Source organism: Budorcas taxicolor, chromosome 11 (assembly GCF_023091745.1).
Source record: "Budorcas taxicolor isolate Tak-1 chromosome 11, Takin1.1, whole genome shotgun sequence".
Taxonomy (NCBI): domain Eukaryota; kingdom Metazoa; phylum Chordata; class Mammalia; order Artiodactyla; family Bovidae; genus Budorcas; species Budorcas taxicolor.
In genome coordinates this window covers 73,377,562-73,449,650 of record NC_068920.1, presented here as the reverse complement: position 1 = coordinate 73,449,650, position 72,089 = coordinate 73,377,562, and the positions used below count along the sequence as shown (strand labels likewise).

At 45.3% G+C, this 72,089-nt stretch overlaps 2 protein-coding genes across 2 annotated transcripts in view; both read right to left on the bottom strand.

The window, feature by feature from the left end:
• Nucleotides 1–47,385: 47,385 nt before the first annotated feature.
• On the bottom strand, nt 47,386–53,561 carry FIGLA (folliculogenesis specific bHLH transcription factor). The gene is made up of 3 exons (XM_052649786.1): nt 53,286–53,561; nt 49,212–49,364; nt 47,386–47,610 (listed from the first exon to the last, which is right to left on the bottom strand). The coding sequence occupies exons 1-3, from the start codon at nt 53,559–53,561 to the stop codon at nt 47,386–47,388; spliced, it is 654 nt and encodes a 217-aa protein (XP_052505746.1).
• A 14,530-nt stretch (nt 53,562–68,091) lies between these two features.
• The window catches only part of CLEC4F (C-type lectin domain family 4 member F), an 11,727-nt gene continuing 7,729 nt past the window's right edge, over nt 68,092–72,089 (bottom strand). The window contains exons 5-7 of the mRNA XM_052649553.1: nt 70,253–70,404; nt 68,836–68,954; nt 68,092–68,236 (exon numbers count right to left, since the gene is read on the bottom strand). Of these exons, the coding sequence (XP_052505513.1) occupies nt 68,092–68,236; nt 68,836–68,954; nt 70,253–70,404 (416 nt within the window). The remainder of the gene's footprint in view (nt 68,237–68,835; nt 68,955–70,252; nt 70,405–72,089) is intronic.

The window sequence follows — 72,089 nt, the reverse complement described above, 5'->3', positions numbered from 1 at the left end:
CCTGAAGCTAGTCATGAGAACACAGCCGACAGATGCAGACGGAAGAACATGCAGCCAAAGAGCTGGCCTGGATCCTTAAAAAAAGTCAAGGTTACAACAGATAAATGAAGACTGTGGAACTATTCCAGGCTGAAGAAGCCCACAGAGCCGTGGTCCTGCAGGGAACACTGCACCAGGGGAAAAATGGTTTCATTTTGCATAAGAGAATATTAGTGGAACAATGGCAGAATTTTAATAGAATTTGTAGATTCAATAATAGGATTATACCAATGTTCATGTTCTGGTTTTAATAATTGCATTTGGTTATATAACAGAATGTCTTTGTTTTTAAGAAACACACATGGAAGTATTTAGAGATAGAGGAATTATGTTTGCAGTTTACTCTCAAATAGTTTAAAAAATTATGTGTATGTATAGATATAAATATATATCTGTATGTTATATATGTAAATACATATATATTGAGAGATGCCGTCTGAAGAGGCAATACTTGGATTGAGGTTTAAATGACAAGAAGGAACTAGCCAAGAAAAACCCTGTGAAAGGGCAGTCCAGGCAGAGGACACAGCTAGTGCAAGGGCCCTGAGGCAGGAAAGCACTTGCTGAGTGTAAGGGGCAGAAAGAAGTCTGGTGTGGCTGACGCTAAGTGGGCAAGGGAGCAAGTGCTATGAGATGGGAGCAGACAGGAGTTTCACATAACAGGAAGCACTAATGTGCTTTAAACAAGAGGATAGCAAGGCCCAATTTGCATATTGAGAGCTCATATTGGATTTAATGTGAAACACAGAGCAGGGGGTGGGGCACAAGTGGGTGAGGGACACCAGTTGGAAACTGGGGCAGAGGTCCACATGGGGGTGATGGGGATGATGGGGGCAATGGAGAAAGTGAACTGAAAGTCGCTCAGTCGTGTCTGATTCTCCAGGCCAGAATACTCGAGTGGGTAGCCTTTCCTTTCTCCAGGGGATCTTCCTAACCCAGGGATCGAACCCAGGTCTCCTGCATTGCGGGTGGATTCTTTACCAGCTGAGCCACCAGGGAAGCCCAGGGAAAAAATGTCAGAAAGGGAAGCGATGGAGTAAAGTACATGCCTTTGGCATTGTTTCGGAGACTAACAAATTAAACAGGACCTGGTGGTGATCTGGATGTAGGCTCTGGTTCTCGTCTTTCAAACTGTGGATCTGGAAGGAACTGAACCAAGATTTCAAGCAAATTGGAAAGCACCCCTATGCCATCCTTGCTATAGGTTTGCTTTGTCTTTATTATTCCCACACCCCTTTTCCAGACAGGGCCACCAAGCACAGACCAGAGACAGGACAGCTTTTTGCTGCTATGGAAGGAGCCCTCAGGAGTATGAAAATTTTACTTAGATGCAAGAGTGTTGGTCTCTCCAGAGGCCCCATCTTCGAGGTTAGCATGGCATTTCTAACATCCCAGCACAAAAGCAGGGAAATGCCATGTGCTGGAGATCAGATCCCCCTCCACAGCCAGACCACCACCTCCAAACACTTCTGTCCAGGGAGAGCGGCTATCTGCGCCCACTAGGAGATCGCCTGCCCCTCCCTCTCGAGAAAGAGAGCAGATGCTTTTTGATAATATCCAATTACTCCAAGGGACATCATCATTTTATGATTAATCAGTTGCATACACTCAGGGACATATGTCTGGTGGGTATCCAAGGACAACAAAAAACCCTGCAGACAGGAGATAAAATAAGTCCAACCCTGTAGCTGATAGTTGGAGAGAGAGATTAACCAGGTACATTATACAAATATCTCTCCATGTAGACTATGGACAAAGCAAGAACTATTTTAACCTAAGTTCTCTATCAAACAAATCTACTTTTAAAACTTACAGGCTTTGGAAATGGTGGGGGAGAGTTGTAAATAATAAATATCCCCTTGACAGAACTCAAATAATAATGAGTTGGGGAGCCTACACCTGTGATTGTCACTTATAAAATAGCATCCAATAAATAAAAAAATAGCTTTTGTGCTTAAAAGGACTCTTTCAAGAAGAAATCCAATCAAGCAGGAGTATTCTACTTGTGTTTTGAGGCCCAGTTCAAATGTCAACCCCTTGTGAAGTTTCCTCTGATGTCTCAAGCAGAATGAACAGGGCTCTCCTCCAAGATGTTCCAGCATCATCAGTGGGGAGTGGAATTATTTAATCATGGTAAGTCTCTCTGATGATGCTCTTCAGTACCTAGCATACTGTTCAGCCTCCTTTCCATTCCAGAGCCTTAAAGATGATGCAAAATGAAAAGAATTAGTAGAAACAGAGCTGGGAGCTGCTAGCACCTACACGGGGCCAGACACTAAATCCATGCAAGCATTCCGTTAATCCTCATAACATCCTGAATGATGTAGGTGCCACCAAAATGAGGAAACTGAGCAAGAAAAGTGAAGATGTGTCCAGGTTCATGCTGCTAGTAAGTAGGGACAAGTAGGATTCTAACTCAGCCGTTCTTACTCTGTCACCTCCCAGACTGAGATGGGAAGTCGCTGGCCTGAGAATCAAAATACCTGGGGCCAGGTCTTTGTTTGGTAGTTTACCAGCTGTGTGGCCGTAGGATACCCACTTAGCCCTGCTGGCCTCTGGAATGTCCCTGCAATCCAAGTTCCAGGTCCCATCTGCGCCTACCAGCGGCACAACTGCCCCCCAACCCAGCAGGGCTTCCCACAGCGAGCACAGCCTGAGGCTTCTGGTTTAGCATTGGAGCCAAATGTTTTTGATGAGGCAAATGTTTTTGGATCAATTTACTTGGGCATCACTGAGTAATGACTTTACTCATAGCTTTTAAAGACTAAATGAGACACTGGGCTAAGTGCTAAGAGGCAGCAAAGCTATAGCCAGTGGTCTCTGCACCCCAGGAATGAAGAATTCAGCAGTAGATGTAAACAAGGAAGCCAAGCCTCAAAATGGCAATGTGGAAATCTATGCCATGTGCTCTCCTTTCACGCTCCTGTTCTCCTGTCATAACTCAGTGTTCTCCCAAGATGCCTCATGTTCTCTCATCATGCCTCGAGTTTTCCCATCATGCCTTGTGTTCTCCCATCTTACCTTATGTTCTCCCATCAGGCCATGTGCTTTCCCGTCATGCCATGTCACTCAAGCAAAAGAAACTCATCCTATCTTCTGCTACATTACTCCTCTTTTTATACCTTCTACACACATTTCATGTTCCAAGGGCAGAATCTCCTTATGGGTTGGTGGCTTTGAGCCACTTACAGTTTCAGATTGACCCTTCTAAAACATTACTCAATGATAAACAAATGATTTCCTTTGTACTAAAGGGGATTACAATTTGAAATTCAATTTTTCTTTGTACAGTAAATCAACTGAAAAACTGGGACAAGGGCATTTGCTCCTTTCAGCCACTGCCTTTGTATCACGCTGGCTATGAAGCCACTGTGACCTGTGCTTTCTTAGAAATCCACAATGGCATAAAATTTTTATGAGTTTAAAAAAATTGTGACATGCTTTTGCTGATAGGAAAAACAGGTGTTTGACATCCCAGATTGGTTACTTTCCCTCAGAACGGATAGACCTTGTAATCATAGCAGAAAATGGGGAATTGCATAATCTCTGACTGTTTTCCCCCCAGGCCACTAGGCCCTCACTTGTGAAGAACATTCCTCCTCCTCATCCATCTGCAGAGGTAAGATTAGAAATGTCACAAATTCAAGCAGAGATCAAAAGGAAACCTCTTTTGGAATCTGTTGTTTGTGTCTTTATCTTTGACATTACTGTTTGCTGTACTCATCAGGCTATGTTAGGTTATGCTGCAGTAACTCGCCTCCTTCCCTGCCTCTGCGCTCTGCCTGACCACACCAAGCAGAGGAGGAGGCTCCGTCTCCTACAGGAGGCTCCTCATTGCTGATTCGACCTGGAAAAGAAGGCATGCTCCCCTGATGATTAGAATGTGTGGCCACAAGGGGAACTCTCCCACTGATGAGGTTTCTTGAGCCACAAGGCAGCATCTATTGTCTCTAAGAAGACAGAAGTCTCTGTCTGTTCACTGATTTAAATGTTGGCCAGAAGAATTGGCGATGCTTCTACAGTGTGTTCAGAGTATATTACTTGAAACATGACAGCTATATATTTAAGGGAGTTGGGCTTATTAGAAACAGAAGTTCCAAAATCTATTAGAGCACACAGAAGAAAATGAAATTAGCTTAGGAGTACAAATATACATCAAGCCATTTAGTAATTTAAAAATGCAGCTTGGCGCCATACAATTATAAGTGCTGTTAAACTGCCTGAGTTGTCCTAAGTGAAAATGTTTGGCAGGATTAAACATGCAGGCTTATGCTGCTGCTGCTGCTGCTGCTGCTGCTGCTGCTGCTGCTGCTGCTATGTCACTTCAGTCATGTCCGACTCTGTGCAACCCCATAGACGGCAGCCCACCAAGCTCCCCCATCCCTGGGATTCTCCAGGCCAGAACACTGGAGTGGGTTGCCATTGCCTTCTTCAGGAGGCTCATTCTAAAAACCTGAAATTCCACAGAAAGCATTTTCTTGTGAAAGACAGTAGGGACAAATTTTTAACAAGGGTGATCTCCTGGTCACTAATACCATGGGGAACTGTGTGTGTGGCAGTCATTGCCAGCTGTCCATGCAATGTTTACCCGTTCTTTCTTCCTAACAGAACTTCAGTGTTATCCAAGATACAATGTGCACGTGTGCTGAGTCAACTTCAGTCCTGTCTGATTCTTTATGACCCTATGGACTGTAGCCCACCAGGCTCCTCTGTCCATGGGATCTTCCAGGCAGGAATACTGGAGTGGTTTGCCATGCCCTCCTCCAAGGGACTTTCCTGACCCAGGGATCAAACCTGCATCTCCTGAGGCTTCTGTATTGCAGGTGGATTCTTTACTGCTGAGCCACGGGGGAAGACCCCAAGGTACAATGTGCCCTCCAAACCTGCATTTCTCAGCTTTCCCTGAAGCTAGAAGCAATTATTTGATACAGTCCTAGTCAATAATGTGTAAGCCGAAATCTGCTGGGAATTTCTGGGCAAGTGTAATTTCCTGAGAGAAATGCTATCCCTTCCCTCTCACCACTTCCTCCTCCTTCTCTCTGTCTAGAAGGCAGTTGAGATATTGGAAATGGAGTAGCTGGTTTGTAAACTTTCAAGAAAAAGAATACCACCATGACAGAGGAGAGAGACAGAAGGAGGCTGGCACATTGGTGCCATCACAAGCCACTGAGCCACCCTGGGCTGCCGAACTCTGACCTTTCTCAGTGAGGGATATAAACCCCTACTGGACTAAGCTACTGCAGTTGATGTCCTGTTCCATGAAGATGGAGGCAATGCTCCATCAACATAATGTATTAAAACAAAGAACTTCCTGTCCAATCAAATTTGGGATTGGAAGGGTAAACCCATGTCCTTGTTACAGAAAATTTCCCAACAATGTGTATCCTAGATGTGTGATGCTTTGAGAGGAGGATAAAATATAGGGTCCTCCAAACTCTCTTGACCATGGAAACTTTTGTTCCATGTAACATTCCCTGAGAATAGTGCTCTACCAGGTATATTTTGGGAAAGAGTGATCAAGGACCTTCTTCCCCCAACTTCTCACCCCCTCCCTCCCTCCTGGACTAAGGAAACAACATGTCTTTGTGGGGCATCCAAGTATAAATTCTTAGCAAATGTTAAGATATAAGATCATTTAACTTTGCATGCTGGGTTGAATAGTGAGCATCTCCCCAAAATTCTATGACTGTGACCTTATTTAGAAATAGGGCCTTTGCAGAAAGTTAACACAAAGTCATAATGGATTAAACTCAATCCACTAAATCCGGTGGTGGGATTGCTGAGAAGGAAAAGATTTGGACGTGCACAGGCATAAAGGACACACGACACAGAGGAGAAGGCTATGATGATGGCGGCAGAGCTGGGATAGATGTAGCTGCGACCCAAGGAGCACCCAGGATTGTGGGCCCCCAGCAGGAGGCGGGAAGAGGCAAGCAAGGCTCCTTCCATTCGAGGCTTCAGGGGGAGCAGCTGCCACCTTGAGTGCAGACATCACCCCCCAGAACTACAAGAGAATAAATCTCTGTTGTTTTAAGGCATCCAGTTCATAGTACTTTGTTAAAGCAGGAAACTAATCTACTTTGCAATATTATAACAAAGTTTAAATTGTCATAATTTTCCCCTGTATCTGCTCCCAGGGCTGAAAATTAAGGATCAAGATGGCGGCCTGGCCATCTAGAGAGCCGGCCTCAGCCCCGCCCATTTCCTCTACCATATTTTAAAGATTCTTGAAACGGATTTATATTCTTCTTGTCTCTTTTCCTTGAAATCAACTAGCCTCTTGATAACTCTGCCACTTAAAAAAAAAAAAAAAGGGAGAAGTTGACATTTAGAAAAAAATGCCCTAAAGAGCAGCTTGTCAGGAACCTGGATTTGCAGTAATTACAGCTATGCCCTGGGTGAGTATCTTGGCTTCTCTCAACTCCAAATGCCTGAACCAGTGACTTGGGGCGGTGGGGGGCTGGGGGGTGGGGGCATGAAGCTGGAACAGTGGACTGGTAGACCTCTATGGCCCTTCCACCTTGATAGGCTGGAATTCCAGCCTCAATGTTTCATGTATGTGACATCTGGCGCATGTTACTTGGAAACATAAAAGACAGCTGAGTTCATTTATATATAAGAATCTTAATTCCTAGGGTATTTCTTTTAACTGAACCAGAGAAAGGAATGCGATCATATGTTTGGGGTAATGTTTGCCTTGGCATACGATTCTTTAGAGAAAGGTGTAATAGGAATAGCTAGGTAATGAATGTGTGTCTTCCTTTCCTACCCTTAAAAGAAACTCATACTTGAAAAAAGAATTACTCAAAACATTACAAAATATGTTTTTATTTTGAAAACAAGTTTACTAAAGATTTCCTTTAAGATAAACAGGGCAAAATTATAATTTAACCTGCTCTTTTCCACCTTAAACAACCCAAGATCCTCAGACTGTCTTTGCCTGAACTGCCTTCCATCTACCTGACTATGTACGTTGTCGTTTCCTGAACCCCAGCTGCTTTTCATCATACTTTGAAAGCGTGATAACCAACACAGAGAATGATACTCTCTAAATTGAACAAGGCACAGGAAACCTAGGAAAAGTATACACCTTGGAGCTTGAAGGTCATTTTCTCAATGTATCCCACAGGCTACAGAAAATTCAGTGACGTCATGAGAAATGAAATAACACAAGGACACATAAGACACAGTGTCTGCATAAGGTGCATCATGATATTGTAATTATCAGACAAAAATACTTCAAAACGTTTTAAATGCAAATAGACCTTGTCAGAAATGGTCTGAGGAAGCCAAAGAGACTATAAATTCTGTAACGTGCACACCCTTTGGACATTTGCCTGTGTACATTTGCAATAAGATTTGTGCTTTACCAAGGACACAGACACCTCAAAATAAGACCCTCTCTCCTAAGTACCTAAATATATCAATAGCACTGTTGGCTATCATATTGACAACAAAGGAGAAAAATGAACTAAAATAATGAATTAGGTTTTTTAAAGTAATAAATGGCAGGTCTATGTAGGGTTACCTAGTTCTAAGTTTTTCTCATCCAAAAACATGCAATTAATAATCTCATTAACCATGTAGGGTGGTCATAATTAGAATGGTGGTGGTGGTTTAGTCGCTAAGTAGTATCCGACTCTTGTGACCCCATGGACTGTAGCCCGCCAGGCTCCTCTGTCCATGGGATTCTCCAGGCAAGAATACTGGAGTGGGTTGCCATTCCCTTCTCCAGGGGATCTTTCTGACCCAGGAATCGAACCCAGGTCTCCTGCATTGTAGGCTTTAAATGTATGGCATTGTCTTAGTTCACTTGGGCTGCTTAGACTGGGTGGCTTAGAAACAGCAGAAGTTTATTCCTCACAGTTCTGGAAACCGGGAAGTTCAAGATCGCAGCACCAGCTGATTCGGTGTCTGGTGAAGGCCCATTTCCTGGTTCACAGACAGCTGTCTTCTCGCGGTGTCCTCATACGAAAGAAGAGGCAAGGGAGCTCTCTGAAGTCTCTCTGAGGTCCCTTATAACAGCACTAATCCCCGTGCACAAGGGCTCTGCCCATCTGACTTAATCACCTCCTAAAGGTGCCCCCCACCCCAACACCACCACATAAGGGATGAGGCTCCCTGGGTGTCATCAGTGGTAAAGAATCCGCCTGCCAAAGGAAGAGACACAAGAGATGCAGGTTCAATCCCTAGGTCGGACGATCCCCTGGAGCAGGAAATGCAATCCACTCCAATATTCTTGCGTGGAAATCCCATGGATGGAGGAGCTTGGTGAGCCACAGATCATGGGGTTGCAAAGAGTCAGACCCAACTGAGAGCACCTGTACACACATGCGCATATGAACACTGGGGTGACAGAAACATTCCTTCTGTAGCAGCTATTAACAAAGTCCAACATGTAGAATGTACTCAGTAAATGCCAGCTACCACTAACATTAGGGAGCCAAGTGTAAAGGTCTGACATTTTAGAGGACTGAGCCAATGGCATTTTCTGATGGATTGGATAAGCAAGTGAAGGAAAGATAGAAACCAAGGACAATTCCAAGATTTTTGGCATGAGCAACTGGGAGGATGATATAATGCAGAGAAAAATGGGTTTGAGGAAAGAACTCAAGAACTCTAACAGGGTCATGTGAGGTTTGGTCTGAGATGCCTCTAGAACATCACGTGGAAATGTCAAGGAGGCAGTGGGATTACAAGTTTGAAGCCTCACCACTCAATACCGCTCAAAAGACCAGCAGTGCCAGCATCACTCGGGAGCTTGTTGAAAATGCAGAATCTTAGGGCTTCCCTGGTAGCTCAGCTGGTAAAGAATCTGCCTGCAATGCAGGAGACCCTGGTTCAATTTCTAGGTTGGGAAGATCCCCTGGAGAAGGGAACAGCTACCATTCCAGTATTCTTGCCTGGAGAATTTCATGGACAGGAGAGCCTGGTGGGTTACAGTCCAGGGGTCACAAAGAGTCGGACATGACCACGTGACTTTCACTTTCACTTTTTTCACTAGGCCCCAGACTAATAAAATCAGAATCTGCATTTTAACAAACTCCCCAGGTGATCAGTATGCACATTAAAGTTTGAGACACACTAAGCTAGAGCTCAGGGGAGAGAGAGACTTTGGAGTCATCAGCATGTAAATGAAGTCTGAAGCTAAGACCTGGATGAACTCTCCTGCGGAGAGTTTATGAGAAGACTAGGTGGCCCAGGGTAGAGCTATGGGGCTCTTCTCATTTAGAGGTCTGATAGAGGGGTGAGGGGAACCACACAGAGGAAGAGAAGGAACAGTCAGTGAGACTAAAGGAAAACCAGGGGAGAACGGGTTCCTGAAGGCCAGAAAATAGAGTGTTTCAAGAAGTGGTCAGCTGTGTTGAATGCTGCTGATGAGTCAGGTAAGATATGAACAGGGTAGAGGTGGTTAGGGGCTTCCCTGGTGGCTCAGACAGTAAAGTCTCCTGCCTGCAATGCAGGAGACTCAGGTTTGATCCCTAGGTTGGGAAGATCCCCTGGAGAAGGGAATGGCTACCCACTCCAGTATTCTTGCCTAGAGAGGTATCTAGATACTGCAACATGGAGGTCATCAATGACCTTGACAAGAGCCGTCTCAGTGGTAAAGAGAGGGCAGGAACCTGAGTGCAGAGAGTGCAGAAGAGGAAGCCAGACAGGGAGCAAAAGCAGCTCTTGCAAATTTGCTGAGAACATAGAGAAAAGGGGTAGTGGCTGAGATGCATAGGTAGGAGATACTGGAACATGCCTGAATGCCAAGGGGAATGTTGTAATTGAGAGAGGGAGAGAGACAGAGAGGAAAGGTGTTGATTCAGAAAAGGGAAAGACCAATTGCTAGGGAGGTATTTTGAGGTGAGAGGGAAGGGGTGCAGGACATGGAAGCCTCTGATGGAAGCAGGGCCACTCAGCTTGTTTCTCCATGAAGTCAGAGGCACCCAGCAAGGTGGATGCGGTGGGGAGGGAAGGCAGTTTAAAGAAAGAAGGAGTGAATTAGTCATTTTGAAGAGTGAGAAAGTAAGCGACTCGGGACTGCCAGGTAGTCAGGGTGCTTTTTTGAGTGGCTTGGCTAAGCATTTTAAAAAAACCTCACGCTTTCCCATAAAATGCTTCATTCCTCCAGAAAACTTCCTGCCCGAATGCATGAGCCATCAGTTACGAGAAGGTGCATCTTCTCCATCCATTCTCATTATTCCCATGAACATTTTATTACGCTAAAGGTCACCGTCAGCAGAGCAAGGCTAGACAGGAATCATCGCAGAGCTGCAGCAAGACAGTGATACAAAAGGACAGATGCCTCCTGTCCCCTCTGTGAGATTTATGGCTGGGGGTGACACAGGAATCAATGACATGAACACACAAGATGCCACAAGAGAGAAAGTTTTTCCTCCTCATCTCACAATTCACAAGAAGAGCTAGGAGATCCCTCACGAGACGAGGACATTGGTAAACAACACCAGCTACTGTTAATTGCCTTTAATTGAGTTTTGAACAAGCCCCAAGTCAATAATGCCTCCGTGGTTACCGCCCTTCCTGCTTGGAAACCAGTCTCATTGAACACTGGATAATTCTTTGCAGCACCCTGTAATTCAGCTTCACATACCTCCCTTCTGTGATCCCCAAATCCCAAATCTAAAACCTGCCTCTCCCCTGACCACACAGCTCTCACAGCACACATCTCACACACGCACTGCCTGTGCACAGTGTAGACAGCCCCCTCGTGCCTGACAGCCATCTCCATCTATTTCCACGGCTTCAAACACCCCACTGCCTTGGGAGAAAACACCCTCCTGCCAGACTTCCCATGGCCCCTCCCTTTGGCTACCCTCCACCACTCTCCCAGTCACTCCCCTGGTTCACCGATCCCCCGGTTCACTGACCACTTCAGCTCCTTCCTCCTGAGTGTCTTCCCCTCCAATGCTATCCTTACTCATTGCTGACGATTTCCGCTCCATTCTCTTTAGATCTCTTTAGATCTTGCTGTCACCAGCAAGAACTCCACCTCCAACATCTGGAGTTCACACCTTACTCCCTGACTACCCTCTTCCTGTCCAACTACTCAGATACCCCTCCACTGGGAATTCAGTGTCTCCAAGACCTCCCACTCATTTTCTCTCTATCTACCTACTCTCAAACTCCACCCTTCACTTTCCTCCTTATCTTGCTTAAATGAACTACTCCAGCTGGGTGACCACACCTTTGCAAAATGCCTCTGTCCCTCTGTTCTCCACTATTCTCTCGTCACAGAGCCTCCCCTTTGGTCAAACCCTACACGACCTTGCTTCCAGTGTGCATCTGGGCAGTTGACTCTTGCACACAACCACGCCGACATGACTCATTTCAAAATTCCCTCCACATCTTTGAAATGATCTCTTAACTTTGCCAGGCAACCTGCCCTTCCCCTGTATAGACTCTTCAAGGGAATCATTTCCCACCTTTTCATCTCTCCTCAATTCTCCCCCACGCCCACCTCACCCCCACTCTCAGCCAATGGTGTCATCTCAAATAGCATAATGAAGTGCTTGCAGTCAGCCAGCATTTCCTCATTCTCCAACCCAGTCCCACTAACGCCGTGAGTCAGCTCAATACCTCCTCCCCAGAGAGGCCTTCCCTGGCCACTCTGGCTAAAGCAGCCTCCTCTGGTCACTCTCTCTCTGGTTACCTGAATTTATCTTGTGCATAACAATATCAGTGCCTGGCACCATTCATTTGATTTGTTAGCAGGTTTAGTATCTTTCTCACCTTCCTAGAGGATGATCTTCTAGTTTGCCCCAGCATTCCCAACACCTGGAACAGTAGCTTTGCAGTGAGGGTGTTCAGTAAACCCTTCTCGACTGACTGATATTCATAGTTAAACCACACAAACCTACCTACAACTGTGATAAATTACTCATTGTTGCTAGTTTACCTCAATCATAGTTTAAAAAAAAAGTGTATCACTGTAAGATGCCCATAACATAAAATTTACTGTCTTAACTGACAGATCTTAAGAGTAAATTTCAGTTATATTAAATACATTTATAATGTTGTGCAGCCATCACCACCATATATTCCATATATCTCATCTTGTAAAACTGGAACTCTGCAGCCACTAAACAATAACCATCCATTTCCGCTACCCCAGCCCCCGGTCACCACTGTTCTACATTCTGTCTCTGTCTGACTGCTCTCAGCACTTCATATAAATGGGATCATAGAGTATCTGTCTTTCTGCAACTGACACGTCCTCAAGGTTCATCCATGTTGTAGCATAGGTCAGAATTTCTAAGACGGAACATTATTCCACTGTATGTATATACCACATTTTCGTTGTCCCTTCATCCACAGATAGACACATGGGTTGCTTCCATGTATTAGTTAATGTGACTAATGTTGCTATAAACATGAGCGTGTCAGTATCTTTTCAAGTCCTTATGTCAATAAAATTTAAATATCCATTTCCTTGAATACCTTTTATTTAACTCTCCCCCCTTCCCCCAGTTAACAGTAGGGCTGCCATCTGGGCTAAAAGTCTCTATTTTAAAGAGGTATTTATTTAGTGACTAAAAGTATAACAACAAGAACTTGAAGTAAGCACATTTTTTTAATGGAATCAATATGATGGCTTATTATAACTGTCTTCCTCCCTTCCTCTCTCCCTGTCTAGGGAGCAGCCCCTCATGGTACAGACCACATCATCCTCCAGAGACGAGTTCCAGAAGCAGCCTGTGGTGGAAGGAAGGATCAGGTACCCCAGCTGACGTCACTCCCTGGCATCATCTTTCTCTTAGCAACTCTCCCCCCATGCCCCATTCACTTCCCCTGTTGTTTCTGCTTCCCCTTTGAGACTAAGGAAACACCTTTCCCTGCTTACCTTTGAATGGCAGAGCACTGCTGACATTTAAAAGACAAGAAGAAACAAAACAGAGCTACTGTGGCATCTAAGCAAATGAAAAGGTGTTTAGCAGCACTGATCATCAGGGAGATGCAAATTAAACACACAATGAGATACTACCCCACGCCTATCATGATAGGTAACATTTTTTTAAAAAACTAACAATACCAGGTGCAGAGCAACTAGAACTCTCATACGTTGCTGGTGGGGATACAAAACGGTACTGTCATTTTGTAAACCACTTGGCAATTTCTTTTTATAAAGTTAAGCATACGCTTACCATACTGCAATCCCACTCTTAGGTATTTAACCAAGAGAGTTGAAATTTCATGTTTCTACGAAGACCAATAGGCCAATATATACAGTGGCTTTATTCACAAACATCAAAAACTGGAAATATCCAAATGTCCTTTAATGGGTGAATGGTTAAACAAATTGTGGTACAGCCATCCGAACAAATATTACTCAGCAATCAAAAGAATGGACTACGAACATGACAGTACCGATTTTGAGAAGGTCTCTGTTCCTGCTCTGTAATCCCCATGGTATACCATCACACAGTTTAGTCATGTGTCTACTGCTGTACGTGGGAGGTGGTATAGGGCAGGCATGTGGGCAAGGGAGCAGGGTGGGCTCTGCCTTCCAGGATGTCAGTTATTTTGATTCTGCCAATCAGAGGGCCCAGGTGGCTATGGATCAGGAGGTCTTTTGTGCCCTTTTCAAAGAGGGGCTGAAATGGATGCTTGCCTGGCTCCTAGGTGGCACCTTGAAAGGAATCTAGAAATACCAGACAAAGCACTGGATCATATTCAGGTTCTTTCAAGGCTGGAAGGCTGTACTGTAGAATTGGAAACCAGTTCTTTAAAAATGGCTTGCTCTGTTGCTGTTTGTGTTGCTGTTATTATTTCCTATTGTGTCTCCCAGTAATATACAGATGGTCACATTTCACTTTACTTACTTGTGCTTTTTTAAAACAAGGCAAGCTTACTAAGATATTATGTATGTTATATATAATACATGTATAGTAAAATTCACTTCCTTAGACGTATACTTCTATGAATTTTGATAAATGCATATAGTCATGTAGCTACCACCACAGTCAAAATATAAAAACATTCCCTCATGCCCTTTGAAGTGAATCTTCTCCTCTCATCTATAACCCCAGACAGCCATGCAGCTGTTTTTGGTTTTGCCTTTTCCAGAATGTCATATAAATGAGATCATACACAAAGCTAGGTACAGATCGGATTGTGGACTTGCTCTGCAAATCAAAGCCCCGCTTTCCTGGCCCAGCTCCTCATTTCCCAATGGACTTGACCTTTCTTGTGGCTGTGGTCACCCATCCATAAAATCTTGATGAGCCCAATTCACAGTAATAAAAACAAGGCTCCCTTGCATAACTAAAGCTATAGATCTGCTTTATAACATTGTCAGCTTAATTAAGGACTGCCTTCTGCATGTCCCAGTTGCAGAATTTATGGATTTTTGTCCCACTATTGTAAGCCAACTAATAGATTTGTCATTTAACAGTGTTCTCTAGCTATTTCCATTTTGCGTTTGAAGTTGACTAATGTTTAACATCGTGATTAAGATGAAAGTTTCCAATTTTAATAAAAGAGCAAACAGTACAAAACAGTAGACATTCTTTAATTATGGAAAATGTTAAAAATATACAAAGTTAGAGAGCACACCATAATGAACCCTAAGTACCTATCACCTAGCTTCAGAGTAGATTGTGGTTTGCCCAGGAGAGACCTGGATATGCCTCTTGTTCCCTTGTAATTATTAATAACACCTCCTTTAGCTCTAAAAAGTGCCAGTTTCGGTGATCAGTTACACTCAACCTCAACAGCTGTCAACTCATGGGGTACTTTAGTTCACCTCCAACCCCACCATCCACCAGGAAAAGAAAGATTCTGCTGAGACAAACCCTAGACATTGTATTACTTCCCTCATAAACATGATAGGCTTTGAAAATGAGATTTTAATTCTTTAAGTCACAGCCTTAACTTAATATAACTTCACTCCAGAATTAAATAAAACAAATAGTGGCTTCAAAGCTGGTGACAGTTTTACAGCCTGTAACTCTAACAGAGTTAAGATAGATGAAGGAAGATTCCCAAAACTGTTTTCAGTCTTGATGTTCATTGCTAAGGCTGAAAAATGAAGCAACCATTTCCAAATTAAATGAACACATAGAGACAACTGGAATTTCTTATGCCCTATAACTCTAGCTTTACTTTCCGAACAAAGAACTGTTAGCACCCCCACGTCCTTCCTTCTCAACCAGGTTAAAAAAAAGGCCAGCAGCCCCTCCCCTGTGAGACTACAACCCATTACTTTCACTGAAAGAAGTTCACTTACTTTCTCTGTGACTTCTTTACTTTCTGGGTCTATATCAGATGTACTGTCAACTCTGACAAATGGTCTTCCATAGCACTTGGGCAACAACTGTGATACAGGTTCCTAGAAGAACTTTTCATCTTCTCTTCATTTTTACCCCAATCTCTTTTAGACTATTAGCCAAGCTCTTCTTTCTAATTTGCCATTTCCACTTTTCTGGAGTGGCTAAAAAGAAACAACTGCACTCATAAGAATTGTGTACAAACTAAATCCTAATCATCTTTGAATAGAAGAATGCATCAATGTTTTTGGACTGTTCTAGATAGCAGAAAATATTGGAATTGAGTTGATAAGTACTGTACAGATTTGAAAACATTTTTAGAACAAGGAAAAGCAAATCTCACCAGGGTTTGAATTTAAATCACGGCCATGCCACTAGTTTACTATGCATGACTTGACTGAAAATTAATGTCCTTGGCTTCTAATTCAAGATGGCAAGCCTAATCCCACCATGTTTCTCTCTCTTCTTGGACTCCTTAAATTGATCACAAGGGAATAAAAATACATAAAACCCACAATGACAAAGTAAAAGCGTATCATTAACAGAGAAGAGATTTCAACAGTTTTCTGGAGGACAAAAAGCAGATGGAGAACTGGTGACTAATGGTTGAAAGCGGAAGAAGCCTAGATTTCAGGGACAGGATGTTGGAGCCAAGGAGGCAGTTGATCTGTCTGGCAGGGCCCTAACAGTGTTCTGGATTCTGAGATGGCAGGTGTTATGGAGGGGGGAGTTAAAAAAGAGACTAAACACAAGGGCAGAAATGCAGTCTCTATATGGAGGAGCAGACCCTGCCCATCCTCTCTCCCACCCCCAACACACAGTGGTTCACAGCCAGGCATCCAGCTATAGCTACCTCTGTATGTCAAAACAGTATACACATACTTCTGTTTCTGAGTTTATCAACTTGACCTCTGAGTTAGTCTTCTTAGGAAACGGTCTGCACTGCAGGAGGGGAACTAGAGCAGCTCTGATGGTACTGGTGCTCTCAGGGTAACGGAATCCATTTGAACTTCCCCCTGGAAGCATTTTCCACTTAGTGGTCCAAGGGTTGAGATATTGGAGCCCGTGAGAAAGAGATGAAATCCTAGCATGTTACTTATCATGCAGCGAGCAATATCAATCCAGTTAGATAATGAATACTTTAACAGTTTTCATCTTTTAGAATTACCTTATAGACAAATCATAAAGACCAGCTATGATGATGGAACAGTCAGTCAGTTCAGTGGCTCAATCTTTGCGGCCCCATGGACTGCAGCACACCAGACCTCCCCGTCCACCACCGTCTTCCAGAGCTTGCTCAAACTCATGTCCATGGAGTCGGTGATGCCATCCAATCATCTCATCCGCTGTCATTCCCTTCTCCTCCCGCCTTCAATCTTTCCCAGCATCAGGGTCTTTTCAAATGAGTTAGTTCTTCACATCAGGTGGCCAAAGTATTGGCACTTCAGCTTCAGCATCAGTCCTTCCAATGAATATTCAGGACTGATTTCCTTTAGGATTGACTGGTTTGATCTCCTGGCAATCCAAGGGACTCTCAAGAGTCTTCTCCAACACCATAGTTCAAAAGCACCACTTCTTCGGCACTCAGCTTTCTTTATGGTCAAACTCTCACATCCATACATGACTACTAGAAAAATCATAGCTTTGACTAGACAGACCTTTGCTGGCAAAGTAATGTCTCTGCTTTTTAATATGCTGTCTAGGTTGGTCAGGGCTTCCCTGATAGCTCAGTTGGTAAAAAATCCGCCTGCAATGCAGGAGACCCTGTTTGATTCCTGGGTCAAGAAGATCCGCTGGAGAAAGGATAGGCTAACCACTCCAGTATTTCAGGGCTTCCCTTGTGGCTTCGTTGGTAAAGAATCCACATGCATGTGGGAGACCTGGGTTCAATTCCTGGGTTGGGAAGTTCCCCTGGAGAAGGGAAAGGCTACCCACTCCAATATTCTGGCCTGGAGAATTCCATGGACTGTATAGTCCATGGGGTCGCAAAAGAGTTGGACATGACTGAGTGACTTAAACTTTCACTTTCACTAAACTGTTTATAGTTTTTCTTCCAAGGAGCAAGCATCTTTACTTTCATGGCTGCAGTCACCATTTGCAGTGATTTTGGAGCCCAAGAAAATAAAGTCTGTCACTGTTTCCATTGTTTCCCCATCTATTTGCCATGAAGCGATGGGACTGGAATGAATAATTTCTTGATTTTGATAATGCAAGTAAATGCATGACTACAGGGAGGGAAGAAGTGGGCAAAGAGAGATAGTTGTGATACCCTTATCTCACAGAGTAGAGAGTCAAGTGACCCAACCAACAGTCCATGGAATGAAAACCTGGTTTTAATAAATGCATTGTCTGGTGTGACAGGTATGATGAGAAGAAAGCTAGAGAGGAGATGTAGGCGTGGCCTAAACTACATCCTTGACTTAACGGCAGAAATTCACTACATGATGATCAAAGCTGATAAATTCAGAAATAGCAGTATATGCGTATTATTTTGAGATACAGAAGTAACTGTAACAGAACAGAAAGCACAGCTAAAATCGGTTTGCCCGTGGATAAAGGATTTAGGGAAGGGCAGGGATTGTTGCTCTCTGTTAGAAGCCCTTCAGTTCTATTTGATTTTTTAACTGTACATATGCATTGCCTTAGAAACAATAAAAATTGAGGGACAGGTGACAAAGGGAAAATAATAGTATGTTTTATGAAATACAAGAAAGGAAGTTTCACACAATATAATATGCAGTCAGAACAAGCATGGAATGGGTTAAGCTGGATGCTGCATAACTATGGTAACAGATGTAGCTAATTTAGGGCACAAATGAGGGTGTCGGAAAGATCTAAGAGAAGTGAAGTACAAGGAGAATAAATTCTAAATAAAGGAATGCTGAGATAACCAGGATAGATGCTCTGCCACCTGGCACAAGTAAAGAGGGAAAGAACTGAAGCTGCCCCTATTTTTCTGATGTCTTTCCCCATAGATGTTTAAAAGTAAAAGCCAACAGATTTTTATATGGGTGCCATGCAGGTAAAGAAAGCAAACATAATGGTATTTTACTCAATAAGATAATACAGAAGAAAATCATATCTGTTAAATAAAATTCTGTCTTCATAAAGTCCCCATGCATTTCAAAGTTTAATAACTTCATCTGTTCTTTGAGAAAAACAATTTATAAATGACATTTAAATGCACAAGGATTGGCTTTCCCTTCAATAAAATGATTCACAATTGAGCATATGCAGTTAACTACACCTTTCAAGATTCCAAAGAAAAATAAAAATAGGAACAAATTTGCATCACTTTTGGTTACCAGGAAGACTGCCATCCACGCAACAGAATCTGTGAGGAACTGACATCTTTGTAACACTGATTCTTCCAAACCAGGAACATGGCATTTGATTTCTGGAGTAAATATTAGTAGTTCGTATTCTGTTTGAAAACTGTCCATTTCATCAAGATTTTCACATATGTTAGGATACAATAAGGCATAGTGTTTTTATGATTGCAAATCTCTTTTTCCTTCCATATATCCTTTCTAGTATTGTTAATTATTTTCTTTTAATTAAGTTGTCTATTTGGTTGGCTTTTTAAAAGAGCCAACTTGCCAGATAAAAAGTAGGAGGAGGGTACATAAGAAGGAAGAGCCTGTGGGGGATGGGTGGAGAAGGGGAATGTCCAGAAAGGTGGTCCAGCCTGCATCTCCAAAGAAGGAGAAGTAAAGCAGTCCAGGTAGGTAAGGAGTTTGGGGTTCATCCTAAAGGAGTGACAAGATTGGATTTTTGCTTTGGAAAGATGGAGGGAGGGAGGTCAGGCTCTACGTGGGGAAGAGAAGAGGGAAGCTCTGGAGAAAGCCGGATTTCTAGCCGACAGTATGGCTGACTGAAACAGAAGCCCAGGCAAATTAGACCAGCAGGATGGAGGGCAGCCACATCAACTTAGGGACCAAAGTCTAGCTGGGCCTCATGGAAGTTACAGAATTGCAATCGCCTCAAGACAAGTGGCTCCTTCTATAAACTGGTGAGGGGTGTCGGGGATGGCCTGTGATCTCTCCTCACCCTGACACCGTCCCCTCTTTGGCCTAATATGGCTACCAGCCCTGAGGTTCCAGGTCCTCACAGGTCCATGCCTGGTCCGACCAGCTCTCTGTGTGGGAGGATGCAGCGGAGGGGGTCAAATGGCCCTTGGTGCTTCTACTCACAGAAACCCAAGGAATGTGCTACTTGGCTTGATACGTTTTTTCCAGACACTTCCAGGCTGGGTCCAGGGAAAACTATTCCAAATATGACAGTGCTTAGTCTGTCAGGTCCGACTCTCTGCAGCCCCATGGACTGTAACTTTCCAGGCTCCTCTGTCCATGGGATTCCCCAGGCAAGAATACTGGAGTGGGTTGCCATTTCCTTCCCCAGGGGATCAGCACTGAAATTTTTTTTCCAGCAACCACATCCTAAATTCTCTGGCCTCCAGGTCCCGCCTGGGTTGTTTGATAGTTGAGGCCCTGGGGCAATCAACTAAGTTAGGGATATTTACTGCTGGACCAAGTGGCATTTATCTATGTATTTATGTATCTTACTTTTTAGCTGCAAGTGTGCAGTTGATGCAAACCAACCTGGTTTGAAGCTTTACTGGGGGCTCCCTTGGCACATGTCAAGACTGGATGCCCTGTCACTCAAGGTAGAAGGTGCTGATAGCATTCCTAGAGCCTTCTGATTTATACCCCACTCTCTCCCTAACAACACCATAACCCCTCCAGACCTGGCGCATTGAGTCTGGGGACTAGTCTAGGAGGTAACTGGGAGAACATGCCAGCCTCTTCCCAGGAGGATGCCTTATTGAATCATGGGATGGATACTGCTGGTTGGCACCATCTGCACCATCTCTTCTGGAGAGTCCTTAAAGAATCTGGGCCTATGGTCTGTTCTCTCCCTGTTCTCTAAAACTAAAACAGACCTGTCTTCCTTTGCCTGGCACTAGCCCAGTGTTTGCACTGAAAGTGCTCCATCCCAGGAGTCCTAGGCAATCAGGATTCTAAATAACACACTATCAAATATAACTCTGTGTGTGTGTCTGTATAAATGCATGTCTTTGATATGTGCATATCAACAGGAAAGCTATCAAAAATATGATTATAGTGGGAGACTAACATATTTCTTATAATCTTTGACAGATCATAGGTATGAAGAAAATTTTAAAATAGATTTGAATATAACCAGTAAACTTGTTTTAATCCAAACAAACATTGTACTCCACAGAGAATAGACTTTCTTTTCACCTCACTCAATAATATTGACAAACCTTTCATTTGTAGTTTATCCTAGAAGATAGACCAAGAAGAATTTTTGTTGGAAGCTTACCATTCCATAGATGCTCTTTGAGTTCAGAGGATTTTGATGCTCTTGTTAAAGACAGGGGCAAGCTTTGGTATTACTGCCTTAAAATTCTTTCAGGCTAAAACTATGTCAGTCAAGGTATATGGAGTCAAATTTGGGGCCACAATCTCTCTAGAAACTCAAAATTCTATTCCAAGAATTTTGGGTCTGTCCTTGAACCCAATTCAAAATGCTTGAATTTTATAGAAATCCTTTATGAAAAAAAAATCTTATGAACCAAAGGTTGACCTAAATCACTTTATTAAAATATAACTTAAATATGTACATTCAAAAAGACCAGTTCTAAATACTTAAACTTTATAACTTTTATATAAATAGAATGCAAAAATGAACGTGGAAATAAATACAACTATCCAACTTTAAAATGTCAAATTAATAAAATTTATTTACTGCAACAGATAATATTGTTTTAATGAAACTAAAATACCATTTGGGTTTAACAATAGAAAGATGCAGCTTCAGGTCTAGTTACTACATGTTCGCGCTCAATTGCTTCCGTCGTGTCTGGCTCTTCGTGACCCTGTGGACTGTAGCCCACCAGGCTCCGCTCTCCATGGAATTCTCCAGGCAAGACTACTAGCGTAGGTTGCCGTGCCCTCCTCCAGGGGATCTTCCCAACCCAGGGATCAAACCCACGTCTCTTATGTCTCCAGCATTTGCAGGCGGGTTCTTTGCCATTAATCTTAACCATTGGAACACCAGGGAAGTCCTACTACAGGTTGCTGCTGCTGCTGCTAAGTCACTTCAGTCGTGTCTGACTCTGTGTGACCCCATAGACGGCAGCCCACCAAGCTCCCCTGTCCCTGGGATTCTCCAGGCAAGAACACTGGAGTGGGTAGCCATTTCCTTCTCCAATGCATGAAAGTGAAAAGTGAAAGTGAAGTCGCTCAGCTGTGTCATTACCACTACCTAAATACTTACTTCAATGTACTAATGCAGACAATACATAAATGATGCAAAACAATATTAATAACCTCAAAAATGTGTTTCCTACTTGAAGATAATCAGGTATCATAATTTAAAATTCTGGTATCAAAAAAGAATGGATAGGACTTCAGGGGCCACCTGCCAATGCAGAGGACATGGGTTGCCTGTACATGTCTTGGGGCAACTGAGCCCACAGCCACTGAACCCACACTCTGGAGCCCCTGAGCTGCAATAAGAGAAGCCACTGCAATGAGAAGCCCGCGCACCCCAGCACACCCCGCTCACTGCACCGACAGAAAGCCCAGGTGCAGCAATGAAGACCCAGAGCAGCCCTTTATAATAAGTAATAAATATTTTTTAAAGGATGGATTTATATGTTTATATATAACTGAATCACTTTGCTGTCTACCTGAAACTAACACGGCATTGTAAATCAACTATATTCTAATATAAGATAAAAATTAAATTTAAAAAATTCTGACACCAAACCATCCTGGCACACTTACATAAATGAAGTGCCACTTCATTAATAAAAATAGTATGAATGCTAACATTCATTGAACATTGTTTTTCACATGTAATACCTCCAGTCCTCACAATCTTACTGTGAAATCAATGCTGCATATTTATCCACATATTATCATAGGTACAGAGAGGTTGAGTAACTTGTCCAAAGTCTCACAGCTAAGAAGTGGAAAAATGGATCTGAAGTCAGGCTGTCTGGCTCCTCTTGACCATTACACCAAATTGCTGGTCTCATTGCTTTGGACATAAGGTACTTATTGCGAAATTCCTAAATCTGCATTAAATCAAGATCTAATCCAATTATTCTAAAACCAGCAACAGCAGCTTTTTCCTTGCATTTTTACTGCAACACCTGCTGCTAATAAATTGCTGCAATTTGGTCCATGCCAAGGTGGAACTGGCAGGAGAGCTTCATTCCTGGCCAGTATAGAAGTGGTCACCAGGAGCTCTTTTCAATCTAGCAAACCTGTGCCCTGTGTGGACTCACACACACACATGCACACACACCTATCTTAGTTTAAACTCCCCTCCCTCTCATCTGTGCTGTGGCCCAGCCACCAGGCCTGCCCCTGGCCCACCTGGGAAGACACAGAGGCAAACAAAGGCCCCAGCATTGTTTTGGGGGTTGCCATGAAAATTACCTAGAACACAGTTTTAATATTCATTACGTAAGATCATCACTGAAATAAAGCCACTACATTTTAGAGAATACACAAGTCCCTCAAAATACAATATTCTCAGAACCCCAGGGGTTCAAGAGATCTGTGGGGGTGATATCAGGATCCCCCACACTAAGGGACACTCTAAAAATGGCAAAGTGAAACCCATCTGACAAGGACATTATTTCAAACACTGCTTCATACCTGAAAAATGTGCTCTTCATACCTAAAAAATTCTGCTCTTCGAATCAAGAATGGTTATGCATCTCTGCAGAAGTTTTTATTCTGTGTCTTTATGTTTGGACATGTGACATTTTGTATTTCATGCTTTTCCTGCACAGCTCTTCTCACATCTTGTAACCAGATATTCGCTTGAGAGATGTCTTCATGAATGTCCATCTCTTGCATTTGGCTGTAAGTATTGTCAGGGCAGAGACCACATTTGTCTGCTTCATTCCTTTTTTCCCAGTGCCTCACAGAGCCTGTGCATAGTAGGTCCTGAGTGAATATTTGTTAAGTGAATGAGTCCATGAATAAACAAAGCCCATGAACCATGGGCTTGTCAACTTTGCTTTTTGTATGAGTTGCTAGAAAGTTCAGAGTTGGATTTGTTTGCCCCTCACATGTTTGCCTGGTGGCTCAGATGGTAAAGAATCTGCCTGCAATGCAGGAGACCCAGGTTCAATCCCTGGGTCAGGAAGATCCCCTGGAGAAGGGAATAGCTACCTACTCTAGTATTATTGCCTGGAGAATTCCACAGACAGAGGAGGCTGGGGGGCGACAGTCCATGGGATCACAATGAGTCAGAAAAAACTGAGCAACTAACACTTTTCCCTTTTCACTTTCAAATGTTTATATTTTCACATTAGCCTCATTCTTAACACAATTTTATATCTCTACCTTTAGTTTCCTTTTTCTTTCCCATCTACTTCTAAGTCTGTCTTGCTGTATTTTATGAATCTCTGTAAACTGTCTTAAATTCCATGTAGAACAAGGTAGGTGATAAATATATTTATCAGAGTCATTTTCACAAATATTCAAAATCTTAACCCTAAACCCTCTGCCAACAAACACATTAGATCATCTGCAAACTTTTAAGAAAAGCTGAGTTTTACTAATTCCAGCACCATGTTGATATTTAAAGTAAATTCAACTCAAGCTTAGAAAACACATACAGTGTGTCATTTCAGGAAGTTTTGTACATTTTGTATGTGACAAGCACATTTCTAATCAGGTGAGATAACTGGGTGGACAAGAAAGAATATAGGGCTCGCTACAGAAATAGTATGGATTGTGGATCAAAGGGTGATATATCTGTAGTGGTTCTCCAAAATGTATTGACATCATACTAATAATGAAAAGCTTTCTTTTATTGTACCCTTTTAGGATGGGGAGATAGGAAGTGAAAGTAAATTGGGGTGTCTGGGCAAGATGTTGGTCCACAGGCAGAATGAAGGTAGAACATTATAAAGTAGAAATATTAAATGGCTTAAACCCCTTTTTAAAATCTCCAAGATATATTCTTCATATGTCGATGGGAGGGGTGACTTGCAAGTCTGAAACTTCACAGCTATTTTCCCTGGTCCTATTCATTTATAATTTAAAGCGCTTTCACTTCAAGTGTTACCAACTATTTTCCCCTTAAAATGAAACATCATTTTCAAATGCCATTTATGAAGATGTCCCTCATTGCACAAGTTCAACGTCTCCTGTATCTCCTCTAGATCCACACCCTAGATGTGAAAGGAGGGTGTCCACCTTTCCCATCATTTGTTCCTGCCAGGACTCCGGAAATCCCTCATTCCAGGTTAATCAGAAAGCACAAAACGTCCCTTTAGGAAACTGATTTGATTTCTAGTATTTATAAGGCTCATTTGAGTCCGTTGAATCTTAGCCAACAAACTCCAAGAGGAGGGAAGAGTGGGCGTGAAGAAACAGATGGGTAATAATCATGTGTCAAAGATAAATGACAATTTTCAGAAGAATTTGATAGGGTGTGGGCTTGGGGCTTTTTTTTCCTCCTTCTTTTCCTGTCTCTCTCTCAGTCCTCTCCGTCTCTCTCTCCATCCTACCCTCTTTTTGTTCTTTTTTTTTTGGTCTGGGGGTGGAGATTAGAGAAGAAAAGAAAGGGGGAGAAAAGGCAAGACAATAGGCTAGACCCGAGCGCCTGATCAGCATCCTAAAGCAATCTGCCCCTCCCTTCCTCCCCGACACCAGGTAGGCTGGCAGTGGTCGCGATTTTTTCAAAACAAGCAGACGCTAGCCCCCGCCTCCGGGTGGAGCGTGGCCCCCTACTGGGTGCAGGAAGGGAGAGGAGGCGGGGGAGGAGATGGGAAGGAAGACAAACTGTGATAGATAGATGGTCTGGCTGGCCCGATCTCCTCGGGGACAGTGGCCTTTTTTCCCTCCAAAGTGGTGAGGTAGCGTAAAAATTCAAACCCACTGGGGTCGGCGCACGTTCCAGCCCCCCTGCTCCCAATGCAGGCAGCTGCCAACGCCGCACCTGCCGACCCCTCAGCTACCGCGGCGCCAAGGCGATGGCGAGGCCGGGGGAGCGCGCCCAGCCCGGCCGAAGGCGCCGGGCGGTTCCGCGGAGGGCGGCGGCCCAAAGCAGCGAGAAGGGAGGGGCGGCCCCATGAGGCGAGGCTTGCAGCCCGCCAGCCCCGCGGGACTGAGAAGAAAGCCCCACCTGGCAGGCACTGCGCTCGGAGCGCGTGGGTCCGGTGGTCCCCAAGCAGAGGCCAGCGGTGGGCAGCCCGCTTCCCAAAGAACCTCCGATGTTACATCAGCAACAGAAACCTTTAGGCATAAAGCACAGCCGCGGGGAAGGGCTGCCTCGGAGACGCACTCACTGACAAACGCTCACCGATCTAGACCAACCTGCTCCCGCTCGGTGGAAGGATGCTGTAAGGGTCACAAATTTTATTAAAATAAGCAAAACCAAGCGCAGCCCGCGGCGTCCACTCCCAAGACGGGCTTACCTCCTGCAAGGCATCTTCTCCGTCTCTGGTCCTCGGCTGCGGGTGGTTGGGGGCTTGTTTTGTTGGCTGGCTTTCTTTGGGAGAGCTGCTTGATAAATGCACCCAGCTAATCTGCAGAGCAGTGTTTTCTACCCATCCTGCAGCCGCGCACTGGCCAGAGCTGCCTGGAATTCCACCAGCAGCGCAGCTTCTCCGCGTCAGTGGTAATCACAGACAACAGAGGCTGCCACTCCTTGACAATAGGCTTTCGTTCGCGCTCGTCGCTTACAGCTCTGCTGTCAGAATCAAATCCATTTCCCGCACGAGGCTGAGAGGAAATGAGAGCTCTCCCGGCCGAGTGCGCTGACAAAAGGACGCTCGGCGGTGCCCACAGCGCCCCCTCTAGCGGGCCGCTGCCCGGCCGCCCGAGGGCCGCGGTGCTGCAGTGCCCCCGCCCGCTCGCCTGCGCTGCCGCAGTCCCGCCTCCCAGGCCCTCTGCCCACGGCCACTCCTGCACCACGAGCTGCCCGGAACAGCCGAGCCAATGTGAAGATGCTGTTCCTAGGAAGGAAATCTGAAACATGAGCTCCGATGGCGGTTGCATCCCCTTGGGATTAAAAAGAAATACAGTCTTGTAATTTTTTTTTTTTTTTTGTCTAAGCACCTTTTGCTTTAGAAGATTAATTATATTCGTGATTTTAATAGCAAATGATTGATTGTTTGAATTCAAAGCTAAAATTACCCTATTGTAATGCTGACTCCATTTCCCACAAGGGCACTGTGTTTGTTCTTGCCAGACCCTCTCGGATTATGGGCGCACCTCTCTCCAATTCTCACTACTTCTTCCTCTCACTCCCCTCTCCAGTCTCCCACCCTAGGGGGAACAGGTGTTTGGTGAATGGGCAGCTGGATGGAGAACAAGAATACTTGGTTACAGTCTGCCATTGACTAACTAGCTGTGTGACCTTGATGAAGGCACTCAAGCTTTCTGGGCCTTTCTGGGTCTTACTCTGTAAGATGATAGTGTATAGCTAAGACACCTCCCACTGCTACTATCTGACAGTGTTTCTCAATGCGGAGCCTTCAGAGAGTAGAGATGTAAAGACCTAGCTTGGAACTTAGACCCCCATGCTACTGCTAAGTCACTTCAGTCGTGTCCGGCTCTGTGCGACCCCATAGATGGCAGCCCACTAGGCTCCCCCTTCCCTGGGATTCTCCAAGCAAGAATACTGGAGTGGGTTGCCATTTCCTTCTCCAATGCATGAAAGTGAAAGTGAAGTTGCTCAGTAGTGCCAAACTCTTAGCGACCTCATGAACTGCAGCCTACCAGGCTCCTCTGTCCATGGGATTTTCCAGGCAAGAGTACTGGAGTGGGTTGCCATAATCTCCATCAATTCCCCAAAACTCCCATAAATCACCATTCACACTAGGTATTTGTAAAAATGTGATGACAGGCCAAGTACAGCTTCCAGAAAAGCCTCTGCTCACTGCCAACCAGATCAAGGCCTGCTGGTTCCCTCAAGATTCTGGGGTACCACAGCCCCATAAAAATTACCATACCCTAATACAGTGTTGCTGCAGAATCAGCATCTCTGGATTTGGGCCTAAGAACCCAGAGGTGTGAGCTCACCTCCTGCAAGGCATCGTCTCCATCTCTGGTCCTCTACTGCTGATTGTTGGGGGTTTGTTTTGTTGGTTGGGTTTTCTTTGGGGGATCTGCTTAATAAATGCACCCAGCTAATCTGCAGAGCAATGTTTTCTCCCCATCCTGTGTGTGTGTGTGTGTGTGTGTGTAGGCTGCACCATGTGGCATGGATCTTCATTCCCCAACCAGAGATGAAACTCATGCCCCCTGCACTGGGAAAGTAAAAGTGAAAGTCGCTCAGTCATCTCCAACTCTTTGTGACCCCATAGGCTATACAGTCCATGGAATTCTCCAGGCCAGAATATTGGAGTGGATAGCCTTTCCCTTCTTCAGGAGATCTTCCTAACCCAGGGATTGAACTCAGGTCTCCTGCATTGCAGGCAGATTCTTTACCAGCTGAGCTGCCAGGGAAGCCCATGGGAGCATGGAGTCTATTCCTAGTGATTTTTTGAACACTAACATATAAGAAATGTCACTCTATGTGAGCTGCTACTGAAATAGACAGGAAAGGAGAAAATGCCCACATAACAACCCAAAGACACCTGGCAGGCATTGCATTTCAGATAACAGAGTAAATTTTGTCTTTCTGCTCAGCTCATCCAGCCCCTCCAGCCCCTGGTCTCTACTTCTTCTTCCCCACTCAGAGCTTCTCATCTATTCCCACTTCATCTTCAGAGAGTCACTGAGTCACAAGCTCTCTTCCTATTCCATTCGCCCATCAAAACCTGCTAGAATTACAAGCAGCTCAGCCACCAGGACCTGAGGTCTTTCTGGCCAGATCCAGGAAACAATATGTTTATTGAGACACTTCAGGCAACTGTGCACTGTTGGTGCCGAGCAATAATATCTGGGAAGTTGAAAACGCCTTCTCCGGAGCCCTGGATTCACAGGTACGGTAGGCCCTTTTCTGAAATAGAGCCCAAAAAGGGAATAGAGCCCAAAAAGGGAATAGACAATTTTTGTTTAGTCCAGAAGTAGCAGGTTTCATAAATTCCCTTGATCAACGCCATCACTCAAAAATTTCTCTTCCTGGTGTGTTAGTAAGCTTTCTCAAACTAATAATAGCAAACTCTTTTTGGCTCTTGCCATTGTTCTGAGAGCTTTACATGCATTTTTTACTCGTTTAATCCTCACATGAATCCAGCAAGAGTGGAAATAGTGCTACCCTCTTTAGTAGAGGAAGAAATTGAAGCCCAGAGAGGTTTGGTAACTCTCTCAAGGTTGCACAGCTAGTGGATGGCCAAGGCAGGATGCGAACTCAGCAACATGGCTCTAGAGCTGAGCCCTAACTTCTATCTTGCACATGCACACTCAGAGGGGGCAAAAAATTGACTTTAAAAAGCAGAACTAGTATAAGATACTGATAATATCCACAAGCGCAGGCGGCGGCAGCGGCGGGCCGGCGCACTAAGCGCAGGCGGCTGCCGAGAGCTACCCCACGTCCGAAGTCAGGGACAGCGGCCTAGAGTGCCAGGCTGCGACGGCGCAGGAACGGCCGGGAGGAGCCACCCCGCGTCCGAGGTCAGGGGTGGCTGGGAGAAACCACCTCGTGCCCGAGGCCAGGGGCGGTGACCCTGAGGAGCCACCCCTAGCCTGAGGCCAGGGCCGGTGGCTGGGAGGAGCAACCCGAGGAGGCTACGCAGGCACAGGAGGGCCTAGAGGAGCTATCCCATGTTGAAGGTCAGGAAGGGTGGCGGCTTACCCCTCGTCCAAGGTAAGGAGCAGCGGCTGTGCTTTGCTGGAGCAGCCGTGAAGAGATACCCCACACCCAAGGTAAGAGAAACCCAAGTAAGATGGTAGGTGTTGCAAGAGGGCATCAGAGGGCAGACACACTGAAACCATACTCACAGAAAACTAGTCAGTCTAATCGCACTAGGACCACAGCCTTGACTAACTCAATGAAACCAAGTCATGCCTGCAGGGCAACCCAAGACGGGCAGGTCATGTTGGAGAGGTCTGACAGAACGTGGTCCACTGGAGAAGGGAATGGCAAGCCACTTCTGTATTCTTGCCTTCAGAACCCCATGAACAGTATGAAAAGGCAAAATGATAGGATACTGAAAGAGGAACTCCCCAGGTCAGTAGGTGCCCAATATGCTACTGGAGATCAGTGGAGAAATAGCTCCAGAAAGAATGAAGGGTTGGAGCCAAAGCAAAAACAATACCCAGTTGTGGATGTGACTGGTGATAGAAGCAAGATCCGATGCTGTAAAGAGCAATATTGCATAGGAACCTGGAATGTCAGGTCCATGAATCAAGGCAAATTGGAAGTGGTCAAACAAGAGATGGCAAGGATGAACGTCGACGTTCTAGGAATCAGCGAACTAAAATGGACTGGAATGGGTGAATTTAACTCAGATGACCATTATATCTACTACTGCGGGCAGGAATCCCTCAGAAGAAATGGAGTAGCCATCATGGTCAACAAAAGAGTCTGAATGCAGTACTTGGATGCAATCTCAAAAACAACAGAATGATCTCTGTTCGTCTCCAAGGTAAACCATTCAATATCATAGTTATCCAAGTCTATGCCCCAACCAGTAATGCTGAAGAAACTGAAGTTGAACGGTTTTATGAAGACCTACAAGACCTTTTAGAACTAACATCCAAAAAAGATGTCCTTTTCATTATAGGGGACTGGAATGCAAAAGTAGGAAGTCAAGAAACACCTGGAGTAACAGGAAAATTTGGCCTTGGAATATGGAATGAATCAGGGCAAAGACTAATAGAGTTTTGCCAAGAAAATGCACTGGTCATAGCAAATACCCTCTTCCAACAATACAAGAGAAGACTCTACACATGGACATCACCAGATGGTCAACACCAAAATCAGACTGATCATATTCTTTGCAGCCAAAGATGGAGAAGCTCTATACAGTCAACAAAAACAGGACCAGGAGCTGACTGTGGCTCAGATCATGAACTCCTTATTGCCAAATTCAGACTCAATTGAAGAAAATAGGGAAAACCTCTAGACCATTCAGGTATGACCTAAATCAAATCCCTTATGATTATACAGTGGAAGTGAGAAATAGATTTAAGGGCCTAGATCTGATAGATAGAGTGCCTGATGAACTATGGACTGAGGTTCGTGACATTGTACAGGAGACAGGGATCAAGACCATCCCCATGGAAAAGAAATGCAAAAAAGCAAAATGGCTGTCTGGGGAGGCCTTACAAATAGGTGTGAAAAGAACAGAGGTGAAAAGCAAAGGAGAAAAGGAAAGATAAAAGCATCTGAATGCAGAGTTCCAAAGAACAGCAAGAAGAGATAAGAAAGCCTTCTTCAGTGATCAATGCAAAGAAATAGAGGAAAAGAACAGAATGGGAAAGACTAGAGATCTCTTCAAGAAAATTAGAGATACCAAGGGAAAATTTCATGCAAAGATGGGCTCAATAAAGGACAGAAATGGTCTGGACCAAACAGAAGCAGAAGATATTAAGAAGAGGTGGCAAGAATACACAGAAGAACTGTACAAAAAAAGATCTTCATGACCCAGATAATCATGATGATGTGATCACTAATCTAGAGCCAGACATCTTAGAATGTGAAGTCAAGTGGGCCTTAGAAAGCATCACTACGAACAAAGCTAGTGGAGGTGATGGAATTGCAGTTGAGCTGTTTCAAATCCTGAAAGATGATGCTGTGAAAGTGCTGCACTCAATATGCCAGCAAATGTGGAAAACTCAGCAGGGGCCACAGGACTGCAAAAGCTCAGTTTTCATTCCAATTCCAAATAAAGGCAATGCAAAAGAATGTTCAAACTTCCACACAGTTGCACTCATCTCACATGCTAGTAAAGTAATGCTCAAAATTCTCCAAGCCAGGCTTCAGCAATACGTGAACCCTGAACTCCCTGATGTTCAAGCTGGTTTTAAAAAGGCAGAGGAACCAGAGATCAAATTGCCAACATCCGCTGGATCATGGAATAAGCAAAAGAGTTCCAGAAAAACATCTATTTCTGCTTGATTGACTATGCCAGAGCCTTTGACTGTGTGGATCACAATAAACTGTGGAAAATTCTTAAAGAGATGAGAATACCAGACCACCTGACCTGCCTCTTGAGAAATCTGTATGCAGGTCAGGAAGCAACAGTTAGAACTGGACATGGAACAACAGACTGGTTCCAAATAGGAAAAGGAGTATGTCAAGGCTGTATATTGTCACCCTGCTTATTTAACTTCTATGCAGAGTACATCATGAGACATGCTGGACTGGAAGAAGCACAAGCTGGAATCAAGATTGCCGGGAGAAATATCAATAACCTCAGATATGCCGATGACACCACCCTTATGGCAGAAAGTGAAGAGGAGCTAAAAAGCCTCTTGATGAAAGTGAAAGAGGAGAGCGAAAAAGTTGGCTTAAAGCTCAACATTCAGAAAACAAATATCATGGCATCCAGTCCCATCACTTCATGGGAAATAGATGGGGAAACAGTGGAAACAGTGTCAGACTTTATTTTGGGCGGCTCCAAAATCACTGCAGATGGTGACTGCAGCCATGAAATTAAAAGACACTTACTCCTTGGAAGAAAAGTTATGACCAACCTAGATAGTATATTCAAAAGCAGAGACATTATTTTACTGACTAAGGTCCTTCTAGTCAAGGCTATGTATGGTTTTTCCTGTGGTCATGTATGGATGTGAGAGTTGGACTGTGAAGAAGGCTGAGCGCCAAAGAATTGATGCTTTTGAACTGTGGTGTTGGAGAAGACTGTTGAGAGTCCCTTGGACTGTAAGGAGATCCAACCAGTCCATTCTGAAGGAGATCAACCCTGGGATTTCTTTGGAAGGACTGATGCTAAAGCTGAAGGTCCAGTACTTTGGCCACCTCATGCGAAGAGTTGACTCACTGGAGAAGACTCTGATGCTGGGAGGGATTGGGAGCAGGGGAAGAAGGGTATGACCGAGGATGAGAAGGCTGGATGGCATCATGGACTCGATGGACGTGAGTCTGAGTGAACTCCGGGAGATGGTGATGGACAGGGAGGCCTGGCGTGCTGCGATTCATGGGGTTGCAAAGAGTCGGACACGACTGAGCAACTGAACTGAAAGTCCACAAAGCTGATTCACTCTCCTTCCACCCACCAAAATTTAAAAAAAAAGATCTGCTTTGATTCTGCTCTTCTAGCCATCATAGAATCTGAAAAACAAACAAAAAAACACCCTCCACTTTCTCCCAGATGGCATCTGAATATGATGAGTGCTAGTTCAAATGTCCGACTTCAAACAAGACTTCATTGTATTAATTTCCATATAAATAGCCTGTATGGAAATTTTAGTTGAAGTTCCAGAAGTTCTCACTCAATTCCAAATTCACTTTGAAATCCAACAAAGGGAACCAGAACTACTTGGCTCCATCAGGTATCATCAGAATTCCAAGTTCTCACTTGCAGAAAGCTCAAGATGCCTGGCTTTTAACAAGGAAGAGAAAAATATAGGAGACTCCATGACAGACCCAGAAAATTACATTTGGATAGCCTCCAGTAGCCTGATAAAATTAGACTTTCTAACTGATATGCAATATAATTATTTCTAATCTTCTATTCTCTTGATGAAAATGTTTCTAACCAGCAGTAACTTGTAAAGAGAGTGGTTGGCAGTGTAACAGACACCTGCTGTGTCTAACAGACCTACATGGCAAGGAACCAAGGGTGATATCTGGCAAAAAATAAAAAGCTAGAAACTGAGGCCATCAGCCCAAACATCCTGGAGGAAATGAATTCTGTTGATAATCCCATCAACTTGAAAACAGGCCCTTCCCCAGCCAAGCCTTCAGCTGAGACCCCAGCCCAGACTGACACCTTTATTTCTGCCTGAGAGAAACCTTGAAGCAGAGGGCTCAGCTAAGTCATGCCCAAGCACAACTTCTGACCCACAGAAACTGTTATAATAAATGTGTTATTTTAAGCTGCAAAGTTTAGGGTCCTGTGTTGCTCAGCGATAGATAACTAATCTAGGACTTTAGCGCTCTCTTTAGCACTTTAGGCATTCTATCAGTTGCCTTCTCCAGAGCATGCTGGGGGTGCTGGAGGAATGGACACCCCAGAGAATCGGCTCTCAACAAGTGACCATCAGGAGTTAGCAGATGAAGAGGCCGACTCCCTGCTCCATAAGTGTGGGGAGGACCCCTCTGAGGCACGCTGTGCACCGTCTCCCAGCATGCCTGAGCCCCTCACTCAGTCATGCCCACAGCATCGCTGCTCAGCGTGCAGCTTTTATAGTCTGGCTTTTCTTCTCTATATAATTTTCCCACTCCTCGACTGGTGTTTCCTGGAGTTGCCTCCCAAATAAGCTATAAATTATGGCCTACTTTTAGAGAAATTGAATTTAAGGTAGAAGAGAGCAGGGAAGACGGTGCTTTTAAAGCAAGATCAATGGTAAATTCTAAGTCTAGATCTCTTGAAGACAACACTCTCCCAACAAGAGCAAGTTCAGCCAGCCCTGTTGCTGAAGCCTGCTGTGTAAAGAGAATGAACCTGGGGGTGCAGGGCATGGGATGCCAATCTTGGTCCCATAGACTGTGTGACTTCAGGTAAGACTCTGACCTTAGGGCCAAGCTATAAACTGATGGTAACAGCACTTGCCCTCTTGTATGGGTTGACTTGTGCCCCCAAATTCCTGTGTTAAAATGCTAAGCCTTCAGTTCAGTTCGGTCGCTCAGTCGTGTCCGACTCTTTGCGACCCCATGAATCGCAGCACGCCAGGCCTCCCTGTCCATCACCATCTCCCGGAGTTCACTCAGACTCACGTCCATCGAGTCCATGATGCCATCCAGCCATCTCATCCTCAGTCGTCCCCTTCTCCTCCTGCCCCCAATCCCTCCCAGCATCAGAGTCTTCTCCAATGAGTCAACTCTTCGCATGAGGTGGCCAAAGTACTGGACCTTCAGCTTTAGCATCAGTCCTTCCAAAGAAATCCCAGGGTTGATCTCCTTCAGGATGGACTGGTTGGATCTCCTTACAGTCCAAGGGACTCTCAAGAGTCTTCTCCAACACCACAGTTCAAAAGCATCAATTCTTCGGCTGATTTGTGCCCCCAAATTCCTGTGTTAAAATGCTAAGCCTTAGTACCTCAGAATGTGACTGTTTTGGGTGTTAGGGTCTTCAAAGAGACAATGAGATAAATTAATGAAATAATTAAGATCTAAAACTAGGTTGTATGAAAGTGAAAGTCACTCAGTCGTGTGTGAATTTTTGCGACACCATGGATTATACAGTCCATGAAATTCTCCAGGCTAGAATATTGGAGTGGGTAGCTTTTGCCTTCTCCAGGGGATCTTCCCAATCCAGGGATCAAACCCAGGTCTCCAGCATTGCAGACAGATTCTTTACCAGTTGAGCCACAGGAGTGAGTCTTAATCCAATAGGGTGCTGCCTTTTTAAGAAGAGGAAATGTGCATACAGACTAACACGGGGAGGAAACAGTCGTCTACAGCCAAGGAGAGAGGCATCAAGAAAACAACTGCTGACACCTCCATCTCTTGATCTCAGATGAATTTCTGTGGTTCAAGCCCCCTAGTCTGTAGTACTTTGTCACAGCAGCCCCAGAAACAAGTCTTCAACCACCCAGGGTTGTCATGGAGACCAAATGGGACAAGTTAAAGTACTTACTGGCTTCCCTTATAGCTCAGTTGGTAACGGTTTTGCCTGCAGTGCAGGAGACCTGGGTTCGATTCCTGGGTTGGCAACCTCTGCCTCTATGCACCAGTGTCAAATTAAATCTTGGAGACAGAGTTTTGCTTGAAGCAGAAAATAATAGCTTTATTGTTTTGCCAGGCAAAGGGTGACACAGTCAGCTCCTGCTCCTCCAAAATAATGTGTCCCAAACCAGGAGGATTTAGTGAGGAGTTTTACAGCAATAGTTCAAAGGTAGGGCTGCTGACAAGATTAAGTTGTGTGCAGGGCCTGCTCCTCTCTAATTTCAGGTAATCTTGATGAATTTCTCTAGTTCCTTCAGTCTGGCCTCAGGTGGTCTTCTCTGGTATAAAGAATGCTGTGGTATTCAGTTGCTAAGTCATGCCCAACTCTTTGTGACTCCATGGACTGCAGCACGCCAGGCTTTCTTGTCCGTCACTATCTCCTGGAGTTTGCTCAAACTCGTGTCCATTGAGTAGGTGATGCCACCCAACCATCTGATCCTCTGTCATTCCCTTCTCCTCATGCCTTCAGTCTTTCCCAGCATCAGGGTCTTCTCCAGTGAGTTGGCTCTTCACATCAGGTGGCCAGATTATTGGAGCTTTAGCATCAGTCCTTCCATAGAATATTCAGGGTTGATTTTCTTTAGGATTGACGGGTTTGACCTCCTTGCTAGCCAAGGGACCCTCAAGAGTCTTCTCCAGCACTGTAATCGAAAGCATCAATTCTTTGGTACTCAGCCTTCTTTGTGGTCCAACCCTCACATCTGTACATGTGTGCAATACATGTGTGCTAAGTCTTTTCAGTTGTGTCTGACTCTTTGTGACACTATGGACTGTAGCCTGCCAGGCTCCTTTATCCATGGGGTTCTCCAGGCAGGAATACTGGAGTGGGTTGCCAAGCCCTTCTCCAGGGGATCTTCCCAACCCATGGATTGAACCCATGTCTCTTGTGTCTCCTGCATCAGCAGGTGGGGTTTTTTTTTACCACTAGTGCCACCTGGGAGGCCCATCCATACATGACTATTGGAAAAATCATAGCTTTGACTAGACAGACCTTTGCTGGCAAAATGATGTCTCTGCTTTTTAACACACTGCCTAGATTTATCATATCTTTTCTTCCAAGGAGCAAGCATCTTTTAATTTTGTGGCTGCAGTAACCATCCACAATGATTTTGGAGCACAAGAAACTAAAATCTGTCACTTTTTCCCCATCTATTTGCCATGAAGTGATGCCATGATCTTCGTTTTTTGAATGCTGAGTTTTAGGCAAGCTTTTTCACTCTCCTCTTTCACCCTCATCACTAGACTCTTTAGTTTCTCTTTGCTGTCTGCCATTAGAGTGGTATCTGCATATCTGAGGTTGTTGATATTTCTCTTGGCAATCTTAATTCCAGCTTGTGATTCTTCCAGTCCGGCACTTTGTATGATGTACTCTGTGCATAAGTTAAATAAGCAAGATGACAATAGACAACCTTGACATACTCCCTTCCCAATGTGGAGCCAGTCCATTGTTCCATGTCTGGTTCTAGCTGTTGCTTCTCGACCTGCATACAGGTTTCTCAGAAGGCAGGTCAGGTGGTCTGGTATTCCCATCTCTTGAAGAATTTTCCAGTTTGTTGTGATCCACACAGTCAAAGACTTCTGAGTAGTCAATGAAGCAGACGTTTTTCTGGAATTCCCTTGCTTTTTTGATGATCCAGCAGATGTTGGCAGTTTGATCTCTGGATCCTCTGCCTTTTCTAAATCCAGCTTATATACCTGGAAGTTCTTGGTTCATACACTATGGAAGCCTAGCTTGAAGGATTTTGAGTATGGCCTTGCTAACATGTGAAATGAACACAGAGGTGCAATAGTTTGAAAATTCTTTGGCATTGCCTTTCTTTGGGATTGGAATGAAGAATGCTAACATCTTCCATTTGTTGGGCTTTAGTTCTATAAAGAGCTGAAAGATACTGCTATGTGTGTCCCTTGAGGTGGAACCAGGACCCTGCCCCAAGGCTGCAGTAGTTTCTTGACTGCTCCTCCTCTCTCCCTGCATCCCCCCCCTTCCCTGGTTACCAGCTGTTTTAATATGCCCTAGGAAGTCAGGGAAGGTCCAGGAGGCTGGAGTCTGTTCCCCACAAGAAACAGGGGACACAGAAAGGCTACCATGCCCAGGTGGTCCACAGGGTCCTGCTCAGTTTCATTTTTACTGATTAAAACAAGGCCACCAGCAACCATAACCCCATCCACACGAGGGGAAAACCACACAGAGGGAAGTGGAACCATATATGATTGGTGTGGAGAGGCCCCAGACTCCAGAGGAAAGGCAATTCTTACTATAAAGTGCAAGCAACTTGGCTAAATTTTATTCTAGTGTTTGTCAAAGATAGAACTTGCAAATAATGACCTTGGATACTTAGCAGAGGAGACTTTTAGGCAAAGCATCAAAGGTGCAACCTGGGTCCTCCTTACTGCTTATAGTAAACACACGAGGTGAGAGATGAATTAAAGAATTGTTAAAAAGGAATCAGACTTTAGAAAAAAAAGTGAGAAAGGTTGCTCTGAAGAGAGCCCTAAGGGTGTAGGTGAACGATTGTTTGATTAAGAGCTCACGGATGCAACTTATAGATTTAACCATCTCAGCAGAGGCCAAGAAAAGAAATGGGATTATGTGGAAGAAACTAGTTGAGGCCCCCCATTATGTTAGCCCTTGAAAGTGAAAGTCGCTCAGTCGTGTCCGACTCTTTGCAACCCCATGGACTATATAGTCCATGGAATTCTCCAGGCCAGAATACTGGAATGGGTAGCCTTTCCCTTCTCCAGGAGATCTTCCCAACCTAGGGATCAAACCCAGGTCTCCCTCACTGCCAGCAATTCTTTTCTAAAGTTTTCAAGACTGCTGAGCCACTAGGGAAGCCTTTATCCAACCCTCATTCTCTCCACTCATTCAACCTACAGATGTTTGCTCTCCCTTTCTTTCTTGCTTAATTGCACTCTGGAAATGACTGCCATCTAGCTACACCTGATGTTTACTCCTCTAAGACAACATTCCCTAACACTTCTTTCCTCTGGGAGTGTTCTTCACTCCAGAAAGCATGTCATAGAATGATGACCAAAATTCATACATTGAAGCCCTACTCTTCACTGTGACTGTACTCAGAAACAGGGCTTTTAGATCATTAAGGTTAAATGAGGTTGTAAGGGTGGGGCCTTCATTGCAAAGAAACTATCCTCCAATTAAAAATAAATTTTGTAAAAAAGGGTGGGGCCTTAATCTGATAGGATTGGTATTCTTATAAGAGGAAGAGAGACCAGAGCCTGAGTGCTCGCTCACCTTGCACAGAGGACAGGGAGAAAGAAACTGTCAGCAAGCCAGGGGAAGCAAACTAAACCCTTTAGGCTTTGAGCTTGGTCTTCCCAGCTTCCAGAAGTGTGAGAAATAAACTTCCGCTAAGCCACCCAGTCTGTGGTCTGTGTTATGGGAGCCTACGTGGACTATCCATTTTTTTGTGCTTCAGTTTCTCCATCTGTAAAGCAGGGGTCATTGTGCCTCTCCTGCAGAATCATGATGAGAACAAGTTACCACAAGACGAGTTGGAGAAGAGGCCCATTTATTAAGTGCTAGGTCTCTGTGAGCAGTCGCTATGAAGTCTGCCTCTGTGCTCCAGGCGCTTGTGTGTCTAAACCTGCACAGAGGGGCCACATGGCCTTAGCTGGGGGAATGGAATTGAGAAAGCAGAGTCAAGTAGCTTTGTGATTGTCAAGGACATTTAAAGGGTAATTGTCACTCTTTGAATTATGACAATTTAAGAAAAAAGGAGACTCTAAAACTTTTACAACTGCATTTATTTGTCTGTAGAAGGTAGCCCTGGGCCAGCCTTTTCACTTTTCATACTTGAGGGAACCTGAAACAGAAGAGAGCTCATTGTAAAGGGCCAAAAGATAGAAACAATTCAAAACAAACAAGAAGTTAAGAATTAATTAGTAATCAAAGATGTTTAAAGATACCATTTTTTGCTCATTAAAACTCTTATCATTTTAATCGATCTCATTGTTGGCAAAGATATTACAGACTCTGCACTTTTGTGAGCTGGTGGCATTATAAATTGGCACTATGCAGTAAGTCATAGATTATACCTACCTGTGACTCAGTTCTATGGGGAATCTATCCTAAAAACAAAATAAAATACAAAAAGAACTAAATACATCAGGTTGAGAACAAAAAACTGAAAACAAATGTCCAAAACAATTAGAAGATCATCCCATGGATAATTTAATGGACCATTAAAACTTGTTATAAAGACTATATGGTAAGCTGTAACATGTCAATGATAGAATAATTAAAAATATATACAATGTTATATACCTTATAATTTATTAATTCATAGGAAAAATTTTGCAAGCATAGTATCAATAGTATATTTCTGCGGCTTTTTTAAGATCGTAAGATAACCTTGGTCTTCTCAATTTTCTGAAGTCTCAACTTACATCCATGAGTTTAAAAAATAAAGACACCCAAATTGTGATCAGACAGTTCAGAAACTGTAATCAAAGTCTTTAATTTAGCTTTAAAAAAGCATTTATTTACTTCCTAGCCCACTTATTTACAATTAAAGGGTGATCTTTGTTAGAATGAAAGGCCATTAAAAGGTTTAAGACTATTTCCCACATCTCCCAACCCCAACCCTTTGTCCACTCACTGGATGTAGGGTGACTTAACTTTATTTCTTAGCTTCATGACATGTAAAATGGACATAGTTGTTTGTACCTTACAGGGTGGTTATGAAAATTAAATAGATTATTAGGTATAAACTGCCAGGAATAGTGCCTGGCACAAAATAAGTATCAATTTTTTCTGATCTTAAGCAAGTCTTTCCATGATACATGTCATCAACTTTCTTTTTTAGAGTTCAAATTTAGCTTTAGAAGTTTTATTTTTAAAATTTTTAACTTTTTACACAACCAGAATGTTCTAAAGCTAGAAGACAAGTTCATGGATTACTGCGTTCACCTAGAGGGTTAAAGGATAGTTTCATTTTATCAGCCTACAGTTCAGTGTATTATAGATCATTGTCTTAGTTTAAAGTTAGCTGGAAAATTCCAGGAATGTAATATTTAAGTACTGGAATACAAAAACTTGAAGTTTATTGATGCTTAGTGTCACAGTTCACTTAAAAATGCTGGGCTCATCTAAGTTAAGGAGTTGGAAGGTCCAAGAAGAGGGTGGTCTGAGGAATAAAATCCAGCCTGCTGTCCAGCAACTTTAATAAGGCAGGTCTTCCTGCTGGTGGTTGTGTAGCCCTATAATCTGACACATTATCTGGTGTACTTTTCTTCCCCAGCTGAGTCAAGGCTGGGTGGTGGGGTGACGGGGAGGGGAGAAGCAGATAGGCACCAGACCAGAAGTCCTCATTCACTGAGCTTCTTCAAGTTCAGTTCCAAGCTTCACAATAATCTGAAGAGCAAGGCTCTTGTTGGAAAGAGGCCAACTTTGCTCAAAGGGACAGCTCTGGTGGGCAGAGCCCAGATGGCTGCTCACCCAGTAGTCACAGAGCAGAGAGGAGGCAAGATATGATATGGGAAGACTTCCTACAACTGAAAATGGAGATGAAATTGAAACAGGAGGAAGCAGCTATTCGGGGGGATGGGTCAGCATCTGGAAGCCACCTGATCCCCGGGAAGGGCCCCTGTACTATGCCATCCTGGGCTTTGACCCAGGGACGGGGGACGGTTCCAGAGGCAAAGTAGAGTCTGAAGAAAGCAAGGATCTGTATCCACGTCTCAGGATACAGCATCTCAGAGGAGTGGGTGAGCACTGGCTGAGGGGCATCTTCAGGACCATAGACCTGAGGGCAGCCACATAGCCCATCTGGGAGTAGGAAGCCAGGAGGATGTAAAGAGGCCTGGGTTCTAGACGGCGTCACTTAGAGCAGAGAAGCCACGGGGGGCCATGGACACCCACAGCCAATGTCAGCCCAACCACACCCAAGACCAGGGCCAGAGGATTAGATGGGTCAGAGGTGGAGAACACACAGGAGTGCTCTCACTGCAACCCCCATGCTGTACACGCTCCTCACTGTACCGGAGGAGGACAGGGAGGAGGGAGAAGGCTTAGAGGCACAGGAGTCCCCAAAGGGAACATTTCGAACATGGAACCAATTCAGTGTTTACTCAAAGAAGATAGACCTTCATAGAGCAAGATAGAGAGTTTTCCCACCACAAGTGGAGAACAGTGTAGGAAGTAAAATGGCCTTTTTGCCCATCTAAACTGTACTCTAATTGCTTATACTACTTCAGTTAGTAAAAGTCCAGCCAGGACCCCAAGATCAGAATCCAGTCTTGTTCAGAAGATAGCCTCACTGTCTCATGTCTGAGGGAGAACCATACAGATGATTCTTCCAGTAAACGAAGCTCTTTAGAGTAAGCAGGGCTCTGGCCACTAAGCCCCATGTCTCCTCCCTTGGGGACCTGGCCCGAGCAGCATGATGCTTGGGGGACTCTGCCCCACGGTTCCTCTCACCTCAGAGCACCCCAGTGAGCCAGGCATCCAGGCCTGTCTTCTACACAAGAGCTGCCGCAAGGACAATTCCTGGAGCGAAAACTCATCCCAAAAGGAAGAGAATGAGCCAAAGAGGACTGAAGAGTTCCGAAAAATAATTGTGTGGCGTTTCTAATCCCTTTACCCTCCTCCTGGCAGATCTGCCAGGAACACCATGTCTCTGGAGTCTGTTTTATCCCTGATGTGCTCTGCAGAGCCCAGGGTTAGAACAGGGGCAAGGTGGCGGCTGGGAGGATCCACTGACCTCCCTCAGGGGCTGGCTCACGTGGCCGGAGCATTTGGTGGTTTTCTGCTGATCCACAGCTGACCCAGGGAGGTCCCACAGCAGGTCAGAGATGCTCTGCCTCTCAGGATCCTCCCAGCAAAGGGTCTTTGAGAGACCCTTCCATCCAATTCCTGTCACTGTCTCCCACATTCATGTGGGACCAATGAGATGGACCTTTCATAGAACTCATATAAATGAGATTTCCCTGGCAGTCCAGTGGCTAAGATTCCACACTCCCAGTGCAGGGGGCCAGGTTCGATCCCTCGTCAGGGAACTAGATCCCATAGGCCGCAATTAAGTAGTTCACATGCCACAGTTAACAAAAGATCCCACGTGCCGCAACTAAGACCCAGCGCAGCCAAAAAAAAAGTATAAAAAACCTTAAGAAGTTCATAAGAATAGATAAGAAATTACCTTAATTAATTTAACCACCATGCCCACGATATGTCAGAGAAACAGAAATTACTGGCTTTCTCAGAAGATGCTAAGCTCACTGACAGACTCAGAGGCACGTAACAGCTATAGATCTCCTCAAACACACCAGGCTTCATGTCCATGTGCTCACCTGCACACACACAGACAAAACCCGCTTCCACGACTGCTTCAATCTTTTATCCCCACGGGAAAATCCAAGTTCCAACAAAAGACATCTCCCTCTCTTTATTTTCATAAATAAATGAGACTATGTCTTTCCTGTAATATTTTCTTCTTACCTGATCAGATTGGGCCTTAAAAGTCTTCCTTGGAAATCAGAATTGAAAGAGACACATGTACCCCAGTGTTCACTGCAGCACTGTTTACAATAATAGCTAGGACATGGAATCAACCTAGATATTCATCCGCAGATGAATGGATAAGGAAGTTGTGATACATATACACAATGGAATATTACTCAGCTATAAAAAAGAATGTGTTTGAGTCAGCTCTAATGAGGTGGATGAAACTGGAGCCTATTATACAGAGTGAAGTAAGTCAGAAAGAAACACACCAAAAATACAGCATATTAATGCATATATATATATATATATAGAATTTAGAAAGACGGTAATGACGATCCTACATGCAGGGCAGCAAAGGAGACACAGACATAAAGAACAGACTTTTGGACTCAGTGGGAGAAGGCGAGGGTGGGATGATTTGAGAGAAGAGCATTGAAACATGCATATTGCCATATGGGAAATAGATGCCCAGTGCAAGTTCAATGCATGAAGCAGGGCACTCAAAGCTGGTGCTCTGGGACAACCCAGAGCGATGGGGTGGGGAGGGAGGTGGGAGGGGGTTCAGAACCGGGGGACTCATGTGCACCGTGGCCGATTCATGTCAATGTATGGCAAAAACCACAATGTTGTAGTTATCCTCCAATTAAATTTTTTTAAAATTATTTTAAAAGAGTCTTCCTTGGAAATAAGACACTGTGTAGCACAGGGAACTCAACGTAATGCACTGTGGTGACCTGAATGGGAAGGAAGTCCGAAAGGGGATATATGGATATGTACGGCTGAGTCTATACAGTAAAATCTAACACAAAATTGTAAAGCAACTATACTCCAATAAAAAGTAATTTAAAAATAAGTCTTCCCAGGTTCCGGCTGGATCTCTTCCTCAGTAGCGGCAGCCTGGGGACGACTCGAACAGAGGTGGCATAACTCCAAAGTTAGATGGATGCTCTCCTACATGCCTCATCTCACCTCACCGAAGTTCCAGAGAGAATGACTAGCATTCATATCACTTCAGTCGCGTCTGACTCTTTGCAACCCTATGGACCATAGCACACCAGGCCCCTCTGTACAAGGGATTCTCCAGGCAAGAACGCTGGAGTGGGTTGCCATGCCTTCCTCCAGGGTTTCTTCCCGTCCCAGGGATCAAACCCATGTCTCTTCTATTTCCTGCATTGGCAGGCAGGTTCTTTACTACTACCAACCTCTAAACCTCCAAAGTTGAGGACACAATAGCATCCCAGAGCTAAATGCAACCACTTGTGCAGCTTTCCTTATGAGCTCAGTACCCCTGATCTGCAAAAATTAAATGCCTACATGGAGATGCAGTAAGAGGGGGTGGGGACTGACAAACCAAAGAGCACCCACCCCCTCAAAAGGGAAGTTCAACTTTTTAAAATATTCTGCTGACTAAACTCATCTGCATATGCCCGCTAGGACACCAGTGAGCACTGGGGAAGATAAACGTGCCTCCCAAGGAAAAGCCTAGACCCTCCTGCCCACTATCCCCACTGCTGTGGTGCTGTGTGGGACCTTTGCTATCACATGTTGCCACTATCTGGGGTAAACAATGAGATTGAAATAGAACAATAGACACTTCAGTGCCTTCCCAGGATGCTAATAAATCCATCCCAAGTAGCCAGACTATCTGATTTCAGAGCTTAAATTGCTATTAGAAGAAATGTCCCCAGGGGTTAATTTCACGCACAGATTACCACAACCTGCAGCGGGTGGGGGGTGGGTTGAGGAAATCTACCACCCACCAGGCTTGTTTCTCTCAGAAACTCTTTCCAAGGACTGCTCCTATGAGAGACCAAAATTGAGATGTGCAGGATGGCGGCACATCCAGATCCCATAACGGACACTTATGTTCACACATGTATCCCTTTCCAGAGCCCCTAGGACCCCAGCACAACTGGTATCTCACTTCCACACTGAGGGTGGACTTTGTCCAGGGACACAGTCTCTACAGGATTACAGGAAACTGAGCAACATTCAGAGCTTTGCCTCATGTGAAATTCCTAAGGCACATCCATCAGTGACAAACAGAAGAAATAAACAGTGGTGGGTTAGTGAACATCATCCCACCCAGTCTAATCCCCAAACAGTAAAATGCTATACCTTGAAAGCTCAGTTTAAACAAGCCTCCCTTGGACCTTGACATTAATCCCTCTCCCTCCCAAGGCCAGATGCTGTGGCTTCACGTGGCCACGTCCCCTCATCCACACACACAAGCACTTGCTGATTCACTCCCAAGTGAAGCTGCTCTGGCCCGAGCAGCTCACCTCCTCCCTCCCTGCCATCAGGAGATTCTTGTGTGCTTCACTAGGGCTCTGGCCTCAACAATGTTGTTCATCTGGCACAGCTTCTTCTGACCCCAGCCCCAAGTCTCCCCAGGTGCCAATCTCTGCCAAGCACCAGATTCCACTCCTCAGAGATCTGCTCCAAGAGTGGAAAAAGTGGGTGGTGCTTCTGCAGACTGAAGTTGGAGGAGACCTGCCTCCCAGTTCCTGAGCCCCACATGGACATTTCAGTCCAGTGAGCCACACTGGCTGTCCGCATATCTCCAGTTAGGGTATCTGACCGGATCCTGAAACCCTATGTATTAGCAGTTGCCCTTTCAGGTAAAGCAGAATACTCCCTGATGAGGATTCTTCAGGAAATCAAGGCCAACCTGAGCTTTGTTTCCTTGGCCCTTTTATCTCTATCCCTCCTGGAGAGGGTTCCTGTGGATGGGGCAGCCTGTCACAGGTGTTGTTATGGACTGAACCGTGGCCCCCAAAACGTATGTGGAAGTCCCAGCCCCCAGTACCTGGGACTGTATTTGGACTTAGGACCTTTAAAGAGGTGATTAAGTTAAAAAGAGGCCATTAGGGTGGGCCCTAATCCAATCTGACTGTTGTCCTTATAAGAGGAGGAAATTTGGACACATAGACATCAGGGGCAAGCCCACACTGAGGCAAGGCCATCTCAAGCCAAGGAGAGAGGCCAGAAGAAAACAAGCTTGCCAACACCTCAGCTGTAAGACTTCCAGCCTCCAGAACTGTAAAAAACAAATGTGTGCTCTTTAAGTCACTTGGTCTGTGTGCTTTGCAGCTCTAGCAAACCAACTTCAGGTGCTAAAACCCAAGGAGAGGAGCCACAGAGGGAGGAGATGACATCGTGATGGGAGGAGGTGGGAGGTGAGCTACCCACTGGATGTCCTTGATAAAAGGTTGATTCCAAGGCTGCGGCTGGAAAAGTACAAGATGTTTGAGCTTGGACCATCTTTTGTCAGAAGGGAAGTGACCAAAGGATGATGGTGATGGCATTTCCCTGGTGGTCCAGAGTTAAGAATCCGCCTTGCAATGCAGGGCACATAGGCCTGCTCTGTACCAGGCCCAAGGGAACTAGCAGGAAGGACCAGCCAGTCAGGTATCTCACCACGAGAATGACTTGGTGATGCCTACCTGACAAGGACCAGCGAAGATTAAATGCAAGCAAGATTCTTGCCTTAACACCTAACACGTGAAAACCACATTTGTGGAAGTGTTACTGTTATTCACGTAGGCAGTTGGGTTCAAGCTTCAGTTCACTCTTTCCTTTGTTCTTAGTCATTCCCTATCAGCTCATGTAGTAGCAAGAGGAATTCTGTCTCTTAAAAGTTGACGGGAGAGGGGAAGTTTTAAATCTCAAGTGGCCAAAACTGGAATATCTAGACTGAGCATGTGCCCAAGTAGAATCCTTAGAAAACAGTCATCAGATCAGAAATGAGGCCAGCCAATCAGCAGAAAGTCTGTCAGACCTCAAACCAGAGCGAAGCACTGGTGCCAGCCACAGAGCCGCGACGCCTGGGGCCCGCTGTTGACTGCTCAGCAGTCAATACCGGGGGCTCACGGCGGGGCCAGCCGACCCCATAGAGGCCAAGCGAACGCTGACATGCCAGGTACTGTGTTAGACACTCCACTGACGTGCTGTCATTTGACCCTCACAGGTACCTTACCTAGGTGCAATTATCATTCCCAATCTACAGATGGGGAAACTGAGGGTTGGAAAACATCAGCAACTCACTCAAGGTCACACCAACAAGTGGTAAAACCAGGGTTTGAACCTCAGCATTCTGTCTCCAGAGCCACCACTCAACTGCTCTCCTAAACCAGCTCCCACAACCAACCATCACTTCTTACTCCGTAGCCCGCACTGTTCCTTATACCGCACTAAGCAACTTGCTTACTTCCAGATTTCTGCAAGCCTTTCTTGTTTCTGTAGCAATAATGGAACAAAGGGTCTTATCTATGTAACACTGAGACACAACAAGAGCAAAACCTCCACTTCCTAGACTTGGAGAAAAACAGGCTGCTCCTTCCAACAGTTTCTTTAGTTTGGCAAAGTAATAAGCAATGATATTTCAATAAACTCCTTTGTTATTATAGAAAACTTGTTGCTCTGACTTTGCAACAAGGTCAGTTTAAAAATAAATGTGCCCCTGAGTGTGCACATGTGTACATGGGATCACCATGCCGCTTTATGAAGGGCAAGCTACTTATTTTTCTGGAGACCTCAGAATCCAGAAAACCTTTTGACATATTAATCAGGCTCATATAAAATTAAGCTTAGGTCTGTACAGGGTGATCCTGGAGGAGCTGGCTTCCCCTTGAACTACTTTCCAATGCACTTGGAACATAATAATAGATCTTTCAAACTAGCAAACTCACCTGCCCACCTAGGTGTTTTCACACAGTGATCTTGCTTCAATCATGTTTTAATACCTCATGCCCAAGGGATGTCTTATGAGTTTTTGGATATCAACATAACTATTCAAGAACAAACACTTTACCAGACTCCTCCTTGGGAGAGAATTCCCATCGTAGACACTGCCCTCTGGCGACAAGTATGTGCCAACTCACCACTGCCACCATCTGCCCAGGACCCTTCCTTTTCATTCTTCAAGCCCATAGCACAGCCGGCACGTTGTATAATTCTCGATAGCTCTCTAGCTGAGGATGTATGTGGCTCAGAAGTATTGCTGCCATAGCTCTGATGATCGGGGTCTCGTTTCTAGAAACCATATTTAGTTGTCAAACAGTATAATAGGACAGATTTTGACTATTTAAGCCAATATATTTCAAAGTTTTAACCTATGAAATTTTATTTAAGTGATGAGAGCAATGCTTAAGTTATTATGGAAAGAAAAATCATTGCTCAGCACACTGGTTTCTATTCTACTATAACCTTAAAATGTTGTGTGACTGGAAACTACATTAAAAAGATTATAGCATGGAACAGATTCTGTATTTTATGTAGCACCAAACAAAGCACTTATATTAGGCGATTCACATGCAAGGAAAAACTAATGCAGCCGTCTGCATCTGTGCAAATATTGCAACCACTCTACAACCCAGCCATCCAGTCTGTCCATCAGGACAATCCATCCCCGCTACCAGTGCAGAATGTATCCTCCCAGTCGTCACATAAATAGGACTAGCGGACAAGAGGAAGAATCTAAAATGTACCACTAAGCATTTGTCTATTTCTGTTCCTGAGTATATTTCTCTTCTCTCTGCTATCTGTCCTCTTCAGTCCCTAAACAGGATCGCATTGCTAATTAGAAAAGACCTTCATTGATCTAACAATTGTCATTGTTCCTCCATCCCTTTCGAGCCTCTTTCCAGTCTCAGACTTTCAGATTGAATGGACTTGAAGCTTGCCACTTCCCTCTGTTAGGGTTTCAGATATTTACCAATAACATACCATCAACTCACCAAAGGCTGGCCTCCAGCCCACTCCTATCCTTCACGTGCTGTGCCTGGTTGTCTTCCTGGCCCCACCTATAGCTTCTTGCACAATTTCCCACACTTGGATCCCCAAGATTCCCCCTCCCTAATTGTAGGGTCCCATCTTGCTTCTCCATCTGCCCCTCTCTGATAGCCCCTCCTTCTCCTGTTCCTTAGGGCTCATTTCTAAGGCCTTTTCTCTCTTCATATCTTAGCTCCTCTGATGACAAATACCTTTTCAGGCCTTCCAAATTTGCCTCTCCGTGGAATGAGCTCATGAATCCAGCTCACACCTCCCACTGATGAAGACCCTTGACCTATATGTCCCAGGAATAGTGGTCACATTACAGGGCTTCACAGTTTACAAAGCAGGGTCACCTATGTAGTCCCACTGAATGGTCACAAAATCCCATGAGATTGGCATCAAAGGAGATCAATGAGCTCTCCAGCAGGGCTGACCCCCAGGGAGGGCCTCTCCCAAAGGACACCCTCTTCCTTTCTGCACTTCCTGTCTGATGTGTATTCTGCTGAAGAACAGCACTGCCACAGAGTGGCTTTAGGGACCCTCCTCTCATGTCTCTGCTATCAGAGTCCCATCAAAGGCTAAGCAAATCAGAGCTAGAGGCTCTGGACAGTGACAGGAAGGATACAGATGGTCAGAACTTGACTCCAAAGCTCACACAGACCTAGATTCAGACTCCAGTCCTGACAGTGCTTAGCTGTGGGACCTTTACCTGTATTTGGTTTCTTCCTCGGTAAAAGCAGCATCCGTGCTAGGTCAGAGGGTTGTATAAACTCACTAGCACAGACGCAGAAGTTGGCCTGCACCTAGAAAGAGCTCAATAAACGGCGAGTGTCATTGTTCTAACTTCTTAAAACCTTTACCTCAGAGTCTTTGGCTTCTTCCAAAATATCACTGAGAACTTGTATGTATTCAGTTGCACCTCTGAGGATATCAACTTTGCTAGGCTTCCTGTTTTGGGGAAGAAATGGCACCAGTGCCTTCAGTTTGGCCAAACCATGGTTGAGATTTTTTATCTGGAAAGGAAGAAGGCACAGTGACACACAGGAAGCTAATCTGTAAGGCATCTCCCCAGACTACAGAAGGTGGTGGTGAGGGTTCGTTTCCGCAGCTCTCTTGTCTGAGCCATGAGGCCGTACAGACTCACGCCCAAGCACTGCCGCTCCACTGCAGTGCAGTCCCTGGCAAGGGGAGCGGGAGCGGCATGAGCCTGGCACTAGGGCTGGGTGGACTGGAAAGGGTGTCGAGGTCCATGCTGGCCTCTTCCTCTGAGAGCATCCCCGCTGCAAAGCAGAGGCAGTCCGGGTAGTAGCTAAATGCTCTGAGTGTCTTAAGGATTAAAGCTCTTAAAGATTAAAATCCAACTCTACCATTTGGCTTTACAAAAGAGTGTAGGACACTTCATATTACCAAGCCTTGGTTTATTTGCAAAGTGGAAAATCCTCACCTTGTAGTGGTGTAGCTGATTAAGGAACATAATTACACATCAAATATTTCCCCCGGCACATAGAAAGTCCTCAGTAAGTTGCATCGACGATAATGAGTAAAATGTACAAACACTTGTCTATTCAAGTACTGTGCCAACCATTCTTCAACCTCATTCCAAACTGAGTTGATGATATAGTCCAGTATTAGAGTCCAGAGAGTCTGCATATTGGTGAGACTTGAAAGGTAGAATGAAGTACTTTTCTTAATCTTCAGGGTCTAATTTCTTGGCTCTGGAGGCCTGGAATGCTCATTATCACACCACCCACTCCACCGCCGTCGGGGAAACAGGCCCTTGAAGAACTGGCTCTACACAGGAAACCACTCACTTATATTGAGAGCTCCCTCCTACTCCACATCAAATTGGACAATGAACACAGGCCATTCACAGCAGAATATGATAACCGATGAACTTATGAAATATCAAACTTTAATCATCAAAGAACTGCAGACTAAAATAGAAATTATGGGTAGGAGGAAGGCTCAAGAGGGAGGGGATATATGTATACTCTGTAACCCCATGGACACCAGGCTCCTCCATCCGTGGGATTTTCTAGGCAAGAGTCCTGGAGTGGGTTGCCATTTCCTTCTCCAGGGAATCTTCCCAACCCAGGGATCAAACCCAGGTCTCCCGCATTGTAGACAGACGCTTTACCGTCTGGGCCACCAGGGAAGTCCATGTATACTTATAGCTGATTCATACCGATTTACAGCAGAAACCAACACAAACATTGTAAAGCAATTATCTTCCAATTTAAAAATACAAAAAATAAAGCAGAAATTGGATACCATTTTTTGTGTACCAAGCTGGCAACATTTTTATCATACCCAGCATTAGGATGGAAAAAGGGAACCGTCCAATAGCCTCTAAAAGGGGATACACATTAATTAATAAACTTTTCCAGAAAGCAACTGGGCAACCTGTATCAAAAGGCACGAGACTACTTATGTCCCAGCAATTCTACGTCTAATGTTTTGTTGGAAAGCAATTATCAGACATGGACATAGATCTTTGTACCAGTAAAAAGCTGCAAAAAAGCATATATGCCCAACACTAGGAGGCTGGATAAGCAGTCTATATGTTGGACTATAAAGTCAAAAGCTGTTCTGCTTAGGAATATAAGGAAATGTTCTTTATAATGTTAAGTGAAAAAAAGCACAAAAATATATACTCAGTTCACTCACTCAGTCATGTCCAACTCTTTGCCACCCCATGAATCACAGCATGCCAGGCCTCCCTGTCCATCACCAACTCCAAGAGTTCACTCAAACTCATGTCCACTGAGTCGGTGATGCCATCCAGCCATCTCATCCTCTGTCGTCCCCTTCTCCTCCTGCCCCCAATCCCTCCCAGCATCAGGGTCTTTTCCAATGAGTCAACTACTCTTCGCATGAGGTGGCCAAAGTATTGAGTTTCAGCTTCAGCATCAGTCCTTCCAATGAACACGACTGATCTCCTTTAGGATGGACTGGTTGGATCTCCTTGCAGTCCAAGGGACTCTCAAGAGTCTTCTCCAATACCACAGTTCAAAAGCATCAATTCTTTGGTGCTCAGCTTTCTTCACAGTCCAACTCTCACATCCATACATGACCACAGGAAAAACCATAGCCTTGACTAGATGGACCTTTGCTGGCAAAGTAATGTCTCTGCTTTTGAATATGCTGTCCAGCTTGGTCATAACTTTTCTTCCAAGGAGCAAGCGTCTTTTAATTTCATGGCTGCAGTCACCATCTGCAGTGATTTTGGAGCCCCAAAAAATAAAGTCTGACACTGTTTTCCCATCTATTTCCCATGAAGTGATGGGACCAGATGCCATGATCTTCCTTTTCTGAATGTTGAGCTTTAAGCCAACTTTTTCACTCTCCTCTTTCATTTTCATCAATAGGCTTTTTAGTTCCTCTTCACTTTCTGCCATAAGGATGGTTTCATCTGCATATCTGAGGTTATTGATATTTCTCCTGGCAATCTTGATACTAAGTGATCACAATTTTATAAAATTATATGTATATATATATGCTTCCCAGGTGACAACAGTGGTAAAGAATCTGCCTCCCATTGCAGGAGATGTAAGAGACCCAGGTCTGATACATTGGTCAGGAAGGTCCCCTGGAAAAGGGCATGCAACCCACTCCAATATTCTTGCCTGGAGAATTCCATGGACACAGGAGCCTGACGGGCTACAGTACATGGGGTCACAAAGGGTTGGACACGACTGAAGCGACTTAGCACACACACATATATGCACAAATATAAGTAGGAAAAAGACCAGGAAGATATAACAAGAATGACAGTTCATGGTAGTTATAGTTGCACTGTGAGTGTTTCCATTCCCTGTTTAGTCATTTCCCTATCTTCCAGGTGTACTAATTTCATCATTATAGAGAAGAATGAGGTCATTAGTTTTAAAATAGTGAATGACACCAGGCCTGATTCTCTGCAGAAAGCAATTCCTTCCTGGTGGGGAAAGCTCAACTTAAAATGCCAAATACAGGAACAGAACCTTATTCGAGAACCACACCAACACATCAGATCACAGGGTTATCATAAAGGGCTCCCAAATTTCCCTGATGTCTTCTGCACCCACTGGGTTCTTTTTCCTCACACCTGAGCCCAAATAGAGCTCCGAGTTGATTGACTGGAGCTACGTTACTAAAGGGTCCAGGAGTGTGCATGAACACCCCCAGCAGGGCATCGAAGAGCATCCTCCTCGAGTTCCAGGTCAGAATGTGCGCCTCCCTCTTCCACCTCTCAGCCTTCCGGCTCTCAGATCCTCTCTGCAGCCGGGCAACCCAAAGACGGCAAAAGAGACCGAATTTGACACGCTTGGGGTCTGAGTTTAGTTAGAAATACTGAGAGGGAAATGCCAGTAGGTGGCGCTCCGACTCCGCCCGCCGGACCATCCGGGGGGGTGATTTGCCGCGCACCCGCCAGATGGGAAACAGCCGCTGGAAACAGCCGCTTTCAGTCTCCTGCCTGGGAGTTGAGCGGGAGTCTGGGTGCACACCGAGACGTTGTTTAAATTCTTCGTTGAAAGTAAGGAAAAGAGTAACTTCCATTAGGTCGCCTGTCCCACGCCCCATCTGGGTAAAGGGAAAAGGGGGCCCCAAGCACCCCTCAGCGCAGGAGGTCGGGAGAGGGCAGCGCCCTGCCGCCTCCGAGGGTTTAAAGCACCTGCCAGCGGGAGGCGTTTCTGAAGCGGTCGGGGTTCCCCTCGGCCTCCCAGAGCGGCTTCCTGCTCGGCTCCAGGTGGGTCGCAGGTGAGGCGCCAGCCCCGCGCGGGTGGAGGGCAGCCGGGCGGCCCCCGGAGGTCCCAGCCGCTCCGGGCCCCCAAGCGGGAGGTGGGCTTCCCGGGCCCCCTAGGTGTCTGAAGTGGGTGGCGGGTCTGGGGGGAGCCTGGAGGAAGGCGGCCGGGTTCCGGCGCGGGGACCCAGCGGGGCCGGCCTGAACTCACCCGCTCGCGCTCTTTGGCGTTGGCCACGCGCCGCCGCTCCAGCACCAACTGCACGTCCTGGGTGGACGACGGCAGCCGCTTGAGCCGGCAGATGGTGGCCTGCTGGGGCAGCGGCCCGAACTGCTCCCGCAGCACGTCGTCCAGCAGCTCGGCCGGCGGGACCCTCAGGAGCTCGGGCGCGGCGTCCATGGCTGAGCGCGGGGGCGGCGGGCAGCTGGGCCTTCCCCGGGGGCGCCTGGGCCCCTCGGGGGCGGGGCCCCGGGCTCCTGCCGACATCCCCTTGCGCACCTGCCTGCCCCGGGGAAGCGGCTCCGGGACCCTCAATTTAACAAACTCCTCACGTGATTCCCCTGACGCCTGGACTGCAGCGCTGGCCCGCAAATCTGGGGCATATCGGAGTCACCTGGGAAGTTTTTAAAAACACCTGCTGGGGTGCCAGTCCCTCACATTCTGATTTAACCAATCTGAGTCGGGGCCTGAGCTACTGGATACACGTATGCGTGTATGCGAGTCGCTTCAGTCGTCTGACTCTGCGACACTATGGCCTGTAGCCTGCCAGGCTCCTCTGTCCCTGGGATTCTCCAGGCAAGAATACTGGCGTGGGTTGTCATGCCCTCCTCCAGGGAATCTTTCCGACCCAGGGATCGAACTCTTTAAGTCTCCTGCACTGGCAGATGGGTTCTTTATACCACCAGCACCATCTGGAAAGCCATATATGTATACATGTGTAGGCAAATAAACATGAGGACATATACGTTTACCAGGAAAAAAATTTGGTGGATGCACAGACAACTTTTTTAAAAATTCATTTTGAAATATATGAGTTGCAAGAGCAGTAACACAAGGTTCTGCATCTCCTTCACCTAGATCTCCACTGGTTAACTATTTTCACATTTGCTCCATCGCGCCCCTTCTCTCTATGAATTGTCCCGTTTTCATTATTCTTTTTCTAAAGCGTTTCCTTTGTCTTGTCCTGTCGTCATGGCCTTGACAGTTTCAGAGAGTAGAAGACTCAGTCTGTAACAGGATGCCCCTCAACTGGGGTCTGTCCAACGTGTCCTCATGTCCAGGCCCAGGTCCTGACCTTATGGCAGGGGTTCTGCAGAGGAGATGCTGGACTTCCTCAGGGCTTCATATCAGGAGGCAGGAGGTGTGACCTGTCCTGACACTGGTCACGTTAACTTTGGTTACCCAGTCAACGTGCTGGCTGCCAGGCTTCTTCATGTTAATTGACATTTTTTCCCTTTTAGTTGATAAATATCTTGTGAGGAGATACCCTTTGCATTCAATACTGACTCCTGCCTGAATTAACCACCACAATGATAATTGCCAAATGATTACCATCCTGTGGAGAACAGCTCTCCCTTCTCCCCAGTTTTTGATTCATTTTGTGTTATGTCAGCAGGAGCTCATGAATTTCTATTTTATTCAGTAAGATGTAATTCATTCATATTATTATTTATTGGAATGTTCATATTGCCCCAGATTTGGCCTGCGGGAACCCCTTCAAGCTGGCTCCTCTGTCCTTTTAGCGTGACTCCCCCATTCTTTCAGCACTTGCTTACTGGTGCCAAAAAGACAACACATTCCAGGCTCATCTCAAATTGTCCATGCCCTGCCAGGAAATTGGTCAGTTCTCCTTTTAGCGGAAAATGGGGTTTAGAAATCAAGTTTGGATGTTCGTTCCTTCGGGGATGTCATTGCTTCTAGGCTCTTTTTGGAGACAAGGTATAGGTGTAAGCATGCACACAAGCAAACACAAGTATACATATACATACAGCTGCGTCTGTCTCTGTATGCAGATGGTTAGATAGCTTTTGAAAGTATGAGTTCACACTAATACCTCTAATTCCAATCCAACAGGTTTCTCTCTAGTTTTCCCCTTTCCTTATTTGTAATTCCCTTCTCCACCAGCGAGAAACTTGACTCTGGTTACTTATTTGCTCAATTCCCACATATAACTAATTTCCTAGTCACATCAACCACCTCCTCAGCCCCATCTCCATGGCAACTGCCTTCAAGGGCAGGGCAAGGAGGGAAAGAAGAGAACACACGAAATGCTTAACCACAGTTCCCTGAGCAGTGGGCCTGGGAACCGAGAGTTTGATCTGTGCATCCCATCTTCTGTATTGCTTGTGTTTCCATACTAGCATGAAATGACTTTTGTAATTTTTAAAATATATTTTTTGAAGAAGGAAAATAATTTTGTGTGTTCTAGGTTCATTTGGTATTGTCTTCCGGGAGACAGAAGGCAGCAAGAGCCAGATATGTGGGAATGAAGCTTAAAATGGAGTTGGTTTACCTACTTATCTTTTCTTAGCATCAAAAAGATGTTATTGACATTATTCTATTTTATTGCCAAACCCTTAGGCAGGCAAGCTGGTATGACCAGGAACCCAGTGTAAGAAACCTAGACTTTATTCCTTCAGACCTGCTTCCCTCCATCAACACCAACTATAATTTTCTACCCCTTGGCTGTTTGGTTCCTCAGCTGAGCCATCTGTTCTGAAGGAGAGCAATCACAAACTAGTTTGAGCTGAGAGGCTGACACCTTTCCGTCACCCAATAATGTAACAGCCAAACGAACAAGAAAGTTTATTTCTCCTGCCTCTCACTGTGAAAGGTGGAGGCAAGCAGGGCATCTCTGCTCCTCGTGGTCACTCAAGGACTTAGATTCCTTCCAGCTCACTGCTCTTCCATCATTGCTTTTTAGTGTCATTTCCCAAAACGAAGCTGTCCCATTTGAGGCTTCTGCCATCACTGGTGTCCAGCAGGGGTCAACCTCACAGTAGCAAAGTCCTCAGGCCATGCACCCAGCCAAGGTTCAGAAAACTCTTCTAATGGCAGAATCTCTTCGGGGTATTCCAAGTAGATACCAAGGGGCTTAATTCAGGGACTTGGGTGCTTACACAATCCTCCTGGAGAAGCAGGAGGAACTCTGAGTTCAAGGATACACCACCAAAGCCACAGCCAGGCAGTGGGAAGCCCCCACCCCTGAAGCTGCCACTCAACCCTCCAAAGGCAGGGGAGGGGCCCGGGACACTTGCCAAGAAACCCCAAGTCCCCTTACCCTGGCTTGTCCATGGGCACAGATCGAAGGAGGGGCGCTCTGCCTCAATTCCCCGCCGCCCGTCTCACACACCTGTTTCTAGCTAAATCATCTTAACTGGGGACCAGAACTATGAGTAGAAGAGGTTCTGGGAAATGGAGCTTGGGGTCTCCCGGACTCTGCAATGCAGAAAGGCACCTGGGGAAGGGAGCAAGGAAGGTCCACATTACCTTCCACCCCCAGACACAGAGAAATTGCCCCAACAGGGTCACCTCATCAGTCTTTGCCTGTCTATTACCCTAGGACCCAGCTGATGGGAACACCCATCCTGGGTGATTGAAGCCCCCACCACACCAATTAGATCACAGCTCCAACACAGTTCCTCTTAATCTCCTTAGCTCAGCCAAGACATGAGATAGCAGTGGGCAACAGCTTTAGTAAGGGAAAGCAAAGAATGATATTTTAAAAGGGATCAAAGACTATATACAGTCATGTTGCTCAGCAGGTTAAGAATCCACCTGCAATGCAGGGGACCCTGGTTTGATTCCTGAGTCACTCAGATCCCCTGGAGAAGGGATAGACTACCCGCTCCAGCATTCTTGCACTTCCCTGGTGGCTCAGAGGATAAAGAACCCACCTGCAAAGTGGGAGACCTGGGTTCAGTCCCTGGGTTGGGAAGATCCTCCAGGGGAGGGCATGGCAAGATTCTATACCTGGAGAAGGCCCATGGACAGAGGAGCCTGGCAGGCTACAGTCCATGGGATCACAAAGAGTGGGACATGACTGAGCGACTTCACTTTGCCTAGAATTGCTATCCAAATCAATTTAGCAATTTCATATAATTATTCACTTTCACATAAATGTGTATTAATATTTTTACATGTTATTCATTACATAGTATGTATTGTTTTATCTCACCATATTTCTGGGAATTAAACTTTACACCCATGTTCAGAATTCAACTGAAGAAAGTAGGGAAAACCACTAGACCATTAAGGTATGACCTAAATCAAATCCCTTACAATTATACAGTGGAAGTGATAAATAGAGTCAAGGGATTAGATCTGGTAGAGTTCTATGTCTATTAGAACTTTATTAGACAGAGTTCTATTGTCACGGAGGTTCATGACGTTATACAGGAGGAAGTGATCAAGACCATTCCCAAGAAAAAGAAATGCAAAAAGGCAAAATGGTTGTCTGAAGAGGCCTTATAAATAGCTGTGAAAGGAAGAGAAATGAAAGGCACAGGAGGAAAGGAAAGATATACCTTTTGAATGCAGAATTCCAAAGAACAGCAAGAAGAGATAAGAAAGCCTTCCTCAGTGATCAATGTAAAGAAATAGAGGAAAACAATAGAATGGGAAAGACTAGAGATCCCTTCAAGAAAATTAGAGATAACAAGAGAACATTTCATGCAAAAATGGGCACAACAAAGGACAAAAATGGTATGGACCTAACAGAAGCAGAAGATATTAAGAAGAGGTGGCAAGAATACACAGAAGAACTATACAAACAAGATCTTCAAGACACAGATATCACGATGGTGTGATCACTCACCTAGAGCCAGACATCCTGGAATGTGAAGTCAAGTGGGCCTTAGAAAGCATTGCTACGAACAAAGCTAGTGGAGGTGATGGAATTGCAGTTGAGCTGTTTCAAATCCTGAAAGATGATGCTGTGAAAGTGCTGCACTCAATATGCCAGCAAATTTGGAAAACTCAGCAGTGGCCACAGGACTCGAAAAGGTCAGTTTTCATTCCAATTCCAAAGAAAGGCAATGCCAAAGAATGCTCAAACTACTGCACAATTGCACTCATCTCACACGCTAGTAAAGTAATGCTCAAAATTCTCCAAGCCAGGCTTCAGCAATACGTGAACCATGAACTTCCAGATGTTCAAACTGGATTTAGAAAAGGACGAGGAACCAGAGATCAAATTGTCAACATCCGCTGGATCATGGAAAAAGCAAGAGAGTTCCAGAAAAACATATACTTCTGCTTATGAATTATGCCAATGCCTTTGACTGTGTGGATCAAACAAACTGGAAAATTCTGAAAGAGATGGGAATACCAGACCACCTGACCTGCCTCCTGAGAAATCTGTGAAGCAACAGTTAGAACTGGACATGGAACAACAGACTGGTTCCAAATAGGAAAAGGAGTACATCACGGCTATATATTGTCACCCTGCTTATTTAACTTATATGCAGAATACATCATGAGCAATGCTGAATTGGATGAAACACAAGCTGGAATCAAGATTGCTGGGAGAAATATCAGTAACCTCAGATATGCCAATGACACCACCCTTATGGCAGAAAATGAAGAAGAACTAAAGAGCCTCTTGATTTAAGTGAAAGAAGAGAGTGAAATAGTTGGCTTAAAGCTCAGGATTCAGAAAACAAAGATCATGGCATCTGGTCCCATCACTTCATGGCAAATAGATGGAGAAGCAATGGAAACAGTGATGGACTTTATTTTTTGGGCTCCAAAATCACTGCAGATGGTGATTGCAGCCATGAAATTAAAAGACACTTGCTCCTTGGAAGAACAGTTATGACCAACCTAGATAGCATACTAAAAAGCAGAGACATTACTTTGCCAACAAAGGTCTGTCTAGTCAAAGCTATGCTTTTTCCAGTGGTCATGTATGCATGTGAGAGTTGGACTATAAAGAAAGCCGAGCGCTGAAGAATTGATGCCTTTGAACTGTGGTGTTGGAGAAGACTCTTGAGAGTCCCTTGGACTGCAAGGAGATCCAACCAGTCCATCCTAAAGGAAATCAGTCCTGAATATTCACTGGAAGGACTGATGCTGAAGCTGAAACTCCAATACTTTGGCCATCTGATGCAAAGAACTGACTCATTTGAATACCCTGTTGCTGGGAAAGATTGAAGGTGGGAGGAGAAGGGGAAAATAGCGGATGAGATGGTTGGATGGCATCACCGACTCAGTGGACATGAGTTTGAGTAAACTCCAGGAGTTGGTGATGGACAGGGAGGCCTGGTGTGCTCCAGTCCATGGGGTTGCAAAGAGCTGGACCCAGCTGAGTGACTGAACTGAACTGAACTTATAAATGGGAAAATTAATGCCAGAGAAGCTGAGTAACTAGCCACGGTCATACTAGCTGGTCAGTGGCAGGTATGAGCCTGCAACTCAGGTTTGCTGTCTACGTGGCTGTCCTTTTTCCTCAAGGTCTTGGCCACCTCCACCCCAAGTCCTCTGGTCCAGCCCAGTGCCTCCGATTAACCTGGTCCACCAGCACCCAGATCTTGCTCCTCTCTTGAAGTCCTGCTCCCGGTGCCCCACAGCTCACCTTCACACCCTGGGCATGAGCTGAGGTTAATATCTTGGCCACATCCTCAGCAGAGGTAACAGTGGGTCAGAAGTGCTTCTCCACCAACAGCAGCGAAGAGGAACAGGCCTGCAGGCTCTATCCCCAGGAAGCTGCTTTGCGGTCATTTCCCCACAGGGACTCTCAATGCATGCCTTTCTCACTTGTGCTTCCCTGCTTCAGCCACAGCCAGGAGGCTGGAGCTCTGACTTGATGCAGAAAGATGCCTGGCACCCTCGCTAATGGGGTAGACGGAAGCTGAGGGCCTGTGGGGCCACATGGAGGAGCTGAGACTTAAGCAGGGCCTGAGGGTTCGTTATGGTCAGAGGAGAAGAGCTTCTGCAGCACAGGGGTTTCTAGGATTTTTGAGCAAGTCATCCAAACTCTAGGCCTCACCTCGCCATCTATAAAGCAGAGATTTTAATAGACGCTTCCTCAGAGTTGTAGTGAGGAGTCCATCAGGTCATGGGTATAAAAATTACAGCTAAGGCTTATACAGTGGGATCTAGGTCCCATGCACTATTCTAAGTTTCTCATATGCAGTAACTTTCTAAATTCACACAACAGCCTCAAGAGGGAGGGACTCTATTCACCAGAGAAGAAATTGAGACACAAAATCAGGTAACCAGCTTTTCCAGCTAGAAAGGGGCAAAGCTGCATGCATGCTAAGTCGCTTCAGTTGTGTCCAGCTCTTTGCGACCCAAGGGACTGTAGCTTGCCAGGCTCCTCTATCCATGGGCTTCACCAGGCAAGAATACTAGAGTGGGTTGCCATGCCCCCTTCCAGGGAATCTTCCTGAACCAGGCATTGAACCCGCATCTTTTATGTCTCCTGCATTGTCAGACGAGTTCTTTACCACTAGCGCCACCTGGGAAGCCCCAGAGCCTGGATCTGTAACCACAAACCTCTCCTGCCTCAGGTGACCCCCACCCTCATTGAAAGTAATTACAAGAACAGCAGTGATGATTCATGAACCCGAGTGAATGAACTTCTGGAAACTCGGCTGTTATACAGACAAATCCTCAGTGACAGAGGCAGAGCGATGTTCTGAGTAGTGCAGAAGCTGAGAGCAGAGCTGGTTGAAGGGTCCTGAGGTCCAGAGACCCTGCAGCAGAGATGCCATGAGAAGCTGGGTGGGCCACCTCGACAAGGGCATAGATTGCTGGTCTGGCATCTATACAGCTGGGAGTGGGAAGTGCTTGTCAGCTCTAAGAAGGGTAAGATTGCAACACAAGTTGGGCTCTGGGAGGTACAAGAGGAAGTGGGGTGCAGGCTTGAGGGAGCGAAAGGGGAGCTGAGAGGCACAATCGTGCTGGGAATACTCTGCTATGTGGGGCTTATCCTGCAGGAGGAAGTCTAATTAGGCCCAGGTGGCAGCCCCTTGTTCTGTCCTAAATCACCACCACCACCACCCCGAAAAGCAGCCCAGAGTTCCTCACTCTTCTGTGACTCTCGTAAGGCCCGGGGCTTTCATTGACAGTGCCTGGGATTGTTTGACTGGGAGCTGTGGAGGTTGCTATTAATAGTAGCAGATCCAGGTGGAGCCATTTATACCTGATTCTTGTAAGTGAAAGCAGTACAAAGGGCAAGGGTCTCCCCAGGACGCATGGTGTAGGCATACAGGGGTGTCAGAGCAAGGCCCAGGCCCGAATCTGGGCGTGTGGGGCAAGTGTTATAAGAATTCTGGAGCATGGAGGACTGAGACGTCAGCTGGTAGGGGACACTTGGAGTTTCCAACTGTAATGAGTAGGGATACATTCTCCTATAAACTAGTGACCTCCATTGCCCTCAAAAGGTGGTAACATCTTCCTTCAGGATGCATTCTCTCTCCTGACTGAGAAATCATTCTAGAAAACCAGGCCTCAAAGTTCATTTCATCACAACCGAGAAGTCTAGGCCTTCTCTTCCCCTGCCAGAGTCTGGCTCTCCCCTAAATGACAATATGTAGACCCCAGCCTCCTCAGGTTGGGCCCTCATGCAGAGAAGGACTGGAAACCATGGCTCTGGGAGACGAGGCTGTGGACACACCCCGGGTGGCTGCAAATGTTGGCCCCAGCCCGCTGTTGCCATCTACGCAATCCGAGCGGCAGCTGCACAGGGTTCCCGCAGCGGAGGCGGAGTGGGGCAGGCACCCCGGGGTGACAAGCTGACCGCTTCCCCCAGGTCGTCTGCAGATTCATTCTGCCTCCCCAGATGGCTCCACTCAGTCTAGAGAGAACTTAATTCCTCTGCCTTTCTCTTTCTTGAGAAAATTCCAGCCTTTAGAACCTCCTCTAGAGGAGAGAAAGGGCTAGCCTGGACATGAGAATTGACCCTGGAGAGGGAGCCGGAGAGAGCCCTTCACGTTTACCTGCTCCTGTTCTGTTAGCTCTAGAAAACAGACCATGGGTGGGCTCGATGATCAGCTGCTTGCCACTCCAGAAGGTCCCCAAATCCGGGTTTCAGGCATCGCAGGACTCCTTCCTCTGGCTCTGAGAAGGCAGCAGATGTCCTAACCACCACTCCTCCCTTCCCTACTAGAATGATGGCTCTAAAAGGGCCAGAATTTTTATCTGTTTGGTTCCCTGTTGAATCCCCAAAACCTAAAAATGTGCTTGGTAGAAGCACTATGAATAACATAAGCACAATAAATAACCCTTGATGGAATGAATATTAATAAAAAGTAAAATTCTTCAAGGTGATTTAATGGTTATGAATCTTTAGACATTAAAGTAACATTGAAATTCATAAATCAAAAGTTATTGGAAATCTAAGAAAAAATAGTAATCATAGAGAAATGTTAAACATAAGAGATTTAAAATCCTCTTAGAAAAAGTGATAGGTTGAGTAGACAAAACATAAAAGAGAATATAGAATATCTGAATAATAAAAATTGCAAGCCTAAGCAATAAATGTGTCTATGGAACATTTATAACATGTGAGCATACACTCGGCCACAAAGAAAATCTCAGTAAATTCCAAGAAAGGGGGACATATTTAATACTGGCTTCTACTTGACTTTGTGTAATCTAGGAAAACCCTAAAACAAATAATAGAAATACATGCAAAGAAAACAATAAGCCCATCTCTCTCTGTATATATATATACACACACACACGTATATATATTGCCATTACTACGAAATACCTAGGAATCAACTAACAGGAAATCAAATCTAGCAATATAATAAACTAATACCATAACCAAATCGGTTTCTATTCAAAATCTGCAAAAATAATTGACAATTAGGAAATTATTAGTGTAATTTATTATGCTAACAGTAAAAGGATAAGATTTTTATTAATATTTTGGTGTATTCTGAAAAGCCATTTGACAAAAGCCTGTATCCATTCTTAATTTAGATTATCTCTGGTTGTTTGGAATTATCACTTTATGAAAGGTAATTACCAAAAATCAATGACAAGCAACTTAGTGTAAAACCGGAAATAGTCACATTAACGTCAGGAACAAGGCAAGCATGCCAGCTGTCACTACTACTGTATAGCATTATTCTGGAGGTTTTACCAATACAATAACAAAAAAAAAGAAATATGGTATAAATTCCAGAAAAGTACAATTACAATTATCATCACTTGCAAGTAATGTTGTTTATCCATAAAACCCAATGCAACTTACTAGGGGAAAAAATAAGAACCAGAGTTCTTATCTATGTATTCAATAACATATTTTATATATGATAAATATGCAAAACTAATAGCTTTCCTTAATACCAGAATATCTTATTAGAGAATATGAGTTTCCAGTTGAAAGGGGTAGATTCAATGCACACATTCATGTCTATCTGCTCTGAAAATCTACTATAATGACAGTAAAGAAATGAAAATAGGAAAAACCCATAGTGACAAAGAGAATGAAAGAAAAATCAACAGCAGGCGAGAAATTTCAACAAAACTTGGAAGCTGATAATAGGTGGATGAGAGGTAATTGACGTGTGTGTGTGTGTGTGTGTGTGTGTGTGTGTGTGTGTGTTTGTATTAATCACTCAGCCGTGTCTCTCTTCGTGACCCCATGAACTGTAGCCCGCCAGGCTCCTGTGTCCATGGGATTCCCCAGGCAAGAAAACTGGAGTGGGTAGCCGTTCCCTTCTCCAGGGGATATTTGATCCTTGTTGTTTGTGGGAAGGGCTTGGTGATTGGTGGATTTCATCAATTTTATAAAAGTGAATTTAGTATTTGAGAAAGTCGGGGTTTATTTTATTGACATATAGTTGATTTACAATGTTGTATTCAATTTGTTGTAAAAAGCTGATTTTTCAAACAAGTGAAAAAGAGGGGCTATGATTTAATGATATTTGAGACAAAGTAGATGCCAACCTCATATTGCAGGTCTCCCATATTGCAGGCAGCTTCTTTACCATCTGAGCTACTGAGAAAATGGAACTCTAACTGGCAGAAGTGGGGAAAGTGAATAAACACCAGGACAACCCTGGTAACTTCACAACCTGAAAGTACTGAGTACCTCTAAATGCAGGGGTGCAGGGCAGACTGAAAAATGGGAGAACCAGTTAAACTTTTCTCTTTTTCATTGAATGTTTATTTATATTGAAGGTTAGTTGATTTATAATGTCATGTTGGCTTCAGGTATACAGCAAAGTTATATGTGTGTGTGTACGTGTGTGTGTGTATTCTTTTTCAGACTCTTTTCTCATATAGATTATTACAGAACATTGAGTAAAGTTCCCTGTGTTATACAGTAAATCCTTGTTGCTTATCTATTTTATATATGTGTGTGTGCTCTTTGTGACTTTGTGGGCTGTAGCCCACCGGGCTCCTCTGTCCACGGAATTTTCCAGGCAAGAATACTGGAGTGTGTTGCCATTTCCTATTCCAAGGGATCTTCCTGACCCAAGCATCAAACATATGTTTCCTGAGTCTCCTGCATTGGCCGGCAGATTCTTCACCGCTATACCACCTGTTGTTGTTCAGTTGCTCAGTCATGTCTGACTCTTCTCGACCCCATGGGCTGCAGTACGCCAGGCTTCCCTGTCCTTCACCATCTCCCAGAGCTTGCTCAAACTCATGTTCATTGAGTCAGTGATGCCATCCAACCATCTTATCCTCTGTCATTCCCTTCTCCTCCTGCCTTCAATCTTTCCAAGCCTCAGGGTCTTTTCTAATGACTCGGCTCTTTCACATCAGGTGGCCAAAGTATTGCACCACCTGGGAAGCCCCTATATATATATATATATATATAGATAAATATATACTACTATATATATATATAGTAGAAATATACGTTAATCCCAAATTCCTAATCTATCCCTACCCCATACCTTTCCCCATTGGTAACCGTAAGTTTGTTTTCTATGTCTGTGAGTCTGTTTCTGCATTGTAAATAACTTCATTTGTATCATTTTTTTTTTAGATTCCACATATAATTGATATCATGTGACATTTATCTTTGACTTACTTCACTAAGTATTCTCTAAGTCCATCCATGTTGCTGCAAATGGCAATATTTCATCCTTTTTTATGGCTGAGTAACTTGATGAAAGTAAAAGAGGAGAGTGAAAAAGTTGGCTTAAAGCTCAACATTCAGAAAACGAAGATCATGGCATCCGGTCCCATCACTTCATGGGAAATAGATGGGGAAACAGTGGCAGACTTTATTTTGGGGGGCTCCAAAATCACTGCAGATGGTGATTGCAGCCATGAAATTAAAAGACGCTTACTCCTTGAAAGAAAAATTATGAGCAACCTAGATAGTATATTCAAAAGCAGAGACATTACTTTGCCGACTAAGGTCCATCTAGTCCAGGCTATGGTTTTTCCAGTAGTCATGTATGGATGTGAGAGTTGGACTGTGAAGAAGGCTGAGCACCGAAGAATTGATGCTTTTGAACTGTGGTGTTGGAGAAGACTCTTGAGAGTCCCTTGGACTGCAAGGAGATCCAACCAGTCCATTCTGAAGATCAACCCTGGGATTTCTTTGGAAGGACTGATGCTAAAGCTGAAGCTCCAGTACTTTGGCCACCTCATGCAAAGAGTTGACTCATTGGAAAAGACTCTGATGCTGGGAGGGATTGGGGGCAGGAGGAGAAGGGGACGACAGAGGATGAGATGGCTGGATGGCATCACTGACTCGATGGACGTGAGTCCAGGAGTTGGTGATGGACAGGGAGGCCTGGCGTGCTGCGATTCATGGGGTTGCAAAGAGTCAGACACGACTGAGTGACTGAATTGAACTAAACTGAATATCCCATTATATATATATATATATATATACATATATATATATACCACATCATAAGTCAATCATCTGTTGAGCAATTACAGGTTTCTTGATTGCATTCCCATGAGCTCTTTTTTTCCTTAATGAGAGCTGCATTGCTTTAATTATTGTAGTTTTATAATACATTTTGTTATCCAGTAGGGCAAGTGCCCCCTTTAAAGTTTTTCAAAATTTTTGTGGGAGGCGCTTGGTGATTGGTGGATTTCATCAATTTTTAAAAAGTGAATTTAGTATTTGAGAAAGTCGTTTGTTTTTTTTTTTTTTACTGACATATAGTTGATTTACAATGTTGTATTTAATTTCTGCTGTAAAAAGTTGACTTTTCAAACAAGTGAAAAAGAGGGGCTATGATTTAGTGATATTTGAGATAAAGTAGATGCCAACCTCATGTTAGTCTCAAAAATAAATTCCAGGTGGCTCAGTAATATAAATATAAAATTATGAAAAGAAATGTAGCAAAATGTTATTTCAATCCTTCAATAGAGGAGGAGGGTCCAAGATTAATTAAAAAAAAAAAAAAAACTTGGGAGCCACAAAAGAAAAAGGCCAAAGGAAAAGCCAAAAGGAAAAAAGTGAACACAAATAGGTTAAAGTCCAGTTCAGCCAAAGATATCATAAAAGATAGAACAGATTTCCAATTCTGGGCATGATGTAGTCACTGGACTAGCCATTCTGCTGTAAGCAACCAGGAAACTGGACAAAACACATGAACGCTATTGTTCCCAGACATTGGATAACAGGCGGAGCAAAACTGGCATCTGATTGACTGAGCCCACGACCCTCCTGTGTTTCTTCCTAGAAGATATTTCCAGACCCCTGGGCAGAGGGGGAGGGTCCACACAGGGTGTGGCAGTCGCACTAGGCTGAGGAAAGAAAGATGTAAGTTTGGGGAGACTGAGCAGACATTCTAGATTTGGGAGCAGAGTATAAAGTCATGCAGAGAAAGAACTCTATGAAGTGTCCTGGCAGGCCCCAGGAAAGCCCTGGTTTGGGCCTGGGACTAGAGGTGGAGTGACCCCCTGGGAATTGAAGGGGTGTGTCTGGGGCTCTTTGGGGCCTGTGAGCAGGAAGGAGAGAAACTCAGTGGGGCTCAGGTCACCCAGGAGCTTACCCACAAAGAAGAGAGCCACAAGACAGGAGACCATGAACATACCTAAAAAGGCCAGAGTATAAAGTAATGCAGAGTAATGCAGAGAAAGAACTCTAGAAACGTGTCTTGGGTTCCCTGGCCATGTCAAGGATAGGACCCCAGTATCTGAGGCAAAATATTTGCGCTAGAAATTCTCATTCTAAGTTGAGCTTGGCAGAAAGCTGAGTCCCTGGAAGGGTGTATGGGGGCAAGAAAAGTCAGAGAAACATCCCTGAGAATTAACAGTCTGAAGACAAGTAAAGTCAGCCACCCGGGAGAAACGAGTTTGGGGAGTGACTTTAAAGGGCTTGGAAAATTTCAGCAAAGGAAGTGCCGGGAACACCTGGGCGGCTGTGACTTCTGGGAGCATGTGCTGCTGATCAGTCATTGTAGTTCGTGGTAAAACTCTGCTGTTTGTAACACACCAACTGAAAGGGCCTAGCTATATCGCTTCTTGGCCTTTTGGCTAAGATCAAGTGGTGGCTCAGATGGAGAGCATCTGTCTACAATGTGGGAGACCTGGGTTCGACTCCTGGGTTCGACCTAGGTCAGGAAGTTCTCTGGAGAAGGAAACGGCAACCCACTCCAGTACTCTTGCCTAGAAAATCCCATGGACGGAGGAGCCTGGTGTCCGTGGGGTCGCGAAGAGTTGGACACGACTGAGCGACTTCCCTTTTTTTTTTCAGTAAAGCCCTTAAACAAAGACGTCCTTATCTCAGAACAGAAAGGACCCTGAGGGAAGAAGAAACAAAGCAGGGAGAAGTGAGCCTGGTGGCTGTCGCAGAGACAAGTCCAAACTTTGGTTCATCGGAGTATTTATTAAGGAGCCGCCATCTGACAGGCCTGCACTGGTTGCCAAGGGGACATAGAGACACAAATCTCTTTTTCTTTCTTGAGAAGCTGCTGGTCATGCTAGGTCATGTGATGTGAACATGTTCGAAAGATTTATTTCCAAAGGACAGGTCAGGAAAAGCAAAGGCTGAATGGAAGGCCCCAGAGAACCAGTTGATTGAGCAGCTCCCAAGGCGTCGTGGAGAAGGGTCTCAGTCCCGCCTGCCCCTGGGCTACAGCTGGCTCACAGGCTTCTTGCAGATCCAGGGGGAGACAGTGGAGCAGGATATGTCATTCCACTTCCGCTGCAGTTGGACACAGTCTTCTGACCGCTCAATACCGTGTTGCCAGTTGTCCGGCTGATTCTCAGCCCAAAACCTGGCAACAAGAGGGCTTCATTCTGCTTGATGAAGGAAGTGCCCCTTCCTCCTGCTTGTGGCATGAGGAGCTGAAGGGTCCCTAAACCCCTGGTGGCCCCAGGTGCTCTGAGGACGGCTTTGCTGAGGTTGTCCTCCATTACTGAGAATGGAGGGATGGGAAGCATGTCTAAAGTTACAAGTCCCCCCCACCAGAATTCATATTTAGTGCTTTCAGATGGGGGCAAGGCCCCTCGGGCCCAGGCCTACGTGGTAGGGTATAGGATAGGCAAAGAAAAAAAAAAAATCCAAACCAGCAAGACCCAGTCACAGGGTGCCTGCCAGCCCCAGGACCTATCTTATTCTGACGCCCCTGTGAAGGGGTCCAGGCAAGGATCACAGCTATGCTGGTGTACACACACATCATATACACACCACACACATCACCCACACAGTCAAATATACACACACCTTATATACACATCACACATGCACGTCATACACATGGATCACACACAGTGCTAACACTTCTTGGACAGGGATACACACGCAAGACAGAGTCTCTAGGCAGCCCTGTCCCAGACAGCGCCTGAGACAGCACCAGACAGAGGCAGGACTCACACACGGCTCCTGGCACGATTGAATGCTGTGCCATCTGTCCAGCGCCAGTTGTCCTCCGTACCGCGGTCAGTGAGGCCGATCCAGTAGTAAACAGAACCCGTGGACTGTGTCAGAAATGCCTGTGGAGAAAAGGCAGTATCATGGCAGTGAGCTCGTGTGAGGGGCTTGTTCACCAGGCCACGTGGAAGAAGAATCCATGCCGTGCTCTCCCCAGTCCCAGCGGCATGAAGCCCACTCTCCAGGAGCTGCACCCCCACCCCCCGCCATGGGTTCCCTGGTTTTCCAGAGCTAGGGCAGCAGACAGGTCACTTTGGGGAAGTTCAGCTTCTTCCATGTTTACCTGAGGAGGAGTGTGGCTTTCCTGGGACAAAGACAGACCTGGCCATGGTTTTTCAAGACACGCTTTACAAAATAGCATGTCATTTGACAGACGGAAAAGAACAGTCTCAGGAAAACCTCAAGGGATGGGTATGTCTGTAAGTTAAACTTGGCCAAACGTAGAGTGGGCACTTGTCAATACCTTCAGTAAATTCTGGTAAGAACATCTGGCATACGGGCCACTCTGGTGCCCTGTTGCCTTTGTTGGTTTTGTTCAGTCACTAAGTTGTGTCCAACTCTTTGCAGCCCCATGGACTGCTGCACACCAGCCTCCTTGTCCTTCACTATCTCCCAGAGTTTGCACAGATTCATGTCCGTTGAGTCAGTGATGCCATCCAACCATCTCATCCTCTGAGGTCCCCTTCGCCTTTGCCTTCTATCTTCCCGGCATAAGGGTCTTTTCCAATGAGTTGGCTCTTTGCATCGGGTGGCCAATGTGTTGAAGCTTCAGCTTCCACAATAGTCCTTCCGATGAATGTTCAGGGTTGATTTCCTTCAGGATTGACTGGTTTGATCTCCTTGCAGTCTGAAGGTCTCTCAAGAGTCTTCTCCAGCACCACAGTTTGAAAGCATCAATTCTTCAGTGCTCAGCTGTCTTTATGGCCTCAAACTCATACATTTGTCTGGCCTTCCCAAGAAGCCTGGATTGTCTGCTCATGAGCCTTACATAGCCATGAGATGAACTGACATTGAAATCAAGATTGACAGCTAGAGAAGAAGCCTGAGAGGAAGATGAGGGAATGGGGAGGGAAGGAGGTACCCAGCACCTTGAGGGCGGTTACCTAGTACCCCTCCCTCTGCCCTTCCTTTCTGCTGACCCCTCTGGGGTCTCCCTCATTCACTGAGGACATTGGGTTTGCTGTAAGTGCTTATACCTCCAGTACAAGATGTTCATCAGAATTCAATAAATATTTGCTCCCTGACTGACAGAGGAGATGTGAAGGACTGCCATGCCCACTCCAAGAGGGGAAGGCCAAAGCGCAAAGCCCCTGACCCCACGTCAGTCCCAGAAGCAGCACCCCAAGCCCACAGCTCTGACCTGCTCCTCCTCCGAGGTCACCGAGGCCAGGTGGGCTCCATGGGACACACAGAACTGCTCAGCCTCCTGCCACGTCTTCTTGGCAGAAGAAAAGTAATACAAGTTCCCACTGTAGAACTTCCCGCCTTGCAGGAACAGCAGGAGAAGCTGATCTGGAGCAAAGGTGGGGAAGGAGAGAGAACTGGGAGCTGCCTGCAGATCCTGCTCCCTCCGGGGACTGACCGCTGAGGGTCACAAGCCCCTGCAATGCTTGATGCCCTCGGCTACAGGGCCACAGTCCGGGAGGCTGCAGCCCCAGCCCATGACCCGACAGAGCAGAGGAGCAGCTCAGGACATCTGGCTCCATCACTCCAGGGGTGTTCAGACAGCTCTGCTACCCGGCCATATTCTTTCAGGGCTCTTGCTTCCTAGCTATACTACTCACTTTCCCAACTCATTGCTACCACCTGCTTGTCCCCTGCATCTTGGTCCCCTTCATTTCCCTGGGAGCGTTCACAGCCATCCTGTATCTTCACTCATTCCCTTGACTTCATCTCCATCTACTTCAGCTGTCCACACCAAGAACCACACTTGGGACCTTGTCATCCCCTCGTTTGCCTGACCTCACAATTTCAGACCCTAATGGCTCATCCTATGAGCACAAGCCCTGATTCCCTAAGCTATTTCATCCCTCTCTGTCCTGACACTCTGTTAACAGCCTCCTAATCACAGCTCCTTGAAATGGTGCCAAAACAGACTCATTCATTCGTGTATTCCTTTATTCAATATACCTTAACTTCTATGAATCAGGAACCTTTATACAAAGATTAATTAGACATGAATCATGCCCTCAAGGGAATTACTGTCCAGCAAATGAGACAGACATAAAAATGGTATTGAAGATGCATTGATTGGAAACCATGGCATGTTAGAGGCACTAAAGAGGGTGTGGTCTCCTTTAGCTGGGCTGGAAACAGGGCTCAGGAAGGACCCTAGGTGAGGATCTAAGCTAGTCTTCAAAGACTAGCTGAGTCTTCAAAGACCGAGGAAGAGTTTGCCAGATGGGCAAGGAGAGAATTCCAGGCGGGGGAGAGAGTCATTGCAAAAGCACAAAGGTGTGAAACAGCACGGTGCAGCCTGACCTGTTCAAGGGCTTTACGGCCCATGCGCAGGCTTCCCAGCTGGCACTAGCGGTGAAGCACTTGTCTGCCAGTGCAGGAGACGTAGGAGACGCAAGTTCGATCCCTGGGTAGGGAAGATCCCCTAAAGGAGGGCATGGCAATCCACTCATGGACAGAGGAGCCTGAAGGGTGACAGTCCACAGGGTCACAAAGAGTTGAACACCAGTGAAGCAACTGAGCATGCTCGCACACAGAGTCAGGGCACAAAGGATGGGAGATGGACTTGGACAGGTTCTCCAGTGCGAGACCATACATCCTGTGTGAAGGAGTTTGGGTTTCTTCATGGGAACAGTGGGAAACCCTGAGGGCTTTGAAGAAAGATCGTAATTTGCTCAGATTTGCCTCGAGATGGTGCAATTGCTGAACAGGAAGAAGGCAGTCTTAATGGGACCAGAGACACCAGTTACAACACAATTACAAATGTTTGAATGACAGATGGTGAGTGTGTAAACCAGGGTTTTTCAAAGTGTGGTCCTAGGTCCACCAGCATTAGTACCCGGGGCTTGGTAGAAATGCCAGTTCTCAGACTCACCCCTGCTGTTGCTGCTGCTAAGTCACTTCAGTCGTGTCTGACTCTGTGCGACCCCACAGATGGCAGCCCACCAGGCTCTGCCGTCCCTGGGATTCTCCAGGCAAGAGTACTGGAGTGGGGTGCCATTGCCTTCTCCGCAGACTCA

What these genes read in the sequence shown, in the direction of transcription:
- FIGLA (XM_052649786.1), bottom strand. Translation starts at nt 53,561, where the DNA reads ATGTCGGCAGGAGCCCGGGGCCCCGCCCCCGAGGGGCCCAGGCGCCCC. An exon ending in ACGCCAAAGAGCGCGAGCGG is followed by an intron (nt 49,365 to 53,285) that starts GTGAGTTCAGGC and finishes CTTCCTTTCCAG; the next exon opens with ATAAAAAATCTCAACCATGG. An exon ending in AAGAAGCCAAAGACTCTGAG is followed by an intron (nt 47,611 to 49,211) that starts GTAAAGGTTTTA and finishes TATGGTTTCTAG; the next exon opens with AAACGAGACCCCGATCATCA.